We start from the raw sequence: 60,948 nt of genomic DNA, 5'->3' as shown, positions 1-60,948 counted from the left end.
TTGGAATCAAAATAGAACTGGAATTTTGTTTTTCATAAACTTCAACAGATACCCTATCTGTCGAGCTACTGTTGAGCCACAGGCTTCAACAACTTTACAGGTTTTGATAGATAGCTAGCTGTCGAGTTTTAATGAATAGCACTTCTGTAGTTTGTTTCTTGGACAGACTTGCATGATTTTAACACTTGGTCTTGAAACACAGTTCTTAAAGTATTAAACACATCCTAAATCTACCTAATTACAAGTAAAGTGCGTTTTTTCAAAGGATTAGCCAATTACATAAAATAGTGACAAATGTGATATATTTCTAACAAGTGAATCACATATGTCCTAACACCTTAGCTATGCCTAGTATCTTGGACCCCATGGTTTGGGTAAATTAATACTTCAATTCATCTCACTAAGTGTTAAACAGAACCTTAGTTATGCCTGGTCTTTCGGACCACATGCTTTGGGTAAATTAATAATTCAGTTCATCTCACTAAGTGTTAAACAGAACTTTAGTTATGCCTGGTCTTTTGGACCACATGCTTTGGGTAAATTAATACTTCAGTTCATCTCACTAAGTGTTAAACCAATCCTTAGTTATGCTTGGTCTCTTGGACAACATGTTTTGGGTAAATTATTACTTCAATTCATCTCATTAAGTGTTAAACAGAACCTTAGTTATGCCTGGTCTCTCAGACCACATACTTTGAATAAATTAATATTTCAGTTCATCTCATTAAGTGTTAAACAGAACCTTAGTTATACCTGGTCTCTCGGACCATATGTTTTGGGTAAATTAATACTCTAGCTCGTTTTACTAGGTGTTAAACAAAGCCTTAGTCATGTGGAACTCCTCAGACCACATACTTTAGGCAAGTTAATACTTTCTATTATCCATTTAAGTGTTAAAACGAACCCCTAGTTATACCTGGCTCCTCGGATCACTTGCCTTTGGTAAATTAATATCCTTGATTATTTGCCTAAGTATTAAGCAAAACTAGGGCTATGTCAAATCCCTCAAATCTATTTTTGTTAAGTGTTTTGTTCATCTTTATGAGGATTAGCCTTTCTTGTGGGTGGCCCAGTGTTCAGTGCAAACACGTGATCATTTTCTTTACTATTTATACATGTTGAATTTATTTGAATTAACAGTAATGCATTACTGTCATCTTTTGTTGAAGTTTGGGTAGCAACAATTCACTATTGTTAGTAACCTTATTAGTCCTAAGTCTCATAAGAGGGCAAAACAGTAACTACACCAATCAGAGAATAAAGATTACAGGGGAAAAAGAAAGATTCATTAAATAAAAAATGAAGTCTTTTCATTGATTAAAAGAAAGGTACATTATAAACAGTGGCTAACTGCCACAACAACAAAAAAAAGTCAGAAAAGGAAAGGAAAAATCCTAAGGCTATGCCTTGGTGCGAGAAGGGTCATCTTTGGCAATAGCATCCTTGGCTTTGGAGTCAGCTTCCTTAGCCTTCGTAGCAACATCCTTAGCCTTGGCAGTAGTATCCTTGGCCTTGGAATCAGTATCCTTAGCCTTGGAATCAGTATCCTTGGACTTGGAATTAGTGTCCTTGGCCTTAGGATCAGCATCTTTGACCATGAGGGCAACCTCTTTACCTTTGGCTTCTGGCAGAGCTTTAGCCTCCTTGTCCTTGCCCTTTTCCTTAGGTTGAGGCACCCCCTGGCCAGCCTTCTTACCTTCGGCCACCTCAGGAGGAGGAAGAGAGGCTTGGGTGGTGGAAGGCTACTCCGAGAGGGGAAGGGCAAGAATAATGGGAGGAGGGAGCATCGCTGGAACCTTTCGGATGTCCTACGAGTAGTATATGTTCTCAGCAAGCCTCCACTCAAAGGTAGCAGGGATTCCTGCTCGGTTGAGTGCCTCCGCCCACACCTCTTTGCAGTAGTCTCTGCACACTTCCACCAACTCATCCGCCAGCCGTATCTCCGTTTCTTGCACCCCACGCTTGTAGGATGCTTGCTCCGAAGCCTCAGCAGCTTCCTTGGCCATCCGAGCTGCTTCCCTTGCCTTCTGCAAGTTTTCCTTTAGCTCCAGGACCAATTGTTTCTCTGTAGCCAGCTCTATCTCAGCGTGATAGAGCTTTTTGTGTTGGTCTTCAGCCTAGTCCTGGGCTTTTTGTAGACCGGCCTCGGTGCTCTTACGCGCCTTCTCCTTGCCTATCAACTAGGTTGTGAGCTCTTGGTTCTTTTGTTTGGCAGCACCCAAGGCTCTATTAGTCTTGGCGCAAAGATTGGCCTCAATCCAAGCATCATTTCGCACGTCCTTTGTAACACCCCAACCTAATTGCCTAATTAATTTTATGAGTTTATATGCATGTCATTATCTTAATTACTTTTAAGTGCATGAAGCTTTGATATTGTGATATTATTAAACATATATACCCTTTTAATGTGATAGATATAACTTTATAAAGGTAAGGATATATATATGTGTGTGTGTGTAAAGTATATTATTCTTTGAAGATAAGTGTGAATGCAAAGAACATATATATATATATATATATATATATATAAGTGTGAATGCAAAGAAAAAAAAAAAGCTGAAAAGTGGGTGTGATATTTTCTTCCCTAGCATCCCACGTATCCCACCCTAATTGTCCACATCTCTTATTTTCTTTGGCTACCCCAAAAGTCAATTTGCCTTATCTTTCTTTTGCTGCTTCCCTAGCATCCCACGTGTCCACATCTCTTATTTTCTTTGGCTACCCCAAAAGTCAATTTGCCTTATCTTTCTTTTGCTGCATCTGAAGTCTAGCAGCTCATTTTCCTCTTTCTCTACTCCTTTTTCCTCTTTCTTTGTTCTTCTTTCTTCTTCCCTTCTTACACGGTAACATCTCTCCCTTCCTTTCTCACCGAAAATTCTAGTTTCTTTAAAGAAGAAATTAAACAATTAGCCCTAAGGTTTCATCTTCAAAGTGTGTGGGTAAGTAAATTAAACCTCATTTGATTTTTTGTATTTGGATAGTATAATTGTTTGCTTATTTTCCCTCTTTGTTCTCTACTCTGATTTTGGAAGTTGAATTGGTGATTCTGTTTTAGTTACTTGAAATATTGATGATATTTTGGTCTATTGAATGCTTATTAGGGTATTTTAATATATATACTATAGGTATAAAAATACCCAAATGATATTAAGACCTATTGCTATTTGTTGATGATTTTGTAAGAATATGTACTGAAGCTGTTTCTGTGACAGATTTGATGTTTACAACAAGAAAAATATGTATTAAATCATATTCTATGAATTAGGATGCTAGGAGTAGTTTATGTGAATTCTAAGACACACATGGTTGTTATGGAAGTGGTCTTACAGAATTTGGATGAACATAAAAATAATGGTTTAATTTTTAAGTTGCAAGAAATTCTGTCAGGACAGATTTGAGTATGCTGTCTTGCATGATTTTTAGTAAATCATGGGTTTATTATTTACTCCGAAATTTTTATGGTTTATACTGAACATACAAGGGAGTATTTATGTAAAATTTCATGACAATTGGATGTGTTTGGACAGCTCGTTTGTATTTTACAAATGGAGCATATATTGTTGAAATGAGCAGTGAACAATATATGCTACACCTAATTTTGTGGATTTAATTCTCAAGTTAGGTTGTATTTTTTGAGTTATAATTTAATACGCTCATCCTTTGATATGTTTGGAGTATATATAAATTTTATGAATTGGTTTCTCTATGGTTTGGGTGCATAATGTGTTTGATGGTCGTATCATGTACTTTGGGGAACTTTATGTGATGGGAATTAAGATTTCTTGAGTTTGAGAGCTAGGCTGTGATTGAAGTATAAGTTTATATATTAGGAAGAGTTTGTTCGTAATAAGTCTTGGTTTTTCATTTAGGTGGTAAGAACGAGAACAAGGACACTTGAGCTCCTCGTATACAATCTCTTGCGCCTTCTGTTTTCAGGTAAGAGACTTGTGACGTGTGCTTTTAATAAGTATAAAGATTATTTTGAAAACGACTATGCATTAAAACTTTTTGATTAGAGATATTACATATAAGCATGAATTAAGTAAAATATATGTTTGTGAGTTGTTCAATCTTATATATATGATAATTTTAGCATATTAATGCTAGTATCTATATCACGAACATAATATTTCAGAATGAAGTGAATATGCTACTATTATGAAGTAATTATATAAAAGCATAGTTATCAGAAAAATATTGCGTTCGGGTTATTCCATTGTTATGTTCTGAACTCAGCCAGTAGGGGTTAATTATTGGCTTTCCATAGAAAATGTTATCTGTTTGGCCATTTAAAGTGGAGAAAATGGGGTTGCCAGTAACTCTAGGCCATTTAAAGTAGAGGAAATGGGGTTGCCTATAACTCTAATCTGAACAAGGCCTTCTCCCCAATGTGTACGGATGGCAGGGAGGAATAAAAGCTTGAGGAGATGTGCCATTAGGCCTCTCAAAGAGGACAATATCATGCATACGAGGTCACCCAAATGTGATGAGGCCTTCTCTGTACAAACTTATCAAATATGGACTAACCAATATGTTATGAACAGCTATATTATGTTATTGATTATGAGAGAATGATTTTGTTTAAATGCATTATGAAAGGTTAAAAACTCTCATGAAAAGAAGAAGCTTATGATGAAGCATTTTGTAATTTTTTTAAAGATAGAGTTATTGAATTATGTTTATGTTCCTTATTATGTTATTTTATTATTATATGAAAGGAAAATGAAATATTTTCATCTAAAGGCTCGTAAGTTATCTTAAGAACCATATGAACAGTATGAAGGCTATTTTATTGAAGTTGGCATATCTATAAAATATTTGATTTACACGCATTCTTATTAAAGGCCCATGGAGCTTCAAAACCTTACTGGGCTTTGCAGCTCACTCTATTATATTTCAGTGCACAGGTTTTTCCTGGAAGCAGCGAGAGTATTAGAGGTGGCAAGGATTTTGTGTTTTCTCGTTTGTTAGAATGTAGAGTTTTGTTGTATAGCAGTTAGCTCTTTTCTTGTATAGAAGGAATCGAGATGTACTTGATCCTTTGGACACAGATGTAATTTGGTACCTTAGTTTGTTTTGAACCTCAGTTGTATGTCTTGGGGGTTAGGTTTGTAATAAGAGTCTTGCTAAACGTTTAGTTATGTAATATTTACACGTACACCTTAAGTTTTAGTCAGGTGGTAATTTTCCAAGTTTGAAGAAAATCAAATTCAAGGTTTCCATCATTTTTGTATATTATGGCTTTTATGCAATAAATAAGTAGGAAGTCAAGGAACAATTCTTGATAAGTACGTTCAGTTTAGGTTGGTTCGTGTTAGTATTGAGGTAAACTTGATATTAATATGCCGGCCATGCTCTAAAATTTGAAGTATAGGTGGGTCATGACATCCTTGACCCATTCCTCGGCCATGGCAACCTTTTGGATAGCCTACATATGGGCAGCAAGAGAGTACTTTTTTTTAAAAAAAAAAAAAAAGGAGAAAACAAAAAAGAAAAGAAAGGGAATCACTATTGATAAAGAGTGTCGAGGAGCTTACCATGGCTAAGTCCCTCTTCAGGGACAAGAAAAGCTCCAATTGCCTCATGCGTTTTAGAGCATCCATGTCCTTTGGGAGAAGAAGAGGACGCTCCAAAGCCTCGGCTACATGGTAGAAGTGGCCTCTCTGGAACTCCCTAATGGAGGAGTTCCAGGGCAACGCTACACCATCTGACTCCAACATGGGGTTCTAAGTTAAATGGCACACATCGGTTGAGTGCTCAGCCTCCTTACTATCCACCAAAGAGGCTCATCCTCTATCTTTGGCTATTTTTTGCTGCTTGCGGTCCTTTAGTGGAACAATCTCCCTTTCCTCGGTCTCCTTCCCTTTTCTCTTCTTCTTCAAGTTTGGGATAGGGAGCAGGTCGATTGTGGGAGAAGGAGGGGGAGGAGGGAGATCAGGGAGGGGCTGAGTCCCTGGGACATCTTTAGGTTTTGACCCTTTCTTCCTCCTCACAAGGAGGTCCTTCAAGCCTTTTCTTGGGTTCAAGGAAATCTCTTCTTCCTCGTCCTTCGAGTTATCATCTATCCACGCGATTACAAGGCTGGAGGGGCGTACACCAGAAACTTTATTAAGCTCATCTTCAGAGTTTGGGACTTGAACCACCTGTTCTTCCTGCTTCTCTCTCTCGTCCGTGAGATAAAATTGATCTATCTCGGCCTTAAGTGACAATCAGGATGAGGCTGTTTCTTCTCTCGAGAGAGCTACATCACAGGGAGAACATTGAAGGGGTAGCTCAACTAGAGGGGAAGGTTTTCTCGGGCTAGAAAACTAGGCACGAAGACGTCTATCTAGTGGAGCCTTGGGTTGCCTGCCCTTATTGTGTGGCCCACTTCCTGGAAGGTGTCCGAGATCGGTTCGAATTCCAAAATGAGATGGACCGCTCTTAGCTACCTATCCTCACTTACGAACACCTTAGACCTTAAGACTTTGTTGAGGTCCACAACGTTGACCAAACTGAGGTGGGGCGCTACGTGCCTTTTATCTGCAAAAACGATCGAGGAGAAAATCATGGTCAGACCAATAAAATCCATTACCAAAGGAAAACGAAATATTAAAAGAAAGTGTGGCAAAGCTAAAAAAACTAAATCCCATGCCAAGGGACCTAAACCTAGGGTACCCCACCTGGTTCTCCCTCTCGAGTTGGGCAGTGAAGATCGTCGTGCCATTCCCCAGAGGCGATTAAGTAGTCATCCTTCATGCCCTTGTTGGACTTGGGAAGACACGATATAAACTTAATAATGCTGGATCGGGACTTGAGGTAATACACCGCGTCAGCAAGTGAATGGCACTCATACATATGGACAATATCGTGCTAGGTGAGTTTCAAACCTATCTACTCATTGAGAGCATCGACGCTACCTAAAACTCTAAATAGGTTGGGAGCGCACTAGTGGGGACACAACCTATGGTTGATTAGGTAGTCTAAGGTCACCCTATCCATGGAGAGTGTCATTCCTCCGCCTATGAAAGCAATCATAAGAATGACAACCTCCCATTCATTTCTATCTGTGACTATTCGGTCTGAAGAACACTACTGAAGGGCTACTCCTTCCAGAATGTCGTACTGAGCTTTGAAGCCCTCCATACTGGTGGTAGAGTCTACAAGGTGCTTAAATCTACCCATCTAGGTGAGCTAAAAGGATGCGAAAGAAGTTTTCAAGGAAAGAAACAAAGAATAGAAGGTCGAGGAGAAAAGAACCTAGAGAAGAAGGAACTAACGAGAATAAGCACGTGAGTTGGTCCCTGAACCTCTTAAAGATTTAATTTTTTTTTTTTTAATTTATAGAAAAGGACTTGGAAGATTTAGAAACTTGGGAAGCCTTGAAAGTTTGAGAATTTGGAACTTCTAGAGAGCTTGAAAATTTGTAAAATGAGGGAAAATGACTCTCCCCAGGTGCCTTATATAGAAGGCGGAATTAAGCGGGAGTTATTCTGCTCAAAATTCAAGGAGAAATGCTAGGCATAGGATCTACATCTCACCATAGGATGCAGGGAACAAAATGCCGCTTGGAGCATTTAATGAGACATCACAGGCTCCAAAGCGTTAGGAACAGTTATGGGACAAGCGAAGCAATGCTCTCACGTGTGGAAACTAGAGAAACAAATGGATTTAACTCTCCAAAGTCAAAACCCCATTTTTCTCCTTGGATAGGAGGAGAAAACCGGAATTTTGAGGGGCTATTATAGGGACAATGGGCCCAAAAATATATGTTGGGCCTTGGCCTTGTCCGAGGAGGCACAGGGGTTTAAAAATAGATTAATAGTAAGGAAGACGTAAGACTTTGAACTTCATAAGGAAGATATGATTGTAAAGGCTGGGAGAGGTGGGCCGAGGAGGAATATCCCTTCGACTAGGCGAAACAAAGATCAAAATGTGTGTCCTATCATCCAGGGTGGCGTTCCAGGAGGTTCTATTGATAAGGACATGCATTATGATCGTACAAAAGGGGTAGGAGCTAGAAAATACCTGAGGGAAAGCTATTACCACCGTATTAAATGCTCTGCCGCTAACTCTCTGGCCGCATTAATGAGAAAGTAATGCTTGAACAGTAGTTTTTAGCCTTACGGCTACTCTCTAGAGATTTCAATAAGGTGCTGATGTGATAGGGATCAACACCTACGATCTAACCTACACGTGGAGGGCAGAGATGATGGCAAAGGGATAGTATAAAATAGGAAGAAAGCAATGAAAGAAGGGAATCGAGAAATTAAGAGGAAAACACTATAGCAATCAAGAATTGAACTTGTAATCAAATTTGAGAGAAATATATAAGAACTGATCTCTTCGGATCGTGCCAAGGACGATTTTATTTAGAATAAACCAAACTATCTTCATTTTCTTGCCATTTGAATCCACTTAACTCGTTGTTTGATTCATTAAAGCCTAGTTTTCCAATCCACTATCTACAAATTCATTGTATTGAGCTTTTTAGGCCTAAATTCATTTATCAATTTGGGCTAGGGACCCAAATTGCATCCTTACAATATGCTTTTTGGTTTTGCAGTCGCAATAATTTTGCTCTTCTCAGCAACTTGACTCACAATTATAGCAAATATTCAAGTTATTGCTTTATTAAATTTTGTATAATTTAAATTTCTTAGTGAGTACTCTAAAAAAAATTTCTAGAGTTGCCACTGTTGTCAGTTTAGACTTCCTCAATGAATCTTAGAGGAGTCTTTAAGCAATTTAAATCCCATTGACAAGATGGAAAGTAAAATTTTAAATAGAGTATCATTTATTCATTTTACTCATATTGGATCCAAATAATTACAAATTTCAAAAATAAGATTGGCTTCACTAATCACTATTCATTTTGCTGGAACCTTATTGTGGGGCCCGAAATATGAGGTCCCAGCCCACTTTGTATTAAGGGCCCAAAGCCCAGGCCGAGGAGCCCTACTGTCGAGGACGTATGATGAAAGCCCCTTAAAGGTCCAAGGATGTGGCCGAGGACGATCTCACGCTCAACACCTCACAAAACGCCTGAAGAAAAGGACAAACTCAGTACAAGAGCAGTACAAGGGAGAAAGCTGCCAACACCGTAATGTGGAGCCATGCACTTGACAAGTCCATACTCCAGACCATGCTATTTAACTTTTCCTAACCACCCCCAACCACTCTGACGTATTAATTGATAGGACGAGTCATTATCCCAAAAAGGAAAAACTGACACATAGATGAAGAACGGGAAGTAAACACTAGTATAAAAGGGAAAGAGAGCTGAGAGAGAAGGGGGGATAGAAGGATCCTACAAAAAAGAAGAATGGTGAGAACGCGATGCTCCTCGGACTAAGTCCAAGGAGTCAAACCCTTCAAGCTACATCGATGTAAGGCTTAGCTATTCAGGCCAAACCTACCTTTGTATGAGCCCTCATAAAATCAGGACCAGACCGTTACCCGGCGACCAAGGGCAGGCCTTTCAAACCCACTCTCTACAAATCATATTGTTCGGGCTCTTTACATACGAGCCCAACGTCATCCTTGGGTTGTTAAAAATCGTGTCCCTACAATTGGCGCCGTTTGTGGGAAGGCTTGCGTGTTGGCACAGGTGGTGGCGGAGTCAAGCCTCTGTCAAATAAGGATCTGCGAAAGCTCCTCCGTTTCCGGCAACACGCTGTTGTTGTCCCGACATAAATTTCCGCTAGGGGCTACGCCTCGCAGTGTCAATGGCAAGGGCAGCTCTAGGGGCTTCCAATGTTAAGCTAAAGCCCCCCCCCCCCCACCTTGGTCGAGGGGCTAGTCTTCGAAAAAAAAAAAAAAAACTAAATACAAGTTTTGGACAGAACCAAGGCCTTATATGGTCCTCGGACTCAAACCTATGGGGAAACCAACTACTTAACAGAAAAAAAAAAATACAAGTTTTGGATAGAACCAAGGCCTTGTATGGTCCTCGGACTCAAGCCTATGGGGAAACCAACTACTTAATAGAAAAAATACAAGTTTTGGACAGAACCAAGGCCTTGTATGGTCCTCGGACTCAAGCCTATGGGGAAACCAACTACTTAAAAGAAAAAATACAAGTTTTGGACAGAACTAAGGCCTTGTATGGTCCTCGGACTCGAACCTATGGGGAAACCAACTACTTAACAAAAAAAATACAAGTTTTGGACAGAACCAAGGCCATGTATGGTCCTCGGACTCAAGCCTATGGGAAAACCAACTACTTAAATAAAAATAAATAAATGATGCAAGTTTTGGGCACAACCCGGTACAATCAAACCTCGGTCCACAGAGCAGAGGCCAGGTATTATCGAAAACACGGCCAAAGTTTCACACTACTCAGCAACCCTCTCGGATGGATTATTTTGGGTTCCTCATTCTCGAGCACCTACCTCACGCATGTTGCGGTACATTCAACCGTTATCTCGGTTAGTCCTCATTCTCGAGCACCTACCTCACGCATGTTGCGGTACATTCAACCGTTATCTCGGTTAGTCTCATAAGTTTAATTTGCTATTGATTGGTGTTATTACATTTGATAGTTTCAATAGGTTCAAATTGGTAGTTTTTTGTCACAAGGTTTCCTATCCTAACTATCATTAAAGGAAAATATACATGTAGCATACTCATTCACAAAGTAATTGCCGCAGAAAAGAAAAATATTTAGAGGGAAACAAATTCATCTTTTATTAGCACAAAGAAACAGTACAACGTACAATGAAAAAGCTTGAATAAGCTTATACTAAAAGCTAACTACATAAGCGGAAAGAAAAGATACAAGATAGTGAAGAAAAAGCCGAAGAAGAGGTGCAGAGATGAGGGATGCTGCCGTTCCGAAATGTTGTCTAAGGAGACCATTCCTCAATACTTTTACATGCCTACGACTCAGGCAGCAAAAGAACCCAACTTGGGGCTTGCACCGTAGAAGAAAAGGTGTAGAGAGCCCGACTTCGGGTTAGCACCGCTGAAGAAAAGGTGCAGGGAACCGGAAGTTGATGAGCCTCCGTATAACCACGCCTGCGATAGAGCAGACGGCGCTGATGGTGGAAAACCTTACTTCTGACGCACCAAGAATCTGATGCGATCAGTACCTGTTTCGGATTTTGACTGAAAGAGAGAGAAATACCCTTTCCCCCTTGTCAAAACGGAGGATTATCTTGAATCTGTGCCTCCCCTGTCCAGACCACATCACCTTGAGTCTCGGAAGGATTCGGTGCCTCTGAAGCGGGTGAAGATCCTTCATCTCCACCCATGCCTCAAACATATTGCTCTGAGGCTGGATGGCACTGGAAATGGAGATTGTGGGTATGGCGGAAGGATTATGATTCTGAAGAGAGCAGAAGGGTTTATATGCAAGGAGAGTGACCCCCTATCCTATTTATATAGAGAGCAAACCGGTGGCATTTAATTCATGCAAGTTTCCAATAAGTGCTACAGACAAGACAGTCCTGGCACAATTTCCAACACCATCTGCAACCGCAAGGTTTGAATAACCTCATGAAGGAAACGTATTAATGGCGCGCCTTGAACATTGAAACGTTGAGGACGCCGCGCGAGAAAACCTAGAGGGATGTCTCACAAATTTGGTGCGCCCTCCATGCAAACGAAAAAACCCCAGCATTAAAGAAATGTTGAGCTGGGCCAATCATGGTTTGGGCCTAACATTACCAAAACCCTTCTCCCCAACAACAAGGCCGGGCAGTAGGATTTTGAGGGGCTATTGTGGGGCCCGAAATATGAGGTCCTAGCCCACTTTGTATTAAGGGCCCAAAGCCCAGGCCGAAGAGCCCTACTGTCGAGGACGTATGATGAAAGCCCCTTAAAGGCCCAAGGATGTGGCCGAGGACGATCTCACGCTCAACACCTCACAAAACACCTGAAGAAAAGGACAAACTCAGTATAAGAGCAGTACAAGGGAGAAAGCTGCCAACACCGTAATGTGGAGCCCTGCACCTGACAAGCCCATACTCCAGACCATGCTATTTAACTTTTCCCAACCACCCCCAACCACCCCCAATCACTCTGACGTATGGATTGATAGGACGAGTCATTATCCCAAAAAAGAAAAACTGTCACGTAGATGAAGAACGGGAAGTAAACACTAGTATAAAAGGGAAAGAGAGTTGAGAGAGAAGAGGGGATAGAAGGATCCTACAAAAAAGAAGAATGGTGAGAACGCGATGCTCCTCGGACTAAGTCCAATGAGTCAAACCCTTCAAGCTACATCGATGTAAGGCTTAGCTATTCAGGCCAAACCTACCTTTGTATGAGCCCTCATAAAATCAGGACCAGACCGTTGCCCGGTGACCAAGGGCAAGCCTTTCAAACCCACTCTCTACAAATCATATTGTTCGGGCCCTTTACATACGAGCCCAACGTCATCCTTGGGTCGTTAAAAATCGTGTCCCTACACTTATAATTTTTGATATTGATTCATTTCCAATCTATTATATGAGAAATTAATTCTTAATATATGGACATCGATTTTTTTTTTTGATCTAAAATAAATGGACCTTGATTAATTAGATCTTATCTTTTATCAGTTGTCATCATGCTCTTTCAAAAAAAAAAAATTGCCATCATGCCTGGCAATTTAAACAAGATGATGAAAGATGCAGACAGAGAGTATAGTACAAGAAGTCTTTATCTATTTTTTATTTTTGTTTTAATTCAAAGCAATTTTATTGAACATGAGACATTGTCATTATTATATTTGATTGAATTATTTTGTATCTAAGCAGCTTGGATTACTCCTTTAATTAATAGCTTTCCTCATGTTGCTTTTGCTCATAGTACATGCTACGTCCTGCCATATTCAAGAAAGGCACGAAATTCAGTACACGAAAGGAAAAAAAAAAAATTAACCAAATTAAAAGCAAAAGAGCTAACATTTTACTAGAAAATTAAATTCATATTATTCATAATAAAAATTAACATTTAAAACTTGATTGGTTACCTGTTGCTTAGGAGAGATCCAAGTTAGAAAAAGCTCTCTTGATATTCTAACATGAACAGCGACTTTCTCTTAGGATTTTGATCGGCTTTGATACAGAACTCCTTATAACCAAAAATGTTTCTAATAAGTTGAGCATTCATCATGAAGAAAAAAATTTTCAAAAAAGAAGGGTACTCCATGATTTTCACTTTCTAGTTTAACTCTTTTTCTAGAACTCAATAATGCAGTGATCAAAATAGGTGCTGCACTTAAATTTATATAGGCCTGAAGGTATGTTTTCATATGCTTCCCATGCAGCATCTAAGTTGTAAAATGTTATTCATTAAGACATGATATGCTCAAAAATTCAAGCCCAACAACTAACAACTTTGTTAGGTTCTAAAGTTTAGGATTTTATGTATTTAGAACTCTAATTGTATTGTTGGCAAACCATGATTAAAACAATGTGTTTAGAAGTGTTTAAGTCTAGCTCAAAGTTGTGATTTTATGTAAAGTTGGAATCGAGTTAAAGCAGGAAGCATTGTGGCTTTCGGCCTGGCTCGATCGATTGAAAGACAAGCTCGATCCATCGAAACTCGGACAGAATGCTTTTCTGCAGATTCGTCCAACTCAGCCCTAAGTGTTTTAAAACGTTTTTAGGGTTTCTTATTTGTCCTAAGTATAAAAGGCAAACCCTAGTCACATTTTACTGTTGCTAATATTTGCAGTTTGTATAAATCTCTTATGAGATCTAGAGGAGTTTTCCTTTACACAAACTTAGGGTTTTTAAGGAGAAGATTTATTTACGCCTTGATGATCAATTTAGTTGCTGCTATTGAAGTTTAAAGAAAACATAAGTGGGTGTGCTTGTAGTTGGTGGTGAATCCAAGAAAGAAGGAGTCCATGGATTCGAAACTTGCACGTGGTCGTGTCAGTAAGTTCTACTGGTTGGTAGCAATAAGAAGTTGAGCGTGGGGGCTTGTAAGTCTTATTGTATGAATTTCGATTCTTTCAAGATAGTAGATTCAAGTTTACCTTGAGGATAGTTAGGTTAAATCCTCCCCAGGTTTTTACCGGTTTGGTTTCCTGGGTGATCATATCATTGTCTTATTTATTTTCCGCTGCTTTGCATGATTTAATCTTTTATATTGTGATAACCTAGACTTGTTAATTTGACTAAGTAATCACTTGGCTAATTACCTAGGTTTAATCAATTGTTTAAGGGGTCTAAAAACTATCAAACTTTCTTGTTCCTATTAATTATCCACATTTGAAAAAATATTATAAGATCACCTGCCTAAATTAGCTAAAACTCGTAACTTTGCATTGATTATTTTTTCAATTGCATACCAATTTTTCCTTCTTATGCTTTCGCAAGATTCAAGTAATTATGCTTATAAGGTAAGGAAGAAAATTGGTATGATGTTCCACACTTGTGCATGTATTCATTTAAAAGGCATGAGGTTCGTTGGAGTGCATGTATCCACACACACACACACACACACACACACACACAAACTATTCCAAATTAATTAGAATTTGAAATATATGGATCCAATTTCTATCAATTTATTTCTATTTTTTGTAGTGTGATTTAATCACCCATCCATTATTCAGACAAATTTATCAATTAAAGCAACTTGAGTCCATTTACATACTTAATTAAACTTTAATTTGTTAAGAGCCGTGTAGTTCAACTAGTACCTTGAATTAAGTATGTAAATGGACTCAAGTTGCTTTAACTGATAAATTTGTTTGAATAATGGATGGGTGATTAAATCACACCTACAAAAAATAGAAATCAATTGATATAAATTGGATCCATATATTTCAAATTCTAATTAATTTGGAATAGTGTGTGTGTGTGTGGATACATGCACTCCAACGAACCTCATGCCTTTTAAATGAACACACACACACACACACACACACACACACAAAAACTATTCCAAATTAATTAGAATTTGAAATATATGGATCCAATTTATATCAATTGATTTCTATTTTTTGTAGGTGTGATTTAATCACCCATCCATTATTCAGACAAATTTATCAGTTAAAGCAACTTGAGTCCATTTACATACTTAATTAAACTTTAATTTGTTAGGAGCCGTGTAGCTCAACTACTACCTTGAAAATGGATTCTATAAATTAGTAAATAGGTTCATAAGATATCAAATTATTATTTGTAGTTTATTGATAATATAAATAGTTTATTTGTAATAAAATTTCATTGAATTATAAAAGGATAAAAAAATTTATTCATAATTTTATTATATATAGGAAAAAAAGAAAAAAGTAAATCAAGTAGCTCATGAATAAGCTCAAGCTTACTCCACAAGCAAATGAACAAAACTTTAATATATAATTTTGTTTGATAATAAGCTTGAATTCAACTTATATTCAAAATAAAATAAAATGAATAAACCTGAAGTTTTAATATTCAATTTGGCTTGTGTACAGTATTATTTAAGACCAAATTACTCATTTGACACCTCAGATGTTCCCAACACTTTTTTTTTTTTTTTTAAAGAAAAAAGATAAAGAGATGTTGCAAACTGAACAATTTAAGATCAAACTTAAATCTCTAGGCAAGCGATGGAAATAGAATGCTTATGAACTTAATGACTGAAGTTTTGAGTTTGCATAAACATTGAAAATGAGTTGCTCAAAGACATATCACCTCCAATCTCTACTCTATAGCATTAGGTGAAGAAAAATATTTCCAGGCAATATGTATGCAAAAACTGACAGTTTTGTTAGCAAATATTATAGTCCATAATGTTATTTCAGGCAATATAATAATAAGAGCAATAGAGATCTAAAAACAAAGGTAAGCATGTTAGCAAATGTTATTTATATTAATTCGTTCATATAGGACACACAAGAAATCAAAGGAAGTAGCCTCTCTCTCATCACCCACAAAGGAAGCCATCCATTACCTCTAATTCCAAAGAAAAATTAATTTCGTTTTCTCTCAAAAAGAAAGTCTAATATACAAAGTTGAGTTAGACACGAATAAAAAAACACAAAACCCAATGAAACAGTTACCTCCGTATTAATGAGGTTTCTCACCTAATGCCAGTCACATTAAATACTGAATAACTGGCCTGAACAGTAAAAATATCCCCAAAAGTCCTCTTTCATGATCAAAAAGTGGCAGAGTAGAGGAATGATGGGATAAGTATCCCCAAATCTAGTTGGAAACAAGCTAGTTGGGGAGAGAGGGGAGGGGGTGAGATGGCTATAAAAGGAAGAGAAGAAGAATAGGAAAAGGAGTTCAGAAATTTGAAGAGAGAAAACGTAAGCAAGAACAAGAGAGCAAACTTGAAAGGGGGAGGCCAGAAAGATTGTTTAAGAGTTTTAGTCTTTTAATTCCCATCTTGTACCTTGGGAACAATGTTCTTCATATATAAAAGCTTGATTTGGCTACCTTCTTCTTCTTCTTCTTCTTCTTTTTTTATTTTTTTTTTAATTTTTTTTATTTGTTGCTTAAGCCTCCTACTATGGAATTCCTCCCATCTATAAGAAATTAGTTGTGTAGATCAAAATCTTCTTCATTGTTCACATGATATAGATAAACAAATAGTATGCAATGGTCTTAGAGCAACCACACTAGCATGTGTATAGTCTTCTAAAATAGAAAAATTTACCAATTTTACACATTTTGAGCAAAAAAACACCTACATCAGTGAGTGTAAAAATGTAGAAATACACAAATTAGTTACAGTAACCATGTATATTTACATAGTTACTATAGTTTGTCTATCTATTATTTTAGTATTTGTTTCTCTCTCTTCTCAACTCTCTCAGTCTCACAGCTCTCTATTTCTCTCATCTCATGAATCTTTCTTCCTCTAGCTTCCATTGATCGTTGTTTGATCGGGTTTGGTTGGGTTTCTCGTTGTTTAATCGGGTTTCTTCCTCTTTCTCTTCCTCTAGCTTCCATTCAGGTTGACTGGGGTTGATCAGTGGGTTGAATGGGGTTGATTAGTGGGTTTGATCGTCGATCTTGAAGAAAAGGAGAATCATTGGCTCGACTTCGTCGGATGTGGAACCCAATGACACCTGTTTATGCTTTGATTCGACGGAGAAGACGGTGAATTTCAACGGAGTAATGAACACCGGTGATTTGTTGCTCTAGCAATGAGTCTAGCGATCTTGTATTTGGTTTTTTCTCTTTGTAATTCCATCTAGGGTTTGTTCTATTTGATCATTGATGGTGGTTGGTGGCTAGGTGTGGGTGATTTTGGGTTTGTGAGAGGGTTCTAGAGAGGAGAGGGAAGGAAATAATAAAAAATGTAAAAAAAGAAGAAGAATATTTTATTGAATAAATGTGTAGAATAAATAAACTGATGTGGGTGTTTTATAAAAGTAGATGTGTAAGATAGAAAAATTAGGTTTTTTCTTATAAAATAGACACAAAATTTGCACGAATTGATACAGTTGCTCTTAATGGGAAAAAGGGTATGGAATTGAATGGACAAGTATGCAGAATTTTGGTGTCCAGTTGAGGTAGTGGGTTGTTCCTCATTTGGGCTGTAAAAAATATTTGCAACTTGTTGGGCTTGATACCCATCAATGTGTGAATCGGACATAGGAATTAACTATATACGTAAGTTAATTCACTTGGGCTTGGATTGCGGGCTTGCGTGAAATCAGCCATTAACATACGATTCTAAAATGAGGAATCATGGGTTGGTTTGAAGAAAACATTCTATGATTCTAACTATGATCTCTCTGTTGTTTGTTATTGTTTTCCCCCCCAAATAATATGGACTGTATAGTACCTATTGTAATCATAAAACATATATTTTGAAGTGTTTTAATCTTCATCATTACTTTGTAAATTATGAATACAAATATAAGGTTATGATAAGAATCTATGAAATAAACTATTTTTGATCATAGTGAATACCAAACTCTGGACTCTAGAGATGATTTTAAAAAATGGTTTCCAAAACTTGTTCTTAAAGAATAAAAGGGGGCGGAGAAAACTCACAAGATGTTTTAAATGACACTATTCTATTTTTTTTTTTTTTTTTCTAAACTGAAAACAGAAATATTTCATAAAACATTATTTTAATGTTCTCTAAAAACATGTTTTCAAGCAGTAGTGGAGCCAGAAATTTACATTGCAGGGGTCATATATATATATATATATATATATTTTTTTTTTTTGTGTATGAAATATAAAATAGTATTGTAATTTTTTTTTTTGAGATAAAGTATTGTAATTTATTGATATATGTATTTATAGCAATGTTATTAATTTTGTTTTGAATACCATAGGACGAAATATTTTGACACCTCATTATTTTATGTGTATATCTTATATATAAAAAGCACCAATACCCGCTACAGTGCTTTGGTACTGTGCACTTAGAGTGTTTACACTATGCAAGCACTGTAGCGGTAACAGTGCTTTGGTGAGGCACTTTGCTTTTTTTTTTTTCTTTTTCTTTTTTTTTGGTCTGTCTTCCGTTTGTAATTTTTTTTCCCTTTTATATATATTTTTTTACTACACAACAAATTTCACAATATTTTTACAATTATTGAGGTGTCACTTTCTTATAAGTCAAAATAAAATAATAAAATATGAAACTGTGACTAACCACAACTAATCTTATATATAAAAAGCGCCAATATCCGCTACAGTGTTTCGACACTATGCACTCAGAGTGTTTACACTATGCAAACACTGTAGCGGTAACAGTGCTTTGGTGAGGCACTTTGCCTTTTTTTTTTTTGGTCTGTCTTCCATTTGTAATTTCTTTTCCTTTTATATATATTGTTTTACTACACAAAAAATTTCACAATATTTTTACAATTATTGAGGTGTCAATTTCTTATAAGTCAAAATAAAATAATAAAATATGAAACTGTGACCAACCACAACTAAAAATAAATGTTTTGTGAAAATGTTGTGACACTTGTTAGGTGAATTTATAAAAACTACCGTACTTTTGGTTTGTTCAAGTGGCGCTGTAGTTACAGTAGCTATAGAGTTTTTTTTTTTTTTTTTTTTCTTCAGTCTTCCGTTTGTACTTTTTTATTTTTATTTTTATATATAAAAAGCGCCAATACTTGCTACAGTGCTTCGGCACTGTGCACTCAAAGTGTTTACACTGTGCAAGCACTATAGCAGTAACAGTGCTTTGGTGAGGCACTTTGCTCTTTTTTTTTTTTTGTCTTCTGTTTGTACTTTTTTTTCCTTTTATATATATTGTTTTACTACACAACAAATTTTACAATATTTTTACAATTATTGAGGTGTCAATTTCTTATAAGTCAAAATAAAATAATAAAATATGAAACTGTGACCAACCACAACTAAAAATAAATGTTTTGCGAAAATGTTGTGACACTTGTTAGGTGAATGTATAAAAACTACCGTACTTTTGGTTTGTTCAAGTGGCACTGTAAATACAGTAGCCACAGAGTTTTTTTTTTTTTTTTTTTTTTCTTCAGTCTTCCGTTTGTACTTTTTTTTTTCTTTTAAATATTTATAAGAACCCGCATATATATTGTTATACTGACACAACAAATTTCACAATATTTTGACAATTATTGAGGTGTTAATTTCTTATAAGTCAAAATAAAATAATAAAATATGAAACTGTGACCAACTACAACTGAAAATAAATGTTTTGCGAAAATATTGTGACACTTGTTGGGTGAATATGTAAAAGTTACAATACTTTTAATTTGTTCAATATGTACTGTTTATCGCTTTTTTTATTTTTTCCCAGTTATCAATTTGTGCTCTTTTTTCTACAATATTTTTCCACTGTTCATACAGCGTTTTTCATTGTTCATTTACAGTTCCATTTTGGTTAGCCACTTTGTCTTTTTTTTTTTTTTTTTTTTAACAGTAGCTACAATACCAAGTGGCTACAGTTGATACTTTTTTTTTTTTTTTAGTCTTCTGTTTGTACTTTTTTTCCCTTTTATATATATCACTGTACATCCAATGTTTTTGCACTGTGCGTGCACTATAGCTGCAACAATGCTTTGGTTTCGTGTGTCCTTTTTTTTTTATTTATTTTTTATTCAACCCTTTTGTTTATTCAACTGGCATTATAACTACTGTGACCAACCACAACTGAAAATAAATGTTTTGAGAATAACAATAACAATGTTATCAGTTTAAAACCAATAATAACATGTCATTTAGAATTTGTTCTAAAGATGTTATGAATGTAGCATTTCTCTCAAATAAAAAAAAAAAAAAATATATATATATATATATATATATCTATTTGGATCCTAAAAATGAAGATATTGTAATATTTTGTTGTACTCTTGAACTTTTTTTTTTAATATAATTAAATCGAGTGAGCCAAAATTTATGATTTCATATACAAAATCTATATTAATTTTCTCATTACTGGAGGTAGCACGTGCCTTACACGTGCAGCCAATGCTAGTATATAACCTAAAAGTATCAATTCAAAAAAGCGGGATATAGATATAAAATAATTAATTTAATTTAATCATATAAAATAATAATTTTAATTTTCACCATTCATTCATTTTCTCTTACCGACCCCACTACTGCCATATCTTTTGATTCATTTCTTTATTTTTCTTTCTTCTCACGTGTTTTGTTCTTCTCTTCCTCAATTTTCATCTTTCTCTCAACGACCCCACTACTGCCATATCTTTTGTCCCATTTATCACCAAATCCCAATATTCCATTATTCCCACATCACAAACCTCATCACAACCATACTCTCCTACTCAGAAAGTCTGATACTCTTATCTTCTTGTTAAACTCCTCTCTCTTATCATCCTCTCTCTCAGCTTTTTTCAACTCCAAGGATGCCCTCTTCGGGTCTACTACTCTATGTAAATTTCTTGAAACTATCTCATCTTATCTTTTAATTTCTGTTCTCATCGTCAGTTTCATCTTCATCTTTAATTTTTTTTCTTCACAAAATTAATAACATTGATTTATGGATGATATTTTATTTAAATAAAAATTATGTTTATTTTTAGACAGGTATGGAGGGCAAAATGATAAGGTAATTTAAGAATTTTCAAAAAAAAAAATTTATAATTTTTTTCAAAAATTTCACCTCCCTTGGTCCTCATGTGGCTCCACCACTGTTTTAAAGGCACTTATTTGAAAACAATTTTGACATATATTTTGTAAATTGCTTTTAGTGTTAATGGTTGTTATGGTTCTGAAGTCACTTCTAACCAAAATAAAAATTTTTGGAATTTTGGATTCTTAAAGCATTCCCATCACGTTTTTTTTTTCCCCCCTCTAAATCATTTTCCTTTTAATTATTATAATGTCGGTTTGTACTATTTCTAAAATACTATTGCAAAAGTTGTAAAACCATGTGTTATCTACTTATTTTATAGTTTAGGAAAGAGTACAGATATAACCATTATGTGAAATGCTAGGATCATACCATTTCACATAAATTTGGCCACAACTTGCCATGTGGCAAGTTGTGAATGGTAGATGTGTGGTGGTGGGTCTATGTGGGACCATACCTCTACTACTCATAACTCACTACATAGTAAGTTATGGCTAAAATTGTGTGAAATAGTGTGGTCCTAGCATTGCTCAACTATTATTGGTTCTCAAATTATGTACTACTAGATTTTAGCAATTGTTTACATATAGAAAGATTCAACAATAGTGATGATGAATTGATTTTATGTAGGTGAGTAGTGTGATCATCTCGACTTTCTCACTAAATATTATGAATAAGTCACTTAACACTAAATTTAAGAAAATCAAATTAAACAAGTGGTGTAAAATTAGACTTCAATTAAAAACTAATTTGAATTTGGTTTGAATTCTAATTATACTAGAAACTGTTTTGAATTTGATTTGGATTCTAATTGTCCTTCAAGAGTTTAATACATTGTATATGATATATGACTAGAGTTTCATTTCATCCTTAAATTATTTTTTATGTCAATTTAGACTATTTATTCCCCACTTTTTTTTTTAATTGTTTAATGTATCTTTGACTATCACTTCCCATCAAAATTAACAGCCAAAATCACACTAATTGTGTTTTCATTGAGTTTTGTACCCTCATATTATTAACAATTATAATTAAGTATAGATGAATCACTCAAGGTGTAAAGCAATTTCATAACAGTAATTTAATTTTTAAAAAAAATATAGTGACAGAAATATCACAGTTTTTTACAAAAATTTAAACAATAATTGACACAATTAAAATAATTAAAAAGATTATAAAGTGAACTTTAAAACATTTCAAAATTGAGAGAAGAAAAATCATATTATTGAATTATATATATATATATATATATATATATTTATACAAGATAGAAATTCTACTTTAACTTAATCTAAGTGTATATGTGTGTGAAGTTTTCTCATAGAGACTTGAACCCTAACTCTTGTCCCCCACACCCCACAAGTATTTATACTTGTTGAGTAACCATCGCACCAAGACTATGTGGTGGTATTAAATTCTATTTTTATGTGGCGGCTCTTCAAGAATCTTAGAACTTTTTGGCTAATTTTCGTAATTAATCTGTTTGATCTTCATCCTTAATCATAACTTAAATAGACTAATCCAAATCCAAATATCAAAGTCATGCAATAGATATCCATAAATACGTAAGACATGAGACATGTTTGTAAAAATAGAAAGTCATATGTTTGAATTTACTTTGTTTGAAAACTTTGCGAATTGCTGACAAGGCTGGCGCAAAAAGCTGATAAGCCCACCTTTTTCAATAAGATAACTTTCAATTACTTGTGCTTATTGGTTAGTGAAGTGATAAGTTAATCAACATAAGGCTTGCTAGAATTGGGGAATACCAACTATTGCTTTTCATGTTCGACTCTCTTTTTGGAAAGGCAATGCTATTTTCATATCAATTTTGATTTCTTCTTCCATTAATATAGGATATTTTATGAGATTTATATTTCATAATTGAGGTAAGAACTCAGCTTTTAGATATCAAACCATAATAATGATTAAATTCTAGAACTTTTTGTTTTATACAAAATATATATATTCCACTAGTGGTACCAAAAAATATTACAAATACAATTCAAGAAGTTAAAAAAAAATAAATAATAAAAGAACTTTTTGATCTGATAAGTATATAACAAAGATTGTATCTATCAAACTTATATTTGGCATAAACAATGTAAATTAACAAACATATAAAGTGAAAATACATAACTATTATTAAGTGATGAAAAGTTTCGTATATATAATTCAAATTCAAGATCCAAAACCTATGATTTTAAAAAAAAAAAATAATTGACAAGTTGGTATTATTTTTGGACTTGAGTACTTGAAGAAGTGGATTTTATACGTTAGCTATGTGACTCAAAAGGAAGAAATCTAGTGACAAAAAGAAGGATGAAGAATATAGGAAGACGGTTTATAGTCATACATTAACTATGATACTTAGAGAAAATTTTTAAGGTGGTTATATGGTCATGGTAATTATATGAGTCATCAATAACTATATTTATATTTAAATATTTGGAATATATATATACATATATATAGTATGTAATTTTGATTAAACAAATATAAGTGACGTTAAACTTTTCCAAGTGACGATTCACTTTTTAGTCAAATTTTGTACACTTGAGAAAAGAAATAGATTTATATGTATAATCTATATTGAAAGCTTTAATTGAGATTGGAGGGCCAAAAAAATTTCCCACACAAAGCCATATATATAAACTAATAAAATTTTCAAACTTTAGTTGAATTCATTATAGGCCTTACCATGTCTGCTGAGTGATGACACATTGATATGAAAGATACCAAAAACAACTCTTCCTTCTAGAAAAGGAATTTGGACTCGAAGGTGTGTTACCCACCAATGTGGATGTTAGTTTATTAATCATGGCATTGTTTATAATTTATAGTTAAAAAAAAAAAGATATTGAAAATATACGAAACACGTTGCATCCAAAAGAGTATTTATTAACAAGGACCTTCCAAAATAGGTGGCATTTTGATGAAATATTCTTGAATTTAATTTGCTGTTATGAAAATTTGCTCGATATTTACTGATGGACTCTAAATCTTATATGAATTGATCACTAACTTCGGCTCAAATAAGAATACAAGTAGTTCTTATTTTGATTGGTCCAAAAGCTAGATAATTAATTTTTTCAACAATTTAGATCTTAGATCCTTTTCCATAGTATAAGTGTCTAGAGATAAAAGAATATTGAGAGAGAGAGAGAGAGAGAGAGAGAGAGAGAGAGAGAGAGAGAGAGAGAGAGAGATTATCTACCTTGGATAAAAGAATTGACTATAACTTACAAATGGATGTGGCAATGAATGTGATTGGTGGACTTTAACAATCTTATAACTTTTTTTTTTTAAGCAAATTTAAATTTTATCAAACAGAACGAAAAGAAATTAAATTATTTAAAAGAGCATGTTCTAAACAACAAAGGCTCTATTCAATCCAAGTAACAATCTTATGACTGAATATTTGAATTGTTCCTATGACTTTTTGTATATACATATGTCTTATTGTCCTTTCACCCCTGTAATTCAACAACTTTATAACTAAATATTTGAATTGTTTCTAAGAATTTTTGTATATACATATGACTATGTCCTCCAAGTCTTGTAATTGGTGGGTTTTAACAACCTTGTAAGTGAATATTTGAATTGTTTCTAGAACTTTTTGTATTCACATATGACTATGTCCTCCCACCTTGCTATAATTGGTGGACTACAACTTTATAACTGAATATTTGAATTATTTTTAGGAATTTTGTATATACATATTCCTAGTTTGAGCTTACCAGCCTGACATAGAAGAACACAAATTGAAAAGGTTATCACATTTTATAAGTAAACCAATCTAACACCATAAAAAATGGGAAAAGGGCTTCCTTACATAGCAAACTCACTTATTTTTAGCTAACTAATCTTATCCCATAGTTCTGTCACACGTTTTCACAACATTTCACTGCACTCTCTTTTTCCTTTTATATATTCTTCTATTCGCACGGAGCTAAATCCTAATCTTCTACTCTCTTTTTGTTCTCCTTTATTTACTTGGTTTTTTCTCAGTTTCAAAATCGGGGTTTTTGCTATAAACCCAAATTTTATATACTTAGAAGAATAGGGAAAGAAAAAGATTGAATTCTACGTGCTTTTCAAAAGCAATCAAAGGAGTGCTGATACTATACAATTTTGCAGGTATATTACTGTACTCTTAACATTTTTAGATTGATTTATTTTAAGGAATTAAATTGGATGTTTAAACTTTATGTATTTAGCCATTATGCATGCAGCGTGTACATATATAAACTTGGGTTTTTGTTGTCCACAAGCCATTGTTTTGTGTTTGTCTACCTTAATAAGTGGCAAAAATTATCGCTAATTTGTAGAAAGCATTTATGACTTTTAAAGACAATTAACAATTATGTACCTACTAATATAATAGAGGGAGGAAAATTATTGTGTATTTCTAGAGTATCATAAATGCGTACTCTTTCTTTTTACATGAATGGTGGGTCCCATTAATTAATTAGTAAGACTTACCATTTATGTAAGAGAGAGGACTACGCATTTATGATACTTCGAAAGTACCTAATAATTTTTCATGGGGAAGAGCAGGAGACGTAAATTCTTCTCAACACTCTATTGGTTTCTTCTTATTTAAGACTTTGATTTTATTGGCACAATCAAGGTAGTGGATTAGGTCAGATTACGAAATTAGTAAATCTCATTATGAAAATTTGGTTGAAACTTGAAAAGACATGGAGGCATGACAAAAGAAAAGAGAGTTTTGTCATGATGTAAAGTAAACTATAATAGAAATTAGAAACTTTTCCATTGTTCACTCCATTTGTTTCTGGAAAAGAACCTCTATAAAGAGAAAATATACAGAGGAAAAGTGGATCTTCTAGATACCATGTATATGAAATAAATAAATATTATATATATATATATATATATATATATATACACATGTGTGTTATTTTTTTAAATTTAATTTATTATTATTATATATATAACTTTGCCCTGAATTTTTTTTTGGTCTCCGCCACTGCATATGCATGCAAAAAAGAAATGCACATCAATGAGATATCACTGTTGTTGCATTTTTTATTTTTCAAAAAAAAAAAAACCTATTTCCATTTAAATGTAGGTCAACTGACACATAAGAAATGCACATCAATGAGATAACACTGTTGTTGCATTTTTTTATTTTTCAAAAAAAAAAAAAAAGACATCTATTGCCAAATGTCACGTTATTGCATGTCATGTTATTCATCAAATATCACTATTAATATATTTTAGTGGTCGTGTTTTTTTCTTTTGCTTAGAAAAATTTGGACGTGAAACAAACTAAACTCGACCTCTCTAGACTGATAGAAGGTCTGGAATCTTGGACCTGAGCTCATTCCAAAGCTCAAGTATGTTGACAATATAGAATAAAACAACAAATGTCCTCACGTGCTTTGAATTCAAAGTAAGAGGGTAAGTTACTTATTCTAACTCTAAATAATTACCCTTCTTAAACATTGGAAAGCATCAGAGATAAAAAAGACTTTAACTAAGTTTGCTGCAGAAGCTGGACCAAATATATATGTACTACCGACTGTTCTCCTCGGCGAAAAAGGGGCAAAGATATTGTGGAAAAGTTAGAAGATTTTAGTGCTGACTGATGGATGAATGCAATTATGTTGTTCTTCCAAGTCCACTATGATCCTGGCATGCAATCTTTTCATGACATAATATGTTGCAGCACCATCGGGTCCACTTGTTTGCTTTTCAAGAAAAAAGAGCTTGGAGGGCCTGTTGTGTTAGCAGCTGCAGGCAAATGCATTCTTGTGTTTATGTTGTGTTGTAAACATATATGTCATGAAATATATATATATGGTTGGACCTGACTCTTGAGATGTGATGAGAATCTTTTTGCTTGATGATGTTTGTAGAAGGGAAAAAAATGGATCTGACATTTTAGATGAAGGACTGTCATCGTTTTTGTATTGATTGTAGGGGCTTAGTAGTCATGACTTCGGGGTTTCTGTGACCTTTCAAACGCAACCTAGGTCAGATGAACAAGTTCAGACCCTCCAAGACAACCACAAGCATCGCGTCAAAAAATTTAGAACCACGACTTATTCCACATACTTTGCCATGAACTCTTTTATGTGGCTGGTTTTGAATGCTGAGTTTATGTGAGAGTGGTAGATGTTAAGATACACAGCACCTAGAAATCCAACCCACATGAAATTCTATTTCAAGTTGGAATAGGAGTTTGTTGCCTACTGTTGGTACTCATATTGGTAATAGAAATAGGTGAAGGGTTTGTAAGTAAAAGAATTCTATTCCTGATATAGGAATAGTGAGGCGGCAGGTTATAAGGGATGTTCATGTGTTATCAAGAAAATAGACAGAGAGAAACACGCAAGAGTGTAGCTGACTGAAAGAAAAAGACTAGTGTTTTGTGTAGCATTAAAAGGAAAAAAAAAGGTGTATTTTCTTTTGTTCAAGACACAATCTATCAAGTAAAATAGTTGCAGCAAAGTATGTGAAATAGTTCATGTTCTAGAATTATTGACATCACCCACCAAATAGGTCACCGGCTGTCAAACTGAACTAGAGTCACCACTCCAAAGAAGTGATACCCAGTTAACAAGTCACTCACCTAACATTTGTTGTGCTTCAATAACCTTACATCACATTAAATGTGATACAACCCATCCCCTTAAGATGAATCACTCAACATTATCCACAGCTATTCCGTTTATTGAGGTGACATGCATCCTATCTTCTAAAAACCTTGAATTCATGGGATGGTTTAGGTGGGAAAAGGCCAAGATCTCAGGGCTATATATATACGGGGGTCACAGTCCCTATCAAAGGTATGAGAGTAAACTTTGAAGATTTTATTTATCATTCTTTAAAATTCAAATCAGAACATTAGCTTAACCATTGGAGTGATTTCGGCCAACCCATTTTATGAGGCCCAACTCACGAAGAAGGTTTACTTTGTCTTACAAGAACATACGAATTAAGCAATCTAAGCTGTCAGTTATCCCTTCTCATGTGGATTCCTTAATCTTGAGTGAGAGAATTATTAGATGTATTGGAGTTTTAGGATTGTGAGTTTATATGCGTGAGATTTGTGAATTAGTTTGTGATTGTGAGAAATTTTGTTTATTTTTGAAAGGTTTATGAATGTTGTGTGTAAGTATGTGATTTTGGATTGTGAAATTTGATTGGGAGCAATTGTAATTCATTGTGTTGCCCACCGACTTAATCTTGGAGTTGGCCAAACCACGTTAACCATTGATACCACTTGTGGTTGTTTTATTTTAGTGTTCTTGCGAATGCACTTTTTCTAACTCCAAATCACAATTCTTTTTGAAGACTAAAATGATTTATTTATTTATTTATTTTAAATATCAAGGATTGGAATACAACATGGACCAAATTCGAAATACCAAATGTGTATTTTGGTAAAAGAAAAAAAGAAAAAAAGAAAAAAAAAGAAAAAGCCCACTTCAACACTCGGTTAGCCGCATGAGTCAATGAGAAAAATATCTTACGATAGATGGGGGAAACTGATGGATAGTTACAAAGGGTGAATGGCTTGGATTTGACTCGTAGTTTACTACAAAAACAATGGTAATTTTTAGGTAAAAGAAATGATAATGTTAGATAGGCATGTTAAGCTACTTTCCACAACCAGATATTACTCCCCCAAATGAAGCCAAAGAGAAATCATGAAAAAAAAGAGAGAATAGTTAATAGTAACATGTACTACTTTTGTTGATTTCTTATTAGTCAATAAAACACAACCATTAAAGTGTACTGGCACCCATATTAGAAAAAAAAAATCCCACAAAACAATAATATATAAACTAAAAAAAAAAAAAAAAAAGAATAGAAGCTCACCAAAGCAATGACATAATTCAAACATGTCAATGTCAAGACAGCATATCGAGGCCACTCTCTCTTTAAGTAAGAAACAGATATGCATGTATTGCATCCCCAGTCATAGCCAATACGATATATGCATATATGATTGTAATTTGTATTCCATATTCTTACACGTTTCTTTCTCACTTCCTTATTTTCTCTTTGAATCTAGGTCTGTCCCTCATCATATGAAATCCTAGCCATCCATTGTTTCTTGCTATACTTTCTATATATACACATACAGCTCACTACTTTCCATTCATATGTAACTCTAATTTGTAGTTCTTTAACTTCCTCCTTAGGACTATTTACTTGCTCATTAACACTTTCCAATTCTTTCTTTTTGGTTCTCTCTTGGTTTGCAGTTTTAAATTTATATTTCTAGCTTGCGAGGGTGTGCACCAATGGCTTGCAACAAGGTTAGTGACACTTGTCTAGTTTCTATGAAAATGCATATGACATGCATACAAAAAAATCTCTTTTCATCAAATATTACTTGCTATTAATTAATGTTTAGATTCAATTACTTGTCGTTCATTGATGAATATTATTGTTCTATTTCTTAAAATATTCACAAGTGAATGGTGTGGTTAGTCAAGTGTTGACATCCCACGTAGAATACTAATGATAAGAGTAAATTATTAACTAGCTAATAAACTTGTGTCACCAGCTTCATAGCCCATTCCATGGTCTTCATCTATCACTAATGGGAAAATGGCAAATCTATCATGAAATTGGACATTCCTTTAGAACGAAGGACCTTCCTCCTTTTTTTTTTTTTTCCTAAGGAGGTGGAGGGATATAATATAAAGAGAGGAGAGTAAGACATGCAGTTTGTTCGTAGAAGATATAAAAGTTTTAAAAAGTTGTACATAAACTAAATAAATTGAATAAGCTAAAAACAAGTTTCTGCATACATATTTCTATATGTATTTGCCTAAGAGACTGAAGCTTTATTTTTATTTTTATTTTTAATTTTTTAAATGCAATCTCACATTTTTTTTTTAATCAACATGGATTGGTCGATCCTAGTATGCAAAACATGCAATTTATATATACACACATGATATAGTTTTTTCAACTTATGACATTTATTCTATAAAAATTGTTTTATTTTTTATTTTTTTTATCATCATAACAAAACATGCATGTTGAATCCGGTTGGTTCTTCCTAGTTTTCAATCCTAGGAAGAAAAAAAAGTACGACCCACTGAAAACCTGAAATGGCTCTCTCCTTTTACTTCTTTATTTCTTTCTATCATTTCTATGTACCTTTTTGGATTTTTGACTTATTTTTCCTTTTATCACCATAATTAAAACATGCATGTTAAATCCGGTTGGTTCTTCCTAGTTTTCAATTCTAGGAAAAGAAAAGAAAAAAGTATGACCCACTAAAACCTGAAATTTGGTTTTCTCTTATTTTTCTTCTTCATCTCTTTCTATTATTTTTTATTTACCTTTTTGGCTATTTAACTTCTTCTTTTCTTTTCTTTTTTTCCAATTCAAACGACTATATAAATGTATCTTTTTCCATATAATTATTACCAGTCAGGTGCTTTATTTACAAAACTTAGTTCTTTAATAATTAATTAAATAACTTAATAAAACATATGATTAAAATACATATATAATGGAAGATTTCTTCAAACTAATTTGAAGAAAATTTTTGCACAACTAACCCTTACCAACACTAGTGATGAATTTTTAATTATTTCATTTTAAGGATAAAGAATAAAAATAAGATTCCTTCAAAGTTCAAATACTTGTGAAAAAAAAAATACTTATTTGATTGTAAATTTGATCTTATGGTTAAATGGATATATAATGAAAACAATGTTATCTTTTCAAGGACAATTAAATTCAACCCTCTATAATTTATTGACTAATGAAATCATATGGTCAAATTTAATTAGATATATAACCTAGAATAAAATAGGTATCAAACTGTATCTAATATTACTATAAGTTTTACCCGTTAGTATGTTCTAGAGTCTTGGACTGAAGAGTCTTCGTGCAAGTCAGAATTTAGGACCACTACCTTAAATGATTACGTTAGACTTGGTTGGAGTATATCTCATAAACTTGGGGTTGAGACTGGTCAAATATTTTTTTTTTTGGCTCTTATGGGACTCATGTTAATGCTTTACCTATAAGTTTAATATATATATTTTTCATAATTATGATTAATATATAATAAAAGTGATATAAGTAGAATATTCGTAAAAGCTCATGTGAAAGTGAGTTTATAAAACTTATATATCTTTTAATAAGTTGTGAAAAAGTTTGTAAAAAAAAAAAAAGTAAGCTTATAACATAAATAGCTCACTTCATTCATTTTGGTACGAGGATATAATTCAATGCTCTAGCAAGGGTTTCTCTTTCTGAGTCAATATTATTGAAAGATTTATTTCGCTATAACTTTCAGGTTGAAGTGAATGGAAAGGTGGGAAAAGGGCAAGAGGTTTGTACACTTGATGGAACTGTTGATTATCATGGCCGCCCTGCAATCCGAGAGAGAAGTGGTACTTGGTTTGCTGGAATTTTGCTCCTAGGTAATTTTCTATATTAGAGTTATCACAAATATATATAGAGTAATTTGGATTTCAAAATATGTACTTTTATATATTAGTTCATGTTAAAAGGAAGTACCAGTTCATGCAAATTTTAACAAAACTTAGAATCGAAATCATATGAAAAGTGCATGTGTTAAGACTTATCTGATCTCTTGGTCATGTTCAGTTTATAATGAGTGACAAGAAAAATTCTTTAAAACCTTTCATTTATATGTTTGTTTGTTTTTCTGTTGGAGTGATGCGTTAAAACTTTCAAGAGGCAATAGGAGAAAAATTGTGAAAAGAAATGATGCAAACATAAGAAAGTGACAGTTTGGGGTAAAAATGAAAGCTAGCTAATTTCTTTCTGCACATCTTCTCAGCCACCAAAATAGCCATAGTTTCCAACTTTTCAAAGCAAGCTAAGGAAAGTTCCTTTAATTATAAATGGCACAACTATCACATCCACCACCAACTATAAGTACATAATATATACCTGTAATTCTCTTATTATATTATATCATGCCATTAAAAACCTTTTTTCTTTAATCAACAAGTACATATATTTGATCATTGTGCTTTGTGTATAAGTACTATAGCCGACCTATCTTTATGAGACATATAAAACTGCACGTTTCCTTAATCAGTGTCTAGTATTATTAACAATCATGAAAGATAATAAAGCTAACTTGTCTTTTGTTGTATTGGAAAATAATTATTCAGTGAATCAAGGGCTGGCTACATTGGCATTCTTTGGAGTTGGAGTGAACTTGGTTTTATTTTTGACAAGGGTGATGGGTCAAGACAATGCTGATGCAGCTAACGATGTCAGCAAATGGACAGGAACGGTCTATCTTTTCTCTCTCGTTGGTGCCTTCCTTAGTGATTCTTACTGGGGAAGGTACAAGACTTGTGCCATCTTCCAAGCCATCTTTGTCATTGTAAGTTTCCAGCATTTGATGGATTCAAATGCTATTCCACAGACCCATGGACTCACTAGCAGACAATGTTTAAAGCTGCCAATTAACATATATAGAGGATCTATTTGATATCCGTTTATTTTGCTAAAATTGAAAATCTTTTGCTGAAAATATTGTAGATAAAAGTAAAAATTAGTTGAAATAGTACAGTAAAATCTATGAATAATATTAAAAAATACAGTGGAGCTCATGAATACTAACAAAAATAAGTTAAATAGTAAAATAAGCTGGTTTTTTAAGCTGGAGCTAAACGCACACATAGTCTCTAGAAGTCTAGACATTTCTCAAAAAGTGCAAATCTTGAACTGATCATATGTTTATGTGTATCTAACAGGGTCTGGTATCACTATCTTTATCAACATACATTTTCTTACTCAAGCCTAAAGGCTGTGGTGACGAAAAAACTCTTTGTGGATCCCATTCGTCCTTCCAGTCAACATTTTTCTACCTCTCCATATACCTAGTTGCCCTAGGAAATGGAGGATACCAACCTAATATAACTACATTTGGGGCAGATCAGTTTGATGAAGAGGATCCTAAAGAAGGGCGCTCAAAGATATCCTTCTTTAGCTACTTTTACCTGGCTTTGAACCTTGGATCTCTCTTTTCGAATTCTTTTTTGAGTTATTTTGAGAATGAAGGAATGTGGGCTCTTGGATTTTGGGCCTCAGCTGGCTCTGCTGCTCTAGCATTGGTCTTGTTTCTTTGTGGAACTCCAAGGTACAGGTATTTTGAACCTAAAGGCAACCCTATCTCTCGGTTTTCCCAAGTACTGGTGGCTGCAGCAAGAAAATTGAAGGTTGAGATGATGCCAAGTGGAGAAGATTTGTTTGAGTTAGAAGCAAAGAATTATGCAAAGAATGGGGATAGAAAGCTACTCCACACTCAAGGATTGAAGTAAGCACATATCCCTCTTAAACATTTAAATTACTTGTTAGAAAAATAAAAGATATAACTTCAATACCATGTTAGAAGAAGAAAATATTAAGAGAGAGAGAGAGAGAGAGAGAGAGAGAGAGAGAGAATACAATTAGCATATTGAGAGTATGTATAGTAAACAGACCCTAGGAATACAATATTGTAGAATAGTTAGGATTACATGTATAACAAGATACAAGTAGGATTTGTATTTCTAGTACAATGAATTTAATGAACTTGGGGGCCTTGATTTCTTTAGTAATATAATGACTACTTAGGTAAAGAAATGTTAATGTTGCTGATAGTTGTCTCCTAAGTCCTATCTTTACAAATATGGTGAAGACATTTTTGGACAAATGCATAGGGGATAAATTAGTCTTTGCTTAATTAAAAGGAAGAAACTAGCACTTCTGATACAAAAATTTACATTCACTTTTTTTCCCTTTAGGTTGTATGCATACTCTTCGATGAATTAAGGGTACCTAGTTTCACATTCGCCTGGCTATGTACTGATTCATTCATATAGAAAAAGCATGTTAAACTTTATGAACAGTCAAGATAAAATACTAAATGGTGTTTCTATTCACCTCTTTAGATTCTTGGATAGAGCAGCCGTAATCACATCAGAGGAATTCAACCAGATTGGCGAGGATACTAATGATCCATGGCACCTTTGCACCGTCACACAAGTCGAAGAAGTGAAATGCATTCTAAGACTTATTCCAATTTGGCTATGCACAATATTGTATTCAGTAGTATTCACTCAAATGGCATCTCTCTTTGTGGAGCAAGGTGCAGCTATGAAAACCACTGTTTCGAGTTTCAACCTTCCTCCTGCAAGCATGTCTTGTTTTGACATTCTCAGTGTAGTAGCATTCATTTTCATTTACAGGCGGATTATTGACCCTTTTGTTGCCTTGAGAAAGAAAAATGCTAAAGGAATCACCGAACTTCAGAGGATGGGAATTGGTCTTGTTATAGCAATATTGGCAATGGTTGCAGCTGGGGTTGTGGAGTCTTTCAGATTAAACTATGCAAAAGAAAGTTGCCCCAATTGTGAAGGCTCAAGTTCCTTGAGCATCTTTTGGCAAATTCCACAGTATGTACTTATAGGAGCGTCTGAGGTTTTCATGTATGTTGGTCAACTAGAATTCTTTAATAGCCAGGCTCCTGATGGATTAAAGACCTTTGGAAGTGCACTATGCATGACATCAATATCTCTAGGAAACTATGTGAGTAGTTTGCTAGTGATGATTGTCATGAGTTTCTCTGCTAGAGATAATATGCCTGGTTGGATCCCTGGTAACCTTAACAAAGGTCATCTAGAACGGTTCTACTTCCTCTTAGCAGCTTTGACAACAGTTGATCTAATGGTCTACATTGTATGCGCCAGATGGTATAAGTACATCAAGTTTGAAGGAAAGAGTGGAGGTGGAGACAACAATAGCGGCAATGAGCTCTCTGAACTTAAAGTATAAGTACTGTGTAAGCAAATGTATTAGTATGGGTTAATGTAAATTGCAGTGCATGATAATTAAAAACTATAAAGAATAAAAAAATGTGTGAGATTGAGTGTGAATTTTGCGATGAAATTAGAGAAAACCCTAGCCTTTGCATTTCTCTATTGAGCATAGAGTTGTAATATAGGTACAAGATGTAGTGGTGTAAATTCTCGTGCAAGCTTTAATGAAACTTCAAACAATCTTTTTGTAACTTTCTGTCCATTTTTGAAATATCCAAAAGCATATCTTAATATATAGTTGCCCAAGATCAAGACATATTACTTTTTTTAGGCCAAAAGGTTGATAGTGAGATCTTGAATCGACTAATTGGTCTTATGGTATATCTTAATATAAAAATCTATAGACTTTGGGCATTCTGGATTGCCAATGCATCTTGGACTTCACTCAAGAGGTGCTACTATTTTCATTATTTACATCGTATGAATTTTCTAAACCATTTAACAATTTTACATCATATGAATTTCAAAACCTAGAATTAAGGCCTTCAGGGTGAGAAAGAAAAAAGGAAATGATGAATAAAAGAGTCTCTCTCTCTCTCTCTCTCTCTCTCTCTCTCTCTCTCTCTCTCTCTCTCTCTCTATATATATATATATATGTATGTATGTATGTATGCATTAATATTTATGAATAGTGATTAATATGATTGGGTTAGGTTTGGACTTATGATCCAGAAAACCATAACTTATTCAAACCATATAAGATTTTAAAGTTTAAATTAAAATAGACTCTAAACCCATTTTATAAGATATGATTACATTGGAAAGCTCACTTAAATCCATCCTTCCCATTGGCCATTGCCATTCTTAATCGTGGTACGTACAAGTGGATTTGTGGCAAAAAAAAAAAAAAAACCACCCCCATTTCATGAAATCCTATACTTGGTGTGAATAGGTCACACACCAAGAACTGTGGGGCCCATTTTAAGAACTCTAGGCCCTGCTCAAATTCTATTTGGGCCATAGAGTCAAGGTGTCCACTTAAGAGACCTTAGGCCCAGAGTAATAGAGTTCCTGTTTAAATCCAAATGGGAGTAACAGATATTCATTATGGAAAATTATGAGAACCAAATTCCTTTGTTGGTACTAGTCACATTCTTTAATATTTATCTCAGCTGGGTTTGTTGCTAAACCGTGATTAATTTATATATATAAAAAACTATTCTTGATTAAGATATAGACCCTGTGGGGCGCAAATGATTTATGGGCCAGGCCCCTCTACCCAGGGAGAGTCCAAAGGCCCAGGCCGAGGAGGATTATGGCCCAAGTTCAACGAAATAGCCTTTGGGTACCGCCGAGGGTAGTTCAGTCCTCGGCAGACCCACAGTACCTCCAAAGGGAAGGGTAAAAACGGTATAGGACTGGAACATGGAAGAAAGATCTAAAATATCCAGGGAAAGCTGCTGTTACCATTTAATGTTCTGAACCCGACAGAGCCGCATTCTTTGGCTTTTACAACCATCCCCAACGACTTTGGGTATGGGCTGATGGGACAAGTATCAGTCTTGGAAAAGTTGACCCTATACGTGGACGAAGGACAATGAACGCAAGGAGATATAAAAGGAAAGATAAGTAAACTAGAGACTGGGAAAAATGGCCAGAAACCAGAGCCTCCCAGCCCACCTCTAGGAAAAAGACTCCAGGGGTGTAGGAAAACTGAAACTGGTACGAACACCGTGAAAAACCCACCGCCTATCAACCAAGGCCTAACCTTCCAAACCCACGCTCTACAAATGATATTGTTAGGGGCCTTTTCACGTGCGAACCCGACACTGTTACGGTCCGCCACGAATCGCGTCCTTACAGACCCTAAAACCAAATTCAATTAAAAAAGATATAAAATTTCATGGTCTGGAATTATTAATTACATAGAGTGGGTGGTAGACATTGGCATCACTTTTTTGAACTTAGAGTGGACAATGTGGTGTCCACTTTAGACCCATCGTAGATTGGCCCATGTGGGATGGTGACTATATACCAGAAAGAAAAAGAAAAAGAAGAACACTTAAGAAATAAACAGAAAGAGACAAAAATGTCACACATATATTTAATTAATTTAACAAGTTGGGGTCCTGATTCTCATGTAAAATACCCCAAATCCCACAAAAAAGGAGATTCATGAAACTTAAGTGACCAAATACAGATTTCAAAGCGAGTGAAGGTATTAGGTAGTCCTCATGAAAAATGGTATCGCTTTTTTTCACATTCTTCACTTTTCAGTCCAAAAACTATGACAAATCAAACTTGAATTTTTTCTTCAAACTTGATAAGCCTAAGATAATTGGCGATGGACCACCATACCAACTTTCAAATTACACTCCTTAGGCCACAAAATCATTATCATCATATTTATTATGTTTTGCTTAATAATCTTTTACTTTAAGAACAAGGTCAAAATTAAATTTAATCAGCTCATGAAAATGGAGGATGGACCATTAGACTAAAATCTAAAATACACATTCATTTTAGGCCACAAAAGTGACAAAGCCCCGTCAACAATTAGTTCAATTATTTTGATTGAGAAACATCGGAAGCTAAAGTTGTAAATTAGGTCATAAAGCTCTGCCAACTTGGACTTTGTATCCATTTCCATTGATAGCGATTCCAAAATTGTAGTTGAGGCCCTATCTAAGCTAGAGCCAGCCCCAAGAGGGGTAGCTCAGTGGTGTGGGATCCCGCGTGCATGCTCATGGTCCCATGTTCGAGTCGTGATGGGTACCATGTCGGTGGGGGATTTTCATGGCATGCATTGTGCCCTACACTCTGGCTCTCTTAAGGTGCTAGGCTGAGGTCTGTGGCGCCTCGATCACAGTAGTTATGGCTCAATTTAATATTCTCTAGCGAGGGGTACTCCTATTAGGTCACACCTTGGGGGGTAAGTCGCATATGGTCGCCCCCGCCCCCCTTTCGTTCATTTAAAAAAAAAAAAAAAAAAAAAAATCTAAGCTAGAGCTCTGAATTCCATGGAAAATTCCCAGCACCTGCTTAAGTATGTCTTATTTGCTCTCCCAATCCCCAAACATTCATGTAAACTGAGTTCCTAGAATTTTAAATAATGTTATCCATATCTTGGTCAAATGGTCTCTCAATCATAATATGTTTCATTCTTTTGATATAGGTTGCTGCCTTTCTTGCTTAGAATTTATTATCAGAGTTGAGATAAACTGTCCTGCTTCTTTGTAGCTTTTTTTTTTTTAATTTTTATTTTTAATAATTACTCCCTTCCCATAAATGTTTTTTTTTTAAAAAAGATTCAATTAGTATGGATGCAAAATTTGTGAGCATTATATACCCAAAAATTGCAGACATTCTAAGTTCAAATGGTCAATAATGGCTGTTCTAGATATTTTTGTTGAAAAATCTAAAGTCTCTTCTTTAATTAATTAAATTAAATCTGTCAGATCATCACTCAATAGTAATGACTCATAGCTAGTCGGTCCAGGCCAAAGTCATGGGTTGCTTATCTTTGAGACTTTGTATATGAATCACATGAAATGTGACATGTCTGAAACATAAAAAATCTTTGAAAATTCTGCAACATGCTGAGACAGCAAGCACAGTCTGATAAGCACGTTTTTCCCAAAAAATAAGATATTTGGTTCTGCTTATTGGTTTCCGTATCACGAAGAGAGTAGTAGTTGTTAAAGTAATAAGCAATTGATTGGATATCATTATCAGCCGTGCGTAAATTGAATACGAGCTGGCCCTTTTCACGAGAAATTATAAGTTCTAAGCAATTTAGTCTATCATTTCATTAAAAGACTCTTATTTGTTTAAAATTTTTGAATTAAAAAAATTTTTTTTAACAGAAATTGATTACTAACTCAATAATTTTAAACAAATAAAATTTTTTTAGTAAAATAATAGACAAATAATATAACCTACCAAATGACTGTATAATTTCTTCATTTTCACGTCTTTTTTGAAAGGGACGTTAATATGTTAGGACCCAAAAGTCCAACCAGCTCAACCCACCAACTTGGAAGTTAGTAAAACTAAAAAAAATGACAAAATAAATTACTCCCACCAAAGTTTTTTACTTTAATAATGACATTGACTCTATCCCTATATTGTCTCCTATAGATTGAAAATTTTGAAAGGAATTGCATTCAATCGTGTGCTTTCTTCTTTGTTGTGGATTTCTCTAACCAATATGACTTTTCCATCACCACTTTATTCAAAGAAGAAAAGGAGAGGTGATAATGGATATCAAATTTGTCAATACACCTTTATCTATTAGTGGGTTTTATCGTAGTTTTGTTGAATAATAATAGGAAAATATTGTCAGGGGTGTTCGAGCATTCACATCAATCCATATAGAATAAAACAAATGCCTTAGAAGCACCAATTAATTGGACCCATTAATAATATCTTTATTACTTAAAATTAATTCCTAACTTTTTTGTCATATTGTATTGATAATGATTCAGCATCTTGTTAATTGATCATGTGATATCTTTGTTAAGTAGGATTAGGATCATTTAGATTTAGTTATTAGGTTAACTCTATTGTATAGTTCCTAATATTGTATTCTTTATCATTAATCTTGATAGTATTAAAAGATTCTAATCCATATAGCATTATTTGTATCTTTATAATTTAGTTTTTATAATTTTTTAAGAGTAAAATGTACTAAGATTCTTTGAATTTTTTTGTTGTTATAGGCTTATATGTAGTAACATCCTTTAAATTTTTTTTTTTTTTTGGTCAATTTAATACATAAACTCTAGTATTATAGAAATATATATATATATATATATAGTATTAGATTCTTATCCGTAAAGCATTATATATATCTTTATATTTTAGTTTTTATAATTTTTTTAGGAATAAAATACACTAAGATTCCTTGAATTTTTATAATGTTATAACAACCTCCCCTTAACTTTTTTATTTTCTTAATTTAGTACAGAAACTTTAGTACTATACAACAGAACATAAATGTGCAGGAGGTCTTGTAACACATTATGCACATTTTTAATTTTCTAAGTTGCATAAGACAACATATATAGAAAGCCAAGTTTTCTATATTCTTTTATGTAATACAATTTTTTTCCACTTCTCAACTAGTTCTGCATTTCTGACTCAAAGTCTTGTCAACAATGCGTGGCGGTGGCGTTTGCAAGAACATTAATATTGCTGGTTTTAGAATAGCGTATATGGTGGCTTCTGCCTTCGTCCACAAAATGGGTATGTGTTGCTTCGTGTTGCAGAAAAACTCCGCAGTTATTATTTTGCTTGACGTGTAAGTTGTACGTAATGCGTTGGAACTTGGAAGTCTTGTTTGTGTTTGACGTTGCATGATTTTGTGGTTCATGTTTTGGGGATATATACGACCATTTCAAAACTTGTCAACAAGGAGGAATTTTCCCGAATTTGCTTGCATGAGTCATTGAGTCTCAATCATCTGAAATGGGCATGGAAAAATATTGTAATATAGCATATGCATTTGACCATTTGAATATGATTTTTTATTTAATTTTTGAGACACGGAAATAGTGAGAGAATAAGAGGTATATGTAGGGTTTGAGCTACATATATAAAACGCTGCAAATATTGCTATTATTATTTGAACATTTTCGAACTACAGATGCTTTTAGGACATTTATTAATAGATTATTTTAAAAATATTTTTATACAATTTTAATGAGAGATATAAAAATTTGTCAAAAAAATTATTATTTTTTCTCATAAAATGTTTTTAAAATATTTTTGAAACCAATGTCCTTAGGGCATCTCTTAATTCTTCTCATTTTGTATTTGATTAAAATGAGTACTTAGCAAAACAACATATTTAATAACGACTTACAAGGCATTAATTAGAGGAGTGCACGCTGTTAACCTCTAATCAATACCATATTAAGGTCTTCCGATCTTTTGGGGAAATGATTAATTCAACACTTGGGTTTGGATGAATGTAGGGTCCAAGGTACAAATTAATGGTATTGATGTGTGATGTGAACAGAACCTAACAGGATCCTTCTGTCCTCCTCAAAAATTTTAAAGGTTAAACTATTGAAAACAGCTCAAAAGAACCACATTAGTGGGTGCATATATGCATAATATGATTTGTAAATCATATAATTATGTTTTGTTAGCCTTTTTGCCCACTTGACACGAATAATATTGTACTAGATCTAGATCATATTAAAGATTTAAAGTTTACTTCTTAATATTATTAAAAAATATAAACCGTTTGTTAATTATTTTTTCATCATACTTAATGAATAGTACCTAATCCCACAATTCCCATTATAGATTGAACCCCAGTTTTTATATTCGAAACAAGGAGAAAGTTGGCACAATGCTCCATTATGAACTCTTCTTGCATATCCCTCAAATATACTAGGCTTTGAATAAATTTTGATAAATTTGTCAGTGATTGTTTTCTCCCCTTACTATGTAATACCATTCTTTATTCAAATACAAAATAACATTTCTTTTCGGTATTATTGCAAATACTTTAATAGATGGGATGAGAGGATTTAAATTCTGAAAGTCTCTGTTGAAAATATAAAAATGTGTCAACTAATTGAACTACAAAACTCTTGGCAATTCGAGATATATTTTTAGTACAAGTATGTCATTTCAATTTTGAGAATGATAATTTTGTACAAAAAAGTCATTTATTATGACTATGTATCCTTTTTTTTTAAATAAAAAAAAGGGTATTGTGTGTGTGGTCACTGACCCTACTCACTTAAACCCGAATTCAACGTGGCATGGGGCACCCCTGGGTACGTTAGGATTATTCACGTCACAACACAATATTTTTTCACTGAAGCGTATGACTTAAACTAGCACCCCCTGTAAGCATCACGTGATGCCAGTCTGGGACTCCTACCAATGCACTACGCTCCCAAAGGGCATTACGACTGTGTATCCTTGTTCTACTTGCATTGGTCATACCAAATACCAATATGAAAACTCTATTTACAATTTAAAAGACCAAGATAAAGCTTTTTTTTTTTTTTTTTCGGTCTTTTAATTAGTAAGAAGAAGAACAAGCATATCTCCATGCAGTCACAAGACTCAACTTATTTGACTCTAATATTGTGTTAGTCCTTTGAGAAGTCTTTTCTCTTAGTCTTTATCTTGGGCATAAACTTATATACTCAAATGACAAAGCAATAAATACACGAGCCCTTGCTTCCGTGTTTGCCTTCCTTAATAAGTGGCGAAAAGTTATCACAATTTGTAGCATTTAAAACACAAAATTATACACACTGTTTGTGTTGTGATGTTCGTGGAGAGAGATGTAGATGGTTATTAATTTTTTTAATTAGAAGCGATAAGGTAAACTAATTGTTTCCTATTTGAATAGTTAAGCGTGATTTGTAAGTGCATTTCACACGTAAATATGCAAAGAAGTTGATTCCGTTGGCATAAGTCAAGAGATTAGATTAGGTCAGATACTGATCAGATTAGTTAATAATTTCATGAAATCTGTAATGTATCTCAGTAAGATAAGTTTATTGGATACACGTAGGGCTTCACATAATTAAAGTGGGTGATACAGTATTATATAGAAAAGAGGTTTTTGTTATACTGTAAATTAACCTATAATAGAAAGTCTTCCTCTATTCATTTCTTAGCCTATATATTTCAATTAGGATGAAAAAGAAATTATATATAAAATATATATATTTCCTTTTAAAAAAAAAAAGAGTGAGAGAGAAAGATGGATATGGGAAGGTTGGAAACTGAAGGGATTAGTATATATTTGTGTTTATATAGAAGTAGAAAAGAAATATTAATTAAGAATTACAAGATGCCATAATAAAGAAACTTAAAATGTAATATATATATATATATATATATGTTATTTGTTATTTTTATTTTTAAAAATCTTTTTATTATAAGGATAAAGTTTACCTCCAAACTAATTTGAAGGAAACTTCCTCCAACTCATTATGTGGCAATTAAAAAAATCATTTATGTATACTTTTAGTCACATAACTTTAAAATGAGTCATGTGGCTTATTGAAATAATATATATAGATAGTTTTATAAATTGTCATGTAGTAAAAAAATTGTCCTAATCATTTTATGAGTTTAGTAAAATAGATGTAAGTTATAAACTTGAGACTTATCTAATTACTATAAATTATTACATGAGAATCATAAGTAAAAATTACACTGATTATTCATATATGGAAAGCCTAGAAACAATGAATATACTATCTTTTTATGGAAAACATATATTCTTCTTTTTTTTTCGTTTGATTATATTGATATGTTTATTTCATATATCAAGCTTCATTAAAAAAAAAAATCTTATAATAATTTTAATGAGTTAGAAAAAAAACCTGATATAATTTGTACATGAGATTTACTTAGTTACTAAAAATGATTAAATAAGAATTATAAGTGAAATTTTGACTATAAAAAATTATAACATGGGTTATATATATAACTAGCAAATAAACACAATATAATGGATATATTATCTTTTTATGGGTTTCTAAAATTAAAATACCTCTTAATATGTTCCCGAGTGACATTTTATTGTCCAAATTGGTCTCAAGTATTTTAAATATGACGTGTGCACATTATGTTCATGCACGATGTTTACAAATTTATGTATATCCGTCGGTATATAGAGACAATGCACGTTAGCTATCACTTTTGTCCTTTAAAGTTAAATTTTGACTCTGTCACTGTGAAGAAGTGAACAAGAAAAGAGAAGATCGTACAAAGGGAATTTGGATCTTTCAAATACCATGTAGATTGTGTTCATGCACAATTAATGTTTACAAATCAATATATATCCGTCGGTATATAGAGACAACACACGTTAGCTATAAATTTTGTCCCCTAAAATTAAATCCTGACACAGTTACTGTGGAGGAACAAGAAAAGAGAAGACCGTGCAAAGGGTATTTGGATCTTCTAGATACCATGTAGAAAAGTCAAATCTGAGGGGAGCTAGAGTGGATCTTTATTTGTTATTTATCTTTTGGTCCAGATAGTGGAGTTCCTAGGTACGTACCTAGCATGTAAAAAACATAATATGAGATTGAAAATCATTGATGTTTACATGAAACTAGCCCAATTAGTTTAGAAGCTGTATATACAAGTATTGCGGTTGTTAAGGAATAAACAAAATATATGGTCTAGGTGTATGAGTCCATATTATTATAGGCTAGCTATCCACCAATTATTCTCCTATAAAGACAGAGGATTGAGTCCTGGCCAATCCATACACAGGAGCAACTGAAATGTAAAAATGAAAAGGAAGATTGTATATATGCTATATACCAACTTGTCCTCTGCTAGTGCTTGGTAGATCCTCACTTCTCTCCTCCTCCTCGATTCACATGCTATGCAACCAAAGTCCTCAAATCACTTTTATATATTTCTCAACCAAACAAACTTCTCATTTTTGTTAATTTCAACCATGCATGCCTGCCTTTTGCAATCATTGTTAATTTGTTCACTGTGAAATTGTTGCTCCGAGGTTGCTTTGAGGCAACGTCTCTCTCTTGCCTTGAGACGACTTTTAAATAGGACGTTATTGGATTTCGTGTTTAATGTGATAATGTCACAAAGAAGAGGAGACAGGCTATGTCATATTGGCATAGGAATGTAGTGTAGGTTCGAGGATCATGATATGAATACTGAAAGATATTCTAAGAGGTTAACTAAATAGTTTCGAAGGTCTTATGATATCCATGATTTTGGGTTCTTTGTCATAATCTGGTGTGTGTGGAACAACGGGACTGAATACATCTGAAGAAATAGTCAGATATTCGAAGGTGTCTAAGCACTCTCATTTGTCAAAAAATAAATAAGAAAAGTTATATTAGAATTGACTACAACTACATGCACATATATAATTAATGTAAAATATGAATACTCAAAGCTAAATTATTCCAACTACGTTACCTTTAGGTAAACCATAAACATTCACTTACTAACATTAATGTAACTAGATACCTACAATCAAGGCTAAGTTTTATTAGTTGTGGTGTGTTTTTGTGTTAAAACCCTTTTCCCTCTTCTTGTGTGCGTGCATTTCTTAAAAAAAAGGGGCTTAGTTTGATTTAAAAGGGAAACTATAAGAGAAAATAAGCAAAATATATATATGGATGTTACTTGTTAGATGTGTCTTTTTTTTAAATGTCAAACCTTATTTGTATTTGAGGTTTGAAGGTTATTAGCGGTTATTGTAAGTCATAAATGTTACATTTGCCCCGATCTTATGGGACACCTATCTTGATTTGTTGTTCATCCATTCCTTGATTTTTGAGATAGTTATTCAATTGGGTTCTAACTCTCTTCCTTTAAATTTATAGTTCCTTGTAATTGCTTGACTAGTCAATGAATAGTTGCCATGTAATTAGCAAACATATGACTAATATTTCAATTAAGTGATGTTATAAACAAAACAATTTTCACTACATATTTGGAAAAACACTATGAAATATTATTAAGGAAGATTAGTTAAATCAGTTTGAGTACATAAACAAATTGTGGTGAAACATCCTTCATCCACACATTAAGATTCGAAAAATGTAAAGCATGTTTAGATAAGCCATTAGCAACTTTATTGCCTTCTTTTTTAACATGAGAGAAATATAACTGAAGAAAACTACAGAAACGAGTTTTTATATCAGCAAAGAGGAGGCCACAAGATGACAAAGGAACACCCTCCTCCACTAAAGCACTCGTGAGAACCTGAGAATTACCTTCTAGAATTGTACTGACCACGCCTAGTTCAAAAGCGAATTCTACGACAACTTTCACAATAGTTGAGTAAATAAGTTTTAATTAATTTTCACTTGAACCTATTAGTGACATTATTTCTTAATTTACTAATAACAACTTGTCACATCGGTTGAAATTTTTTGTATGGTGTCTTAGTGTACTCAATCAATGTGTGTCACCCTCTCCTCACACCACGTGTATTTCAGCAACCGGCCAATTTATTAGGTATAACCAAAAACACCATTTTATCAACAAAATCACTTATTATTTGTGCACCTACAATAGCTGGTAATTAACAATGACCTCCTTTGTCTTTATTAGTCTAGTCCATTCCCATTGATAGTAACCATGAGTGAATAATAATATTATTACTATTAATATAATAATAATCTTTCATTCCCTTTTAATTAGGCCACAAAAGTCTGCTTCCCACATTCAGTTGAAACTCCCCCAAATAAATCCAAAAAGAATTCAATGAAAACAAAATAAAGAACCTTTAGCATGTATCTTTGATAATTTTGGGGTGTTTGTTACTGTTATTTAAACAACAGTATACTATATTCACATTTTTTCATCCACATATAATTCGACAAAACAACAACAATGTTTCTACAAATCTCTTACTAAATGGACCCTTTATTGCAGTGATATACATAGCCATGGCCATCAAAGTGATATAACAGTTAAAAAGATAAACTAAAAAAAATTAAAGTCCCACAAAAAGTTTATAAAAAAGATTGATTAAAAAAAGAAGAGAAGCCCATGAAAGCAAAGCATGTTTCGAACATGTCGATATCAAAGACAGCTAAATTTCGTTCACTATTATTAATTGTTTAGTGAAAGAGAAAACTAGCCTAGTCAGAATCAGAATCATGATGATATCTTCATGATTATTGTAATTCAACCTCGTCACGTTTCCTTCTCATCATTTTTCTCTTCTTCTCCTCCAAATCTGGCTTTTCTCTCACATGAAATCCTAGCCCTCCATCTACCCTCTATATATACGTATACCCCCTCACACTCTCCCACCATAACTCTAATATTTTCAAGCTCTTTTATCTTCCTCTCCTTAAACTCTCTCTCTCTCTCTATAGCTCTTTCTTTTGGTTTTCATTTTATAGACGAAAGGTCTAGTTCTGAGAGCCTGAGAGTACTGCACCAATGGCTTGCTTAAATGTCTGCAGCAACAAGGTTAGTGAAACTTCATTATATTTCCATGAAACTGTGTGATAAAAATGCATACTTTCTGTTACTACATTTCTTTGGATTAATTTACAAGCTGCTCTTCATCATATTTGTTACTAATCAATATCATATCCAAATATTTTGTGTTGTTAGTTCATTTTGGTATTTAGTTTTGTCATCAAAGCTCAAGATCTCCATGCATGGGATCCTCATGTAACAAGTTGCACTTTTGGGAAAGTATTGGCATGTATATTACGACGCTGGACATAGTAACGTACCCCTAAAATGTTGCAGAAACCTCTCTATCTTTTTTGTTTCCTTCTTTTTTTTTTCATGGTTAAACAAGCAAGAACTACTTTTTTTTTTCTTTCCTTTTTGATAAACAGACAAGAACTACTTCTATCTAGAACTAGAATATATGATGCTACATATAGTTTTGGACAACCTAATAGACCAAAAACAAGGAATATACTTAAACTTGTTTATAATTTTAAAAACAAAAAAAATTCTTGAAAGAGTTAAAACTTTTAAAAAATGACTAGCCACGCATTATGTTTTATCTTATCTTTTTTTTTTTATACAACCACATTATGTTTTATCAACGTGGGTTGATGGATCCAACACCAACATACTTTGAATCCGGTTGGGCCTTGTAATTCTTGATTCCAACAAAATGAAGTGGCTCTGACTCTGGCTCTTATCATTGGAACCTAGGTCCATATCCAATGAATTTATTTATATTCTCTTATTTTGTTGGGTAAAAAAATTGAGTTTGTACAAAAAAATAATTATACTTTTTTTATGAACAAAAATAATTATACTTAAAGAATAAAATTATAATTATGATAATTATAAATTGATATTTTAAGTGAAACTTATTGAAGATCTCCCACATGGCAAGCAATAAGAGAAAGCACGTATCTTGATTATTATTTTTTCTGAAATGATTCTTCAAAAGATTTAGAGCTCAAACTTTCATGTCTAAATAAGTAATGAGCTCAAACTTTCACGTGGTGCCCAGCTGACGTGTGGAGATATCCTGGTTGTCTGTCTCCATGTAAAGTGTGAATCTCACGTGAGTCAAGCTGTCTCTTCGTTTAGTTGATTTGTTATTTTTGTTTTTTACTATTATTAATTGGGTCCGATAGGGCACACATTAAATTATTTATTTTTAAAAATATTTTTTTGAGAATTGAAAAAATTATCAATATATTTTTAATTTTCGAGAAATTTTTTTTCAAATGCTCACAAAATCCTTATTAATTTTTTCCAAAAAGTAAAGATACCATATCTATGGTGTTGATGTCAAATTGAAGTCCTACGTAATTTTTTATTATTATTATATTTATATATATATATATATATATATATTTTTTTTTACATTAAGTGAGCATTTGGATTTGGAGTCCATGGCCAATGCGTTTTTTATCCCTTTTTTTTGTTTCTATTTTTTTTAACCAGTGCCTATTGCATTGTTCATGAGACATAAATAGTACAAATAGGTAAATGCACAATGATTTCATTAATGAATAGTAACTGAAAAATATTTTTTTTATTGTTTTCGGTAAAATAAGCGATATCTAAACGCATCTTAAGTTAATTGAAAGATTATTTTTTTATTGGAAAAAAAATTATAGAATTTAATTTTTTGTAAAAATAAAAAAATATCATTTATTATAGAAATAAAAACAATAATCTACATAAAACAAATAAATTTTAAAATTATAAAAGTAAATAGTATAAAATATTTGCTACATACAAAATTATGTAGAAGCAAAAAGAAAGCAACATATGTCCAATTAAGAGTAATGTTATTTTCTTTTTGCTACCACATAACCTTTTATTATGCAAAAAAAATTTTCTCAAAATATAAATTTGTTTTAGCTAAAAGACATTATAAGAATAGCATTGACATGCGTTTTAATTATGAAAGCTTGAATTCAATTAAATGGAAGTTAATTGATTATTAAATTGTATTGGCTTTATTTTTGTACTTTTGATATTGAGAAGAGAGTTCCTCATAATTGATTTGACATATTATGACAACTAGAGTTAACAATTTTTTTTTTAATATATAAGATGTCAATTAAAACTAGGGATATATATTGAAGAAATAATTGATTTGTTACAAAAGGTCTAACAAAAGGTTTTTATTTTTTTATAATTTTAAATTGAGCTCAAATGTCTAAAAAATTGGTTATAAATAAATCAAAATCCAGGCTTGGTTGGGATCATGATACTATCAATCCTATATTTAGATCTAAATCCTACCTTAATTCTACTAATTAATTAATTAAAAAATTTAGTGAGATTCATATCATTTAACAATTCTAGAATCTTAAAACTTTAAGATCCTACTGATCTGAAATGGGATTTTAACAACCACATATCGAGATCAAACCCATGCTCCAAGATGTAAGAGTTTGGAGGTACCTATCAATTTAGCCAAAAGCTTGGTCATATCTAAAGTCTTTATTTATTTATTTATTTTAAGTAAGAGAAGCGATTTGAATCAATATTCTCCTCACTTGGAGAATCAGCCCATGTCACTAAGTTACAAGATCTTTGAGAATTTGTTGGTCTCTCTTGAAACTATACTTATAACAACATAAAATTGTTAAATACTTAATTACTATTTCTGTCTTTTTATTCCTTTAATGGATTTTTTGTTGTTGTTGTGGTTTTAGCTTATATCTAATTCTCTTAGGAAAAAAGTGTTAGGTGGTTTTGACTTTTGAAACTTCGTATTGTTAACTACTTACAATTCTCTGCGTAGGCTCGTTAATTAAGTTAATGGATTATGATTCAAAAAAAAAAAAAAAATCATGGATTATGTGTGTTCTGATTCTTTTATGGTTTAAGGAAAAGAAAAAAAAAGGAAAAAGAAAAACTGTTAGCCATAAATCAGATTTTAAAAATGATGTAGTAGTTTAATGGTACGTTCTATATATCAAAGCTTTCATTTCTTCTAATTAAAAAGCTTGTACTTGACCCTAAGCGACGTATCTGAATCAGTTACAAACCATTCATCAAGCATGCTTCTCATAAAGCAAAGGTTATTATGTGGAATATCCCTACCTCTTTTCTTTTCTCTAGGAATTGAAAAGGTTCAAATATCAAAAAACAGTTTAGCTTATATTTTCTCTGGTAATTATATTTTCCAACTTCACTAAAAATAAAAGAGAACAGAAACAATTTTGGCTCGTTTCTTACACACAGCAAACCTGTCAATCCAAATCCATGTCTCCAATTTCCAAAATACCCTTTATCACAGATACAAATAGTCAAAATATAAGCCCAATTAATGGTTAAAAACAGCAATCAAAGAACACACAGGTTGTTATCACTGACTATCATATTCGACATGGAGTGGTTTTCTACAGTTCATTTAATGTGACACTTGTGGGTGTGGTATTTGCACGCCAAACTTGTCACGTCCATCTGCATCACCCTCTTCATGGCCATCTACATTTTATCTCTAAATCAACTTTGGTCCTACAATCTTCTAGAAAAATATACTAACATCTTGGTGTTTGTGGCATTAAAGTCGTAAGCTTACACAGCTCGAAATCTTCTCTCTCACAATATGTGTGGTTGATATGACCATACATGGTTGATATGACCATACATAAAGAACTGATAGTTATATATTATGAGAAGGACAACGCACATATCACGTGGATTAAACCACACAAGCATAGAACTTAATTATTGATACTTCATAATATTTACTTGTTTCATTTTGGTACGAGGACATTAAATGCTCTATCACTAGCTTCTGATCGAGATTTAAAGTAGTGTTTGAGATCATATATATGTTCTTCTTTTAGTTGTTTGGTTGGATTGTTAGTTGAGAATCAATATGAGTGAGACATATCTATTTCCACGTGAACTTTCAGGGTGCCGTGGATGGGAAGATCAAACAGGGGCAAGAGACTTGTACACTTGATGGAACTGTAGATTGGCATGGCCGCCCTGCAATTAGAGAGAGATCTGGAACTTGGGTTGCCGGAATTTTGATCCTAGGTAATTCTGGCCTTTTACATTGCTTGTGTTTTATGTTATATTTCGTTTACAGTATTTGTTAATGTACTATTTTTAAAAAGTTTTAATACAATTTTCATTATAAATATGTAAAAAATGTAAAAAATAAAATTAAGTTACTTTTTTACTTTTCATAAATAATTTCTAAAAATAGCTCTTAAATTAATACTTTTAGGATATTTATTAATTTTTCTTATAAAAGGTTTATAAAAATTTCTCTTAAACTAATGCTCCTTTTTTTTTGTTAAAAATATCTTAAGATGCAAACATGAAAATCATCTCCTATTTTTTTTTGTTTTCAACATATTCTCAGTTACCAAGAAAAGCCTAAAGTACATATTATATACATATATATATATATATATATATATATTCTCATTATGCAATTCTTTGGCAAATAAGATTCCTCTTCTTGAATCACCGCTGTGTTCTAATAATCAGCAAAGACAGCAAAGCTGCATAGAGTTTTCCTAAAAGTGCTACTAATTATGTTTTATATTTCTTTATTTCTAGATATCAATGCCTCATGTGGAAACAAAAAGTACAAATATTATTGGCGATCGAATAAGATACCCTTTTTTTGAATTATTGCTTAGTATAACTAAACAATCAATAATTTAAAGATAGTAAAACTCATTATGTTTTTTGTTTGTGTTGGAAAATAATTATCACAGTGAATCAAGGGCTGGCTACATTGGCATTCTTCGGAGTAGGAGTGAACTTGGTTTTGTTTTTGACAAGAGTGTTGGGTCAAGACAATGCTGATGCAGCTAACAATGTTAGCAAATGGACAGGAACGGTCTACCTTTTCTCTCTACTTGGTGCCTTCCTTAGTGAGTCCTACTGGGGGAGGTACAAGACTTGTGCCATCTTTCAAGCCATCTTTGTCATTGTAAGTTGGCATCATTTGATATATTCTCTTTCCCACTGACGCATGCATGGACCCATAAGCACTCAATGACTAAAATATTTTTCTTAGTCTCCGTTTGAGAAGCACGTTTTGCATTTCCTACCGGTTTGTTTTTTTTTTTGTAGTAGATGTTGTGCACTATACACGAGATCTGCAAACTGCTTTTTTCAAAAAATTAATTTTAAAATTGGGTCCAACGGCACTATTTAAATATTTAAAAATTATTTTGTTACAGTATTTTCAGTTTTCAGTTTTCAGCAATAAGCGGTATCCAAACAGATCTTTAGTGGCCAAAGATATTATTAAAGATGAGTAATATTACAGTTATAAATTATTTACAACATTTTTACAAATTGTTATTGTGGCTTTTTACTGGTTCTCATCTGGATCCACCAATAATATCACTTTTTTACTTATCAATAATCAGTTATCACATTAGCAATTTGTAAAAAAGTTTATAAAAAAATTTGTATCTCTAGCATTTTCCTTTAAAGATACTATAGCTTTTACTATATAGATATTACAAACTAATTTATCACCTGTCAATAAAAGTTAATTCAAACACTTATTTATTAAGTTTACTAACCACTTTCAGTATCATATAAATTTGTAATAACATTATTAGCGGTACTTTTAACATTTGTCTTCCACGAGTCCAATTAATTATTTCTCAAAAGTGTAAATCTTACTGTTCATTTGCTTATGTGAATCTCGTGGTATTTATGACAGGGCCTGATATCATTATCGCTATCATCATACATATTCTTACTCAAGCCTAAAGGCTGTGGTAGTGACCAATCTCATTGTGGATCCCATTCATCCTTCGAGATAGCACTGTTCTACTTTTCCACTTACCTGATTGCCCTAGGGAATGGAGGGTACCAACCAAATATAGCTACATTTGGGGCAGACCAGTTTGATGAAGAGGATCCTAAGGAGGGGCACTCAAAAATAGCCTTCTTTAGCTACTTTTATCTGGCTTTAAACCTTGGGTCTCTCTTTTCAAACACTATTTTGGGCTATTTTGAGAATGAAGGTATGTGGGCTATAGGATTTTGGGCTTCAGCTGGCTCTGCCGCTCTAGCATTGGTCTTGTTTCTTTGTGGAACCCCAAGGTATAGGCATTTTGAACCTAAAGGCAACCCTCTCTCTCGGTTTAGCCAAGTGTTGGTGGCTGCAACAAGAAAATGGAAAGTTGAGATGATGCCAAGTGGAGAAGATCTGTTTGAGTTAGACGAAAAGGAAATTTCTAATAATGGGGACAGAAAGATGATCCATACTCAAGGATTCAAGTAAGTTCATATCCTTCTACCTTTAAATTACTTATGAATACTTTAGGTAATTAAGGAAATGTAACATGTAGTCAATTATGATTATTCTGTTGAGAATTTATCACTTAATTTAAAATTTTAGGGTTAAGGCTTGGTCGTTGTTAGATCAATGAAGGTTACATTGTTATGAATTAAGGGGAGAGTTAGCACTATTGATACAAAAATTCAGTTTCACAATTTATGGTCTTCAGCTGTATACACATATTTTTCTAGGTAAAATTGGTACTCAGTACGTAATAAGCTATTCTTTATAACTCACTGCTAGGCAAAGCACATAATCATAAGCACTAGTGTCTTGACCAAATATGATGTTGAAGTTGCATTCATTCTAGATTTTTGACTGACAACTTAAGCCTCTACTATTTTTAGGCTTTGGCTTGAATATTTTGAAATATAGCAATATGCTAAATGGTTTTCATATTCACCTCATCAGATTCTTCGATAGAGCTGCCGTTATCAACTCAAAGGAATTCAACCAGATTGACAAGGATGCTCGTGATCCATGGCACCTTTGCACAGTGACACAAGTTGAAGAAGTGAAATGCATTTTAAGACTTCTTCCAATTTGGCTTTGTACAATAATGTATTCAGTAGTATTCACTCAGATGGCATCTCTCTTTGTGGAACAAGGTGCTGCCATGAAAACCACCATTTCAACCTTCCACATTCCTCCAGCAAGCATGACTTGCTTCGACATTCTCAGCGTAGCGGCTTTCATTTTCATTTACAGGCGGGTTCTTGACCCTCTTTTTGTCATTACCACAAAAAAAGCTGAAGGACTCACAGAGCTTCAGAGAATGGGAATTGGTCTTGTTATAGCAATATTGGCAATGATGGCAGCTGGGGTTGTAGAGTATTTCAGATTAAAATATGCAACAACAGAATGTGCCCAATGTGAAGGGTCTAGTTCCTTGAGCATCTTTTGGCAAATTCCACAGTATGTACTTATAGGAGCATCTGAGGTTTTCATGTATGTTGGTCAACTAGAATTCTTCAATAACCAAGCTCCTGATGGATTAAAGAGCTTCGGAAGTGCACTTTACACGACATCAATGTCACTAGGAAACTATGTGAGTAGTTTGCTAGTGACAATTGTGATGAGAATTTCTACTAGAGGTGAAATGGCTGGTTGGATCCCTAGTAACCTTAACAAAGGTCATCTAGACCGGTTCTACTTCCTCCTAGCAGCTTTGACATTGGCGGATCTAATAGTCTACATTGCATGTGCCAAGTCGTATAAGTATATCAAGTTTGAAGGAAAGAGTGGAATCAAAGAAGGCAATGAGCTTGAGCTTAAAGTATAAGCTGTGGTAGAATATTAGTTTGGCCATATTTTGATGAAGGCTACGTGTGATAAATAAAGTAAGAAGCATTACTGTAGAAGAGAGTGATTTTTGCCATGATACTCTGAGAAATGCTTACCCTCTTCATTTCTCTAAGTTGAGCATATATATATAGGGTGTTTTAGGATGGAGATGTACTGATGTAATCATCATTTGTAACGAAAGCTTTATTGTAACTTACTTTATATATGCGTAGGGAGTATTACACTATTACTTCCACAATCTCATTGTGTACTTATAACATTGTCCATTGCATGTTATAACATCAAGTGCCAATACAAGCAATAACAATAATTGCCCAAAATCCTTTGTAATTTCATTGGCATGAACTCTTGGATTGGATTTTCTAAAATTTATTCAAGGAAAATATTAGTTTATATTGTAGACTTTTATACAAACTAGCATGTAATGTAATCCATGCAAACGTATTGATGCATTTAAAATTAAACACAATCTTTATTATAAAATATAAATAATTAGTCATATTATTTTAAAAAATAGCATGTAACACATTAAAAAAGAAGAAGTTAATTACACTTAAAATCTCCAAAGACATTTTTTACCATTCCCCATTAAAAAAAAAATAGAAGGTATGTAAATCAGTTAATCTACCTATCAAACGAATGCTCTAAAGGTATTAGTTAACAAATGCCTATATGACCAAAATAAGCTGGAAATAATTATTACAATGATATCTTCATTGTAATAGATAATTACTTCATTTTATCATTGCGACTGAAATAATTGATATCAGGTTATCACAATGACATATTCATTGCAGTTTCATATTTGTCATTACAATAAATTGTAAAAGAATTAATATCTAATTATTGCGATGATAACTTCATTGCAATAAGCTATTAGTTCAAAATTTTCGTTACAATAAATTTACAAAATTATTGATATCAATTTATTGCAACGATTTCTTCATTTTAATTTATTGTAACAATTTTTCCTAATATATTAAAACTTCAATTGCAACCGAAAATTGTAAGTTATTGCAACTTATTATTGTTGATACAATAATTTAAAACTTTGAAATTACCATTGCAATAATTTTAATTTGTAGATGCAATATTTTGTCTAATACTATACTATACATATTTTGTTATATTAAAAGTTGGTATGAGGAATCCTGTCCAGCAATAATCTGCAATCAAACAATAAAGATGAGTATGCTGCATTGGAGGAGTTCCTGGAATTAATTAGGTCCACAATGACTTTCACATCAAGTTCAACTTCTAAATTTTGCACACCAAGCTGAATGGCTAACTTTAAACCATCCCTGAGTGCCCAAAATTCTGCTATAATACTTGTTGTCGAGCCAATGTATCTAGCAAAACCCTTTATCCAATTTCCTGCACTACCCCTTATGACACCACCGCCTCCTGCCCTCCCAAGATTTCCACATGACGCCCCATCGGTATTAAGTTTATACCAATTTGGAGGTGGTTTTTCCCACCTAACAGCAATGACAGCCATCCGTCTTTGTTCCCTGATCTTCGCCACACAAAAATAATACTCCATGGCTTGATTGATACTCGGCCTGCACAGATTTGGGTTTAGCAAGTTATTCTCAAAGGTCACTTTGTTTCTATGTTTCCACAACTCCCGTATGGCAAATGAAAAGACAAATCTCCATGGCACCAAAGATTGATGCATTGCCTTACTGAAACAATTTTCTCGTAACCAAGTATTCACATCCGAAGCTTGGAATGACTGATCAACAACATCAGGTGGAACATTCATTAGGTGCCAAAAGTTTTGGGCATAGTCACACTCCCCTAATATATGCTCAATTGTTTTTGGCCGACTCTTGCAAAGAGGGAAGAGCTTATCCTCAATGATGCCCCTTGAAGCAAGAGTATTTTTAACTGGAACACTCTTATGTATGCACAGCCACAAAAAATTCACAATTTTTGACAAAACATCTAACTTCCAAATCCAAGCACCTTGGAAGGGAGGGGCTGGATCATGTGGAATATTAGCTAAATATGCTGAGTTTGTAGAAAAGTCTCCATCTTTTGAGTGTTTCCATAGCACTAAATCCTCACTTCTACGAACTTGACTTAAAGGAATAGTTGTAATTCTTTCTTTTACTTCTTGAGGCAACTCAAAGGAAAGCCTTTCCCATATCCACCCCTGACCTTGCCCACGAAGAAGCTCATAGACCATCGGATCCATATCATGCTGATTCAAGGGACCTTCAATCAATTCTCTTAGTGACTTTCCTCTTATCCAATAGTCAGACTAGACTCTGATCCTAATCCCATTACCCACTCCCCAAAAAATACCATCAGCAAAAGTTTGGAAGCCAACTTTAATAGCCTTCTAATTAGAAGAGGCCAGAAGTTTGTCAGGATTTCTTGATCGTCTTCTGTCTAATGAACAATATTTTTTCAAAATAACTTTGGCCCACAAAGCTTCTTTCTCCTTAAACATTCTCCAATTTAACTTAGCAAGAAGCGCTAAGTTTTTCTCCTTCGCTGCCTGAATCCCAAGACCACCCTCCTCCTTTGGTTTAATAATTTTGCTCCTAAAAGTGTAGCTGAAAATCAGGAGGCTGAAAATCAAGAGGAAAGTATTTCTAGACCAAAACCACCTAAATTGTAGAAGGAAAATATCATAGCTACCTGTCCGTATCATAGCTAGCTGTCCTTATTTCAAAATATCACAGCTAGTATCACAGCTAGCTGTCCTTATTGCTTCCTATTTTTTCTCCTCTGTACATATCCTTCTAAATGGACAATATACAAAATGTAATAGTTTTTATATAAATGAAATACCAGCTCTCTCTATCTCAAGGTGAGATAGAATTTCTCAAGAATTCTTTATGGTATCAGAGCCAACCGTGAGATAGAGAGAGACAAAATTCTGTATTTTTTTTTTCCCACCATGTCACCCACATCAAGCTCTTCCCTTGCCCTCACTCAATTTGATGACTACCCATATCCTGTGACATAGAATATTGCAAATTTTGTGTCACTTCGTCTCTCCTCTACCAACTTCCTTCACTGGAAAACACAAATGCTCAATATCCTTGAGAGCTATGACCTCCAAGGCTTTATCAATGGTGAAGTTCAACCACCACCCCAGTTCATCAATAATGCTGACTCTGGCACACAAACTAATCCTACATTTATGAAGTGGTGCAAAACTGATCGTCTTGTTAAAGGTTGGTTGATAGCCACTCTCTCCGAGGAAGTTCTTGGCATTGTTGTAGGCCTCAATACTGCCTTTAAGGTCTAGAATGCATTGGTTCATGCATTTGCTCGTGTCTCATCAGACCGAAGCCTTGCATTTAAGCAGCGGCTTACCTCTATAACTCGAGGTATCGATATCTTAACTGTTTATCTCTATCGGTACAAAGCAGTGTGTGATGATCTTGCAGCCATTGGGAAGCCAGTTCCAGATCACAAGAAATCATGGTGGCTACTCAATGGGCTTGGCAAAGAATATGAGGTGTTCACTACTACCATGTTGAGACCACCAGTCCTTCCATACTCTGAAATTGTCACTTTACTGGAGAGTTGTACTGAAAGGCATAAGCTTGATGCTCAACCCACTCCTCAAATGGCTTTCTATGGCCAACGCAACAATAAAAATAAAAGAAACAATGGTGGTCAAGGGTCCTTTAATTCTAAGGGACGTGGGTTTGTTCAAGGTGCCCAATCTGCACTAAAGAATTCCAGCCATCCTACACGAAATCTGCCAGCAAATTCACCAATCATCGCAGCCAAAAACACAAAAGATGAAGCAATTATCTGTCAGATTTGCAACAAAAGGAACCACATTGCCCTGAAATGCTTTAACCGATTCAATCACTCATTTACAACAGACAATATTCCACAAGCATTAGCATCTATAACCATTGCTGACAGTCAAGATTCTGAGTGGTTCCCTGACATAGGAGCTAGTGACCATATTACTGGTAACCCAGGTAATCTTCATTCCTTAACTCCTTATCATGGATCCGATGGTGTTATGGTTGGCAATGGTCATACTTTACCTATCACACACATTGGTGAAACTGCTCTTGGTACTGGTTCTTCTCCTATTCACTTAAAAGATGTGCTATTAGTAGTAAACTTACTATTGATTATCCACTCATCTTTGAGTTTGATGGACATGGTTTTGTGATAAAGGACAGGACAACCAACAAAACAGTAGCGAAAGGGAGTAAACGAGGTGGTCTTTATGCCTTTGATAGAGGTCCAACAGCCCTATTCTCCCATCGATTCAAGCGGGTTGCTAGAGATTGTTGGCATTATCGCCTTGGTCATGCACACTAAAGGATCATTGATCACTTGCACTTAAGAAATTTCATTTCTTCTGCTTCAGCATCTAATTCTTCTTCAATTTGTACTAGTTGTCAAATGGGGAAATCATGTAGGCTTCCATTCTTGCCTAGAGAAAATGAAATAAAAATCCAATTTTACAAAATTCATTGTGATCTATGGGGGCCAGCCCCTGTTTCTTCTAGAGAAAAGTTTCGCTACTACACAATATTTGTTGATGAGTTTACCAATTTTACTTGGTTTTTCCCTATGAAAAAGAAGTCATAATTTTTGAACTGCTTTGATCTATTCTATAAATATGTGGAATGTCAGTTTAATGCAAAATTTTGTGTCTTTCAAAGTGATGAAGGTGGAGAATTTGCAGATAGTACTTTCTTGCCGTTTTTAGCCACGAAAGGCATTCACCATCAATTTGCTTGTCCAAAAACACCTGAACAAAATGGCAAGGCTGAGAGAAAACATCGAAATATCACTGAATTGGGACTCCATGATGTTCCATGCACATCTACCACCAAGATTTTGGACAGATTGCTTTTCCACAGCAGTGTTTCTAATCAACCGTCTACCATCCCCACACCTCAACATGGAATCTCCTTTTTTCAGACTTTATGGAAGAAATCCGGACTATTTTTCATCACGTGTATTGGGCTCAAAGTGCCTTCCTTACCTTGGTGAGTATAGATCACATAAGCTTGATCCAAAGTCCCTTCCTTGTGTTTTTATTGGCTATAGCATGAAGCATAAGGGGTACAAATGTTTGTATCCACCGATTGGGCGAGTTTATATCTCACGCCATGTGGTCTTTGATGAATCTATCTTTCCTTATTCCACGCCTACAAGCTTGTACAAGAGTGATCCTCTTGAGGGGGAGCTTTGCATCTTCTCAGAATGGGAGATTGATCCACCAAATGATTCTCCTCCACCTTCCTCTACACCACTTTCAGCCTTTGCATCGCCTAAATCTCAAGATATCACTAGCCAACTGCACCATCAAATGCATCACAATTCCTCCTCAGCTAAGCCTCCTACAATGACCATATCAGGCCCTTCTTTGTCGAAGCCATGTCAAGCATCTTCCTCAGATCCACCAGTAGAGACCACTCCTATTCCTCCTGAAACAAACCTAACTCAGCACCCCATGCTCACTCGTTCCAAGGTTGGTGTACGTAAGCCCAACCCCAAGTATGCTAATCTCCATGTAGCTCACATAAAGCATGATATCCCAATTGAACTGCAATCAATTCAAAATGCTAAATGTCACCCAGGTTGGGTAGCTACCATGGATGAGGAGATGGATGCCCTTGCTGCAAACAAAACATGGATCCTTGTTCCATACAAACCAGAGATGAATGTGGTGGGATGTAAATGGGTTTATAAAGCTAAACTCAAAGCACGATTAGTTGCCAAGGGGTTTCATCAAGTTGACGGCATAGGTTTCTTAGAAACCTTCTCTCCTGTTATCAAACCTGCTAGTATTCGAATTACCCTCACAATAGCAGTTGTCAAAGGATGGGAGATTCGCCAACTTGATGTCAAAAATGCATTCCTTTATGGCTTTCTATCTACTCCTGTTTACATGCATCAACCACTAGGCTATGTTGATCCAGTACACCCTACTCATGTATGCCAGCTAAGTCGTGCCCTATATGGGCTTAAACAAGCCTCTTGTGCTTGGTTTGATAGGCTTAGTGACTTTCTTCTTCAACTTGGCTTTTATTGCAGCATATATGACCCGAGTTTGTTCATTTGCCAATCTTCTCGTGGAGTTCTTATTTTGCTACTCTACGTTGATGATATGATAGCACCCAAGGTCTTTTCCTTTCACAAACATGCTATGCTTTGGAACTTCTAGATCGTACCGCCATGACATCATGCAAACCAATTCGACACCCATGCCTTCCAAAGGTCGGCAACTTCCCATCAATAATGATCTCTACCCTGATCCCACACAATATCGTAGCCTAGTTGGAGGACTACAATATCTTACCTTCACTAGACCAAAACTTTCCTATAGTGTCAATTTTGTGTGTCAATTTATGCATGCTCCTACAATGGCTCATTACCAGCTTGTCAAACGCATTCTGTGTTATGTCCATGGGACTGCTCACTTTGGGTTACAAATTTTGGCCTCAAGTACTCTTGATTTGTATGGGTTTTCTAATGTTGATTAGGTAGGTTGCTCTATTAGCCGATGGTCTACCACAGGGTTCTGCACATTCCTGGGTAGTAATTGCATCTCTTGGAGTGCCAAAAAGCAATCAACTGTGTCTAGATCTAGTGCTGAGGCTGAGTATCGCTTCATGGCATCCACTG

General features: G+C 34.0%; 2 protein-coding genes and 1 long non-coding RNA gene across 3 annotated transcripts; all 3 read left to right on the top strand.

Annotated features, from left to right (window-relative positions):
* The first annotated feature begins 2,710 nt into the window (after nucleotides 1–2,710).
* LOC115987234 lies at nucleotides 2,711–5,141 on the top strand. Its single transcript, XR_004091018.1, has 3 exons — nucleotides 2,711–2,939; nucleotides 3,870–3,936; nucleotides 4,901–5,141. It is a non-coding gene; the product is annotated as an uncharacterized LOC115987234 (long non-coding RNA).
* A 24,077-nt stretch (nucleotides 5,142–29,218) lies between these two features.
* On the top strand, nucleotides 29,219–34,773 carry LOC115988180 (protein NRT1/ PTR FAMILY 7.3-like). The gene is made up of 5 exons (XM_031111825.1): nucleotides 29,219–29,264; nucleotides 31,271–31,397; nucleotides 32,121–32,338; nucleotides 32,712–33,274; nucleotides 33,891–34,773. Exons 1-5 carry the CDS (start codon nucleotides 29,250–29,252, stop codon nucleotides 34,771–34,773), a joined length of 1,806 nt encoding a protein of 601 aa, XP_030967685.1. The 5' UTR covers nucleotides 29,219–29,249.
* An 11,776-nt stretch (nucleotides 34,774–46,549) lies between these two features.
* On the top strand, nucleotides 46,550–54,550 carry LOC115988179 (protein NRT1/ PTR FAMILY 7.3-like). The gene is made up of 5 exons (XM_031111824.1): nucleotides 46,550–46,715; nucleotides 50,609–50,735; nucleotides 51,428–51,645; nucleotides 52,393–52,955; nucleotides 53,428–54,550. The coding sequence occupies exons 1-5, from the start codon at nucleotides 46,686–46,688 to the stop codon at nucleotides 54,296–54,298; spliced, it is 1,809 nt and encodes a 602-aa protein (XP_030967684.1). The 5' UTR covers nucleotides 46,550–46,685; the 3' UTR covers nucleotides 54,299–54,550.
* The last annotated feature ends 6,398 nt before the right edge of the window (nucleotides 54,551–60,948 follow it).

The sequence above is a fragment of the Quercus lobata genome, chromosome 4, assembly GCF_001633185.2.
Source record: "Quercus lobata isolate SW786 chromosome 4, ValleyOak3.0 Primary Assembly, whole genome shotgun sequence".
NCBI lineage: Eukaryota > Viridiplantae > Streptophyta > Magnoliopsida > Fagales > Fagaceae > Quercus > Quercus lobata.
The sequence above is the reverse complement of the archived record's forward strand: the minus strand, read 5'-3'. Positions and strand labels throughout refer to the sequence as shown.

Bases quoted from the DNA above. Each gene is read 5' to 3' on its own strand.
- LOC115988180 (XM_031111825.1), top strand. The intron at 31,398-32,120 runs GTAATTTTCTAT...ATAATTATTCAG, and splicing joins TGCTGGAATTTTGCTCCTAG to TGAATCAAGGGCTGGCTACA. The intron at 32,339-32,711 runs GTAAGTTTCCAG...TGTATCTAACAG, and splicing joins TCCAAGCCATCTTTGTCATT to GGTCTGGTATCACTATCTTT.
- LOC115988179 (XM_031111824.1), top strand. From the start codon at position 46,686: ATGGCTTGCTTAAATGTCTGCAGCAACAAG. The intron at 46,716-50,608 runs GTTAGTGAAACT...GTGAACTTTCAG, and splicing joins TAAATGTCTGCAGCAACAAG to GGTGCCGTGGATGGGAAGAT. The intron at 51,646-52,392 runs GTAAGTTGGCAT...TATTTATGACAG, and splicing joins TTCAAGCCATCTTTGTCATT to GGCCTGATATCATTATCGCT.